We start from the raw sequence: 58,404 nt of genomic DNA on the forward strand, positions 1-58,404 counted from the left end.
GTTGTGAATTGAACTGAAATTCAAGCAGACTGGAAGAGTACACTTTTTTGACAAATCAACAAGAGACCCTTCATAATCTGAAATCTGAAATGCCATCATAATCGTCCTTGTTTCCCCCTTCACCCTAACTGTCTTTATCTTTCCCCCGAAGCTGCTCTGCAACACTTGAGTGCTGTTTGTAGCTGTTGACAAGCTGCATTTCCAGTGAGGAACAGAATCATGCAAATTCATGAACACGACGCAGGCACTGTGGCTTCTGGTAAACAAATGAAGAGTTGGTCATAAAACCTTAAAAGGCAGAATGGAAATATTTGGCCTACCATATACATATATATATATATATATATATATATATATATATATATATATATATATATATATATATATATATATATATATATACTGTATATGAATGACAAAGTGTAAATAGATCAGACAGGGTACAGTATATCACACTATACTACCACTATTATCTTCAATGACACAACTATTAAGGAAAAAACAGTCATAACATACTGAGTGGTTGAAAAGTACATTGGAACAAGTTCTCCATAAAAGGTGAATAACTTCATCATCACTTCTTGAGGTACAATCCTTGTCGTGCTTTAGAGGAATATAACGACACATTTTACTTTCATGTAGGTAAACAACAAATGCTACTTTTTCCACTCTTGAGGTCTGCTAAAACAATGGAAAAATGCATTGTATTTGTTTTATTTTCAACCACAGAATCTATGGAACTCCAGCCATCTTCAATACTCGCTCAATTCAAGGAGCTGAAGCCGATTGCAATTTACGATTGGCGACACACAATCAATTTGGGGTCACTACCTCAGCTAGGATGCACGTCTGGATCATAGGAGGGAGCTGGAGTATCTGTAGGAAACCCATGCATGCACAAGGGGAACATGCAAAGCCTACACAGAAAGGCCCAGAATTTAACCAGAGTGTGCACATTACTACAATACTGTCCGGCTTCCTCCTCAACATATTGTTGGACAGTTTGCTGAGGGTCAGCTGATTTTTACACTTTGAACATTTAAAGTGATACAGTTATAAAACATTTAAAAAAAACAACTAAATAATTTCATTTAAAAATTGTTGAGTGACGTGACACAAACAACAAGTACAACACCATAAGTGATATGTAAATGGGAAAATATTGCTTGCTTAAGCTTTTTAGAATACGTTTTCCCATGCTGTCCAGAAAATGCAGCTTCTTTGCGACTATTACACACCACTCTTCCACCTTTCCCCTCTGTCGGCCTCCTCGGCTCCTTCAGCTCCTCCCGGCATGGGCCTCTTGCGTCTCTTGTTGAGCAGAGGGTTGTTGGAAGTGTCCAGGTCTTTAATTTTCACCTGGTCGTAGTCCACACGCATAGTAGCCAGAGCACTGGTCATTTCCTCCTGCAAAGGAAACAGTGTTGGCGTCCTAAATCTGAACTTTGCTGCCATCTTGTGTCCACACTATGAGAATAAAAAGATTAAAAGAGTGTGTTTTTCTGACACTTGGCTGCATCCTTGGCAGCCTCTGTTGTTTGATGTCATAATGAAATCCAGTTGAGTGTCTGCAATTGTCTCACAGACTCATCCAAGGATGGACTTCACTCTTTCAGATATATTTCTAGCATTTATAAGCTCTATCCTCGAATCCCCCACAATATTATATGCATAGGCAAGGATGCAACTTTTCCATTAGATCCAAAGAGGCTACTTTGATAAAGTCATTTCGTTGAAGATATTAATATAAAGGAAGATCATCAAATACTCAAGCATAAGTTTCGATGTCATTCAATGAAACATCTCTTGATAAAATCAAACTGTAACACAAATGTAATTTGCATCGTAAAACATCCTGTTATTTATTGTGTTATGTAAATTTTCAAATTAACTGTGGAATGATGCTTGATCTTTGAGTATTGAATATTCAACATACAGTAGATGTCATAAGTTTGGTAACTATGATTGTGACACATTTTGTGCAACATTATAATTACATTTGTTTTAGTGAAGAAAGATTCATGCTTTAGGAAGCTTGACTTTCAATAACCCTTCCAAATAAAGACAGAAGGAAAATTTGATGGCTTTACCTTCACATCGTCCCACAGCTCCTTGTCCTCCGTCAAAACACGAGATGTGTGCAGAGGTGTTGAAGGAACCACCATTGACTGCTGTGGTATAAAACCATGAGCATCCGCGATTACACAGCAGACTGACACATACAGCATGTAGACTGCTATAAGGCTTAAGTCGTCAACTTACACTGATCCAAGGATGGTTCATGAACTGTCCGATAGTCATCCGCTCACTGGGGTCTGTCTTCAGTAACTGAATGATGAGCTGTTTGGCTGCAGAGGGATGAAATGACCCACCAAATCTCTCAAAATGGCAAATTTGGACCACAAAATAGAAAAATACACCCCGAAATCTTTTTTTTTTTTTTAGATTTTGAGATTGAATACTAAACACTGAAAATAAAAGTACAATGATGAAATCAGACAAAATATATGTTATATTTGTTTCATTTCTACTAATTAGAATTTTGTCAAATAAGCAGAATATGTCCCTTTTATAAGGTACATATTCAAGTATTCTTGAATATGTCCCTAATAAAAGTTTCATTCTTTATACAACTGTGTTTAAAGGTAATGTGATGCATTTTTTGATAGATTTTAATAATGGTTCCATATTAAATTGATGTTAATGGATCAGTGTGCCAATTTCAGGCGACATCTAGTGGTGGTGTTTCAAATTACAACAAACCCTCATTGTTTCTATACGGTTTCACAGCAATTCACAAATTGTCCACAATTTGTTAACATGCGATCTTTTCCCTTTACTATATACAACTCCAAAGTCTGACCTTCCTCAGAAACATCGGCCCACTCAGGATTGGGAAACTCATATTGGCCCAACCTGATCCTCTGTTTCATCCCGGGAGAGATGGCCTGACCTGTGTTTGAGTAGAAAGGGGGAAACCCACACAGCCTGCAGAGGAGAGGAGAGGAGAGGTTTGATCAAAATACAGCATATCAGTATTTACAATTACTTCATTAAGGCAGAGACGCACATGATACTCACAGAATATACATTATTACTCCCAAAGACCACATATCACATGATTTGTCATATTTCTCGGGACCGAGCACTTCTGGCGCTGAACGGACAAACAGACACAAAGAAAAAACAGACAATAACACGGAGAATGACAAACAAATTGACAAAGCAGCCAGTCAGTTGACAACACTGACAATACACAAGTGAAGGACAGTTCCCACATGCAAGAAACCATGGCTATTATAACATTAGTCTTCTTATTATGCAAATCCTCACCAACATAATATGGGGTGTAACAGGGGGTTTCAAGGCATTTGTGGAGTTTGGTCTCTTTAGCAAAGCCGAAGTCTGTCAGTTTTAGTGTGGCGTTCGTCTCCTTGGTGGTGTACAGCAGGTTTTCTGGCTGGAGTGTGAATCAGAACAAGAAAGGGAACAGGAATTGAGTCATTCTTTGTAGAAGTGACACAGTTAAAAAAAAAGAATCTCCCCGGCATTCTTCCAACATGTAAACTGAAGCAGCCATACCTTTACATCTCTGTGAGCAATGTCCATGCGATGGAGGAAGTCTATGGCTGTGCCAATATCATGCATGATCTCAGACACCTCTGATGGACACACATGACATAGCTGTGTAGGCGCGGCGCGCAGTACAGAATATAACACATTCAAACTCTTGAAGGCGAGACGTCACCCACCTCTCTCTGTGAAGGCCTGATCCCCCCGGGCCTGGATGCGGCGGAAGAGCTCCCCTCCCTCCATGCTGGGACAAGATAAACAAAGAGATAGGGGCAGTATAGACACCTCTGCCAAACATGGCAATCATGGCCCCAAAACAAAGCAAGTCTTTGTGCCTAAGTACTGCTCAGAGTACAGCACAAACCCTATGGGAAATCAATTCACTTGGTTTTGCGCCATTAAAACAAATAGCTTCGGTTGCATCCAGGTTAATGTTGTTTCACTTTATTTTGTTACGTAGTTACAAATAACACAAAACTGAAATACAACAGACGAAATGCATCAATTCAGTTATGAGTCCTCTTCCACCAAATACGACTCAAAGCAACATGTACATCCAACACCTTATATCTTTACGATGGTTCTCCCTTTGTCGCTGAATGAGAACTGATTTGATATTTCTCCACACGTATTCCTGCAGATAACAATGACTTTCATGCATTTATATTATAATCTCCTCTGAGTGTACACTTGTGTACATGTTGCTGTGGATCTTAACAAAAAAATCCCTTACATGGAGTGTTTCTTACCATTCCATTACAATAAGTAGACATTTCTTCCCCTGATGAAGGTTCTCATACAGGCTGAGTATTCGTACGATGTGGGGACCTCCAGACACTCGCCAGTGCAAGTCGACCTCTCGTCTGGCTTTCGGAGTATCACTGAGGATCTGTTATCAAAGCAGTACAAATCTGAAAATTCTTTCAGGCCATTTCTTAATTTGATTATATACCTAGATGTAAACACAATGATGTTTGATCAATGTAACTGATAAGATTTTTTCATTTATTGATTAGAGCAAAGCTTCCAACCTGAGATCCAGGACCTGATTGGTGCCGAACCAGATATCACAATAAGGGCCCTTTTCTGTTTTGAGGTTTTAGAAAATTTGATTTGTACATGTCAAAAACTATAATCGGACATTTTACCTGAGAAATTGCCCAATGCTTATATTTTAGAGGCTCCTGATTTAGTGTGTTGGCAGCAGTGGCTGTGAAACATCAGATGCCAATGGGGGTAAAAAGTCTTCCTCAGAAGCAATATTGGAAACATAACAACTGGACTGATAACATTGCATTACAGAACATAAAACTGTCTGCATTATAGCAGACAGAGGCTGGGGGCATTCTGTCTTTCATGGCGTTTCAATCCTGATTCAAAATAAATTTGTAAAAGCAGCTCAAGGCAGAAGATGGTCCATTCATGATCGTAGACAATAAGTAAACTACCTCCAAAGCCAAATGTGACTTTTCACCCACAGTAAACTGCTCACTGACAGACTTAGCTTTTAACATCTCATTATAACTGCGGATATGGCTTACCTCCAAAGACTTTAAGAAGTAAACATGCTCAGGTGCTCTTTGGACTGCTCGTCCGGTTTGTGAGGCTTTTATTGCAACCCTAAAGCCAGCGGTTTATTTACTCAACACATCTGTCTGTCTCACAAAAAGACATTGTGAGCTGAATGTTGTTGAGTACGAGTGAAAAGACATAGATGTGTTTTTGCTTCGCTGAAATGTCAGAGGCACAGTTGATTATGCAAAGTATAACAGAGCACACCATTGTCCACACAACAATTAGAGAGAGAGAGACAGAGAGAGAGTAAGAGAGAGAGAGAGGAACTGAAAGCTTCCCAGACAGCACATCTACTCTACTGAACTCAGTAAGTGGATTTGCTTTCAAATTACTTCTCCAACCAGCCATTTTTGTTTTTTAGCTGTCTGATATGATCACACAAATCTGTCACGAGTGCTGTACAAGACACCTAAAAATAAATATGAACCCTGCATGAATGGTGATCTGATTTCTGCTTTGCAAAGTAAGACCCCATTGAACAGTGCAAATGAATAATTGATGAACGCTCTCATTAGTTCCAGGTCCCATATATGACCAGGGAGGTAAAGCAGAAGAGAGGCACGCAAAACAAACCTTGAGGGCGCATTTCTCGCCTGTTTTCTTGCAATAACACTCCAGCACTTTGCCATTGATGCCGAGGCCAAGGACCTGCGAGGTTACTTTATAGTCCTCTGTCACTGCGTGCCTCTTGAAGTCCAGTTGAGAGAAGGCAGGTGTCTGGGGGTCTGCGGTCCCCCCCTCACCGTCCAGGCTGCCGCTGCTGCCCGGGCTGTGGGAGTCACTGTGGCGCGCGGTGGACGCGTTCGCCGCCTGCTCCTCCTGGTTATGATGCATTTTCCTCCAAAAAGTGCAGACGAGATGTCTTCAGCTTCTGCCGCAGAAAATATCCAGGCGCATTTCAGCACGCACGTGTATTCTCACAGGACTTTTGCACTTCCCAGTAGAACATGGTGACCCACAGTTCACACTGTAGAGGGAAGGAGAAAAGGGAAAGGAAAAAAAAAAAAAAGAGGAGGGCAACATATATCCCCCCCCACCCCCCCCTCCCCCCGCCTGTTCGGTGCGCAAGAGGAGGGCGGAGGTCTGGAAACGCGCACCCCTCGCATCGGCTGAGGCGGTTAACAGGTTTCAACAGCACACTGCCTGGAGACAAAACACACACATACAACTAAAAATGAATGAAAAAGCGCTAACGTCAAATGCGATCGCCCCCGCCCCCCGTCTGGCGGCTGGAACCCATCCCCGTCATCTGCCTCTTCCTGCGGCGCACATCAGCCTCTCCGGGCCGCTACGTCAGCGCGGAGAGGCTCAAGTTCACCATTCACAGTTTTCTTAAAGGAACAAGATGCAAGCCAAGGAGCCACCAGATGGAAAAAAAAAAAGGACTAGGAACAATGAGGAGGTGTGAAACTCACAAATACATTTCGAATAAAAAGCATAAAATAGTGTAAATTAGATTCAAGGTTAGTTTATTGTATTTTTAATCGTATTTTGTTTCTTTGTTGCTGTTTTTTTCTGTGACAGCTCAGTTTCACTTCTTCGCGGCAATAACTCTCAGAGCAATGAATGGTCATCAATATTTGTTTTTAAATAATAAAAGTGGGGGGGGAAAGTGTGTGTAATAGTGCACTGAGAGGACAGAGGACAGAGCCAGCCTGGGCTTGAAGAACAGTTCTTCAGCTGGGCTGTAATTGGCTCTTAAGAGGGGGTAGTGTCTGTTTATGATCACCTCCTGCTGTAGGTCATTCTTGAGCTCCTCTGAATGACCAGATCACAAACTAATGTTCTACACAACTCTGCACAGACGGCATTTCCCCCTTTATTGAGCACCAAATCTCCACAATGCAGGTTTCCAACTCTCTGGATCGGTATAACTCTTACATGACTTATTGAAATGATGGATTTTCAGCACCCCTGTAAGTTAGACAACAAACCACAAATCATATTTAACTAAAAGTAGCCCAAACATGAGTTTGGTCATATGCAGAGCAAGTTATTGAGTTACTGCTTCAGTCACTTCAACAAGTACCGGAGTTGCTTGTAACTCCTGCATTCACTCTTTAAGTTCAGTTGGAGTTACTTCAGTTGAGAGTGAACTGCTGCTGATGTTGTGCTCCACTGCATTAGCTTACGTGAGTATAGGAATCATTTACCCATGGGAAGCTTGTGATATACAGGTAAGCTCATTTTTAAAGGTACAATGGAGAGGGGGAAAAAAGCTTTGGCTATTACCGAAGATGGCAAAGGGAGCAGGACAGAAAGACAACAGCTACACAGAGATGTTCATGAGCATAAAGAGTTATGAGCCCAGAGAAACTTCAATAACTCTAACTGCATTCTTGCCTTCATATTATTGATCCATTTCTAGAGATCAGAGTTGTCACAATAACCCATTATTTACAAAGTGTACAGCTAAACCCTACACCTTCATCTTCAATTAATTTCCTTTTGATTATTCAGTCATTGACGGCGTGATTGATACATTTTCAAATCAAAATGACACACAAATATAGCCCATCTTGACTTTGTAAAAGTTTGCAGTTAATTTTCAACACAAAACATAGAGAAAACATTCTTGTTGAAAAAGCCAATGCTGTAGTTTACTTTGAATTCTCTGTTTTCCCAGCAGACCCTGATAGTTTTTTTACAGGTAAATTATTATGCAGAAATCCAGCCTGTCATGACGAATGAGTGGGAGCCTTTTAATTATTAGTCATTCCTATTTGTTTCCCGTACATGATTTGAACGGGTGGATAACGTGCTCATAAAGACGGATCAACATGATAAGTGTTACTGGTTTCTTTTGTTATGCAGCTATAAGTAGTTGGTGACTGAGTGTCTGTTAGCCCTGCAGGGCACGGTCCAGCACATGTTCGTCCTGCACAGGAAAAGGCATGGTGACACGCAGCTGCCGGTTCTCCTCCATGGTGTGTTGGATGGTATCATAGGCGTTGCAGTTTCCGGACCAGCAGCGGCGAGCCACCTGTAACACACAGAAACACACAGTATAATACGTTAACTACCATCTGCAATCCAAGCAGGCTTGGACTTTTATTTGAGGTTGTCAAACTGCTCCTGCTGTTGTCCTCTCACCCCATTGGAGACGTCCCAGTTGAGCATCAGACTGGCGCGTTTCGCAGCGTCCTCTGAGCCGTCCAGCATCAGGCCAAAGCCTCCATTCATAACCTCACCCCTGGATTTTAGATGAAGGCATACACATTTACCAAATACTAATACAGGAAGAATATGGCTTTGATGAATATAAATAGTCATTTACGTAGGTTACTATTTATTTTCGATGAGTCAGACCTACCAGCCTACGCCACCACCATTGTGCAATGCGACCCATGTGGCACCTCTGAAAGCATCACCAACAAAGTTCTGCACGGCCATATCTGCAACAAAGAGAGGCCGTGAGCTATAACTCCCTTTATATAACTCCACAGATATAATGTCTTTTCTTCCACGGTGGTGGGAAAAAGGCAGCATGTAACCAACAACGTAAATGTGTGTAAAAGCCTATAAACATAAATCATATCTGTTTGGGTAGAGATTCAGCATAGATCGTATAAGTCAGGCAGTTCATCCATGAGACAGTATCTGCCACATGTTCTCCAGATTTCGTACATTAAAACTCATATTTTACTTCAAGCTTAGCACGAGCTAGATTCATTGTGTATGTCAGGTACCTGCACAGAAGGCCGAACCATCGTACACATTCGAGGTCTCTCTGAAGGGGCTGTCTGTGCCGCTAACATCATGATGGTCTCTGCTAATGACCACCGGTGCCTGTTCAAGAGAAGCAACCAAAGATACCACCGTGACTCTGCTGAAGACCTCCAATCCTGCCCAGATCAGAACATGTCAAATAATCTTGTGTCCCCTTACTGAAACTCTTCCATCAGCAATGGCCTGGTTGATCGCTAATGCAATGCGTACTCGTCCGTTCTGGTCTGAGTACAGGATTCTGGCCTGTGATCCCACAACCTAATTAAAGAAAATGAAGTGGTGAAGATCAGTTTTACCTATGTCTTTTTTGTTGTTGTTTAGTTTTTTTTTTTAAAATCTGAGAGATTATAACCATTTTGTGTTTTCCAGCCTGTCTGATCCAGAGGATGTTATCGTTGTACTGCTGTTTGATGCGATCAGACACAAGGGCACTGATTTCCTCAAGGACGGTGGCAGCGATGTCGTCAGTGACAGCGAGATCTTGGGGGTCACCAGATGTGCACACCCACCGGAATGGCCCAAAACCAAGCGAAAAAATATCTCTGTTAGAGACGAAAATAAGAAAATGAACTGAACAAGCAATAAAAAACTGTAGAGGAACTTTTGTGAGACTTATATTGTCTCTAAATCCAGCTCTTTTGCCTGATCAAAGCTTGGCTGAGAAGAAGTGACTATGTTACCCCATAATGTGTTGGACATAAGAAGGGTAACGGAATTCTGTTGCTCCTCCCCCGGCTTTTTCAACCTCTGCACCTGTACAAAGAAAAACATGTATATTTTCCTTTATGTTGCTCACCAAATAACAACACTGTGTGCGTGTGTGTGTTACTCACCAGCTCTCTTTGCCTCCAAGAGAAAGGCGTTACCATAGTCCCAGAAGAACATGCCCGCGTCAGACAACTTGTTGATGGCCATTACGTGTCTTTTGAGACTGTTAAAGAATACAGAACATGTTATTTTTAGCCTAATAGATGAGTGCATTGCAGATGTACAGATCTTCACTCCGAGATGAATTGAACCTTTGTTGGACAATGGTTTTGAAGCGGTCAGGATCAGTCGTCATGAGCTGGTTGGCCTGGCGGAAGCTGATCTGGACTGGATAGTAGCCTCCATTGTAGGGATTGTGAAGGGAGGTCTGGTCTGATCCCAGATCCACCAGGAGCTCTCCTGTCCTCTCAAACTCTAGCAGGAGCCTCTCCCTTAATGGAGCAGGAGGAAAGTGTGGAAAGATTTTAAAAGGTGATTCATTCACTCGAGCGGCAGACTTGGTTTGCATCAGTGTACCTGCAGGTTTTTACTCACCACAGGTCCACTATGTTGCCATGGTAACCCAGGCTGAGAGGAGTCTTGGAGCGTTTAGCTTCTCTGTAACACACAGAGAGATAATTACAGAATTTCTCAGCAGGCAGGATCTCTATCTGTTCTTTCCTTTGAATTGAATAGAATTCTGCTGGAACTTGAAGACATTCCCTGAAGCTGAATACTGACATGATTCATTGGGGGTCATGGGATTCTGTATTTTAGGGACGAAATGACACAGAGGCAGAAAGATACTTAAAGGACTCGTTTATCGTCCTTTGTATTCTTTGCTCTGTTACCTGATTCGTTTGATGCATTGCTCTATGTTGCTGGTGACCTCCATCAGCCAGCCCTGCTCATGTCTCTTTCTCAGTGGAGCCTTATCCACCTACACACAAATCAAATGCACACGGTCACATGGACATACAGGACTTCCTCAATTTTTGCTCAGTCGGCGGTGAGTGCTGATGGGAAATGACAGGAAATCATCTGACCTCTGCGATCACGCCAATGCAGCCAGCGATGACGGCAGCTTTAGCCTGAGCTCCACTCATGCCTCCGAGGCCAGAGGTCACGAACACACGACCCGACAAGTCGTCAGAGCCCAGATACCTCCGACCAGCATTCAGTACGGTCAGCTACACAGCAAAACAAACATGGATTATAAGACACTGCAGTCTGCAGGTGTGGAAATTCCAAATGAAATTATTATTTTTTGAAAGAAACTTAATTTTTTCTTTGTGCTTTATAAAGTTATGACTTTTTGTAAGGTGTGATACCAAACCAATACTTAACAAATGAAGTCATATCACAGTGCTGGAAATAATCGGTTTTCAAATTGATTTACTTGTTTTTTTACAAACCATAGTGCCATGAACAATCCCTTGAGGCCCAATGTAGCAGTAGCTTCCTGCTGTCATTTGACCGTACCTATAATAAAAAGCACAGATTACACGTCATACCTCACGAACAGAGGGTACATCCGAATGAATACATTTTCCTGTAGCCAAAAAGTATAAGTGAACGACAAGAAGCACCTTGAAAACTTACATGGACACACCAAGAGCGAACATCTTTTCATACTGATCTCTGGAGGAGTAATTTGGAATAACCTGAGCGGAGCAAAGGAGGAAAGCGTGACTATATGCAGGCATCACGTCTCTGAAGCAGACGTGTACATTGATGTTACCATGCCGTTGGTGATGATGGCCCGAGGGGACGAAGGCAGGCTGGGGAACAAGCCCATGGGATGACCACTGTACATGACCAGGGTTTGTTCCTCTGTCATCTCACTCAGGTAATGCATCACCAGGAGGAACTGCGGTCACACGATCACAAGCAAACTCAAATCATTCGCACCAAACCAATCAGGCTCTGCACGGTCCTCATCGTAGAGAGTGTGAGGCTTACCTGAGCCCAGTTGCTGAACACTTGTCCATTCCCCCCATATGTGACAAGCTCTTGGGGAAACTGAGGGATCGAGAAATGTTTTGGAGACGTTAAACAAAAGTGAAAACATGTTCAGTGTTGCCACTTTACAGAAATGCAGGTTGTGTAAACAAATCACCTGAGCGACAACTGGGTCCAAGTTGTTCATGATCATGAGCATCATGGAGGCTGCTTGACGTGTGCGGCACGGGTACTCATTTATTGGGTAAGCTCTGAGGAAGCCAAACCACATCATTGTTGTACAAAAAAAAAAAAAAAACTATATAGAACTACATAAGGAGCTAATGTACTGTAAAGTGTTAAGTGTGTGTTGTACAGCAGTTTGGCTCTAACGAGATGTTAAATGGAGCCTATTCAATTACTTTCTTGCACACTGTCGTTCAAATGGCCACAAAAGTGTAAAACGGAAATTCTGAGCCCAGTTATTAAAGATCTTTTTGGTTATTGAGCCAGGGTTCAATAGGATATCTCCTTCCTTTTCAAGAAGGAAAAATGGGGAAAACAAAGTATACCCTTTATCTAACAAAGAATAGTGAAGTAGGATTTTCTGAAAACTCGACATGGATCTGGCATGAGTAATTTTCAGGTTTTTAAAAAAAAAAACAGGAGCAGTTCAGTGTAGAAACAACAATATATCGTCAATGTGTCTGCTTATACAGATGATGAAAACATAATTAGTCATTCCTGTGAAGGTTTATTTAGGCTGACTTGTTAACGTGTCTGGTTCATATGTGAATGCTCTGTGCATCAGCAGCAACAGGCTGTATTTGACTGAAAAAATGAAAAGTGTTTTGTTGAATGAAACTTGTGATTACACTGTAATTAAAAGAGGTAAAAAAAACAACAAAACAAGGCAGATTTTCCAACCACATCTACAAAAATATTTCACTGACATCTATACAAAGATCCTCACCTCATAAGTAGCACGGGGCGGAAGCGGTACATGTATATGTGCCCATACTGCCGCAGCTCCTGAGCAAATTCAGGAGCAAGCGTTGAATGATGGGAGGGCGGGAAGTAACGCAGAGCATTTCTCAATGCCAGCTGGAGGGAGGAAGCATGGGCAGAGTAGGTCAAAGTGAAGAAATGTTTGAAAGACAGTGGACAGACATGAGTATATGTTTTACTCCTGTTTCATCTTCTTATGTAAACAGAGGAGCTCTCTCTCAATTATTGACCAAAGCCTCGGTTGAAGACCTTTGGAAATAATCAATATTTAGGGTGAAACATGAGCCAACAGCGGTGATACAATCTGACTCAGCACACACGATGGCATAATATCAACTATTATCTCACCTCGAACACATATGAAGTATAACATAGTGGAGGTCTGATTGGTTGGCTGAAGTCACGTTAGACATTGACCCTTTAATAAGTCCCATCGTACTCTTATATTGATGCTTAGTGAAACCAAATCTGGCCTTCATTTATGCAGTCACAACATTTTCTTTTTTCGATCTTCAGAGAGGATTTAAATGAACTACAAGAGTTTTGTAATATTCAGCAACCCTATCAACATACAAGAAAGGGTTGATTATTAGAAAAGATCAAACAAAATGCAGTCCAGCTCAAACAACCCTGCAACCAACAACCTACAAATTTAACATGAAGTTAAATCTCTCAAGTTAAAAAAAAGATATACATTTTTTAAAAGTATTATCCATATAAATCAGTTCGATTCGGCTGAGATAAATAATATCAGATTGTACAGAGGTACAGTAGTGGCTGGTCAGTGTACAGCCGTATTATCGTAAATAATTCAGAAGGATAATAAAAAAGCAACAGTGTGGACTGTTCCGTTTCGATAAAACTAATGTTCACCAGGCAGTAAAATAAAATCTTACTCCCAAAAAAATACACAAAGCAATTTACCTTGACTACTGATTCACAAAGTATTGACAAAGTTGACACACGAAGGGGCAAAAAATATAATTTTTAGTTCTCACCCGCTCCTCTTCTGCAGTCAGGTTGGGGGTCCGAATTGGAGCGTGAGGTACACTGGGATCTCGCCCCCTGTTCGGAGGCAAAGGGTCCAGGGGAAGCCCACTGCATATCTCCTTTAAACTGGACATCCTGATGTCAGACGGTGGAGACCCAGAGACAAAGATCCGACCGGACAGTGAAGAGCTCTGTCCCAGTGGAGAGTGAGACTGTGAACACTGCGGTGGGATCAACCTTCATATGACTTTCTCATTGGCTTTTTGGAACTTTTTGTGTCCCTCTGATTGAACCAATGACACACCAGGAATAGAGAGGGTTGTTTGCTAATTATTGATCGACGGAGTTTACTGTGGCTCATGCTTCAGTGGTCAAACTGTGACACAGACCTCTGACCCCAGACACACAGATATGTAACGCAGTTAAATTAAAAACAAGTCCACAGACTTATGTTGAGTGAATTTTCAAATCTTCAGGCAATTATGTTTTCTTGTATAGAATTTCACTCATCCCTATGCAAAAAATGACATCTTCTAATCTACTTTGCTTCTTTTATAACCACAAGTCGCCTTTTTATTTTCATTTTTTCATGTTTCCACTTTATATACTGAGAATTTAGAGACAATTTCGTATGTGTCGTATTTCAAGTATGATTGAGTCACTTGCTGAATTCAATAAACTTAGTCAGTTGTAGTCAATGACATGGAAGACTCCGACCCCCCCCCCGAAGGCTGAATTACTGGCTTGTTGCAACGCACTTTGACAGGTTTTACTCTTGCCGATACGGAGTACAACACAAAGCCAAAGAAAAACTCCCACATTGGATAACTAATCTCTTAACAGCCCCCCCCCCCCCCCCCAAAAATAAATAAAAGAGAAGAAAGAAACAGTTCAGACACTTCATTTAATTTCACAACATTGACTTGAAGTACTGCGGTGCGGTTGAACTGTGTTCCAGTTCAGTTCAGATGAGGTAAATGTTTTATGTCTGGTTACAAATTATCAAACAAAATGCAGTCCCATGAGACAGAGGGCAACGGTGGGAATGCAGCATGGAAGATCCCACACTAAAAATACCCTGGGAATTCATCAGCTTTATCAAATGCCTCACTACCTAAACGCATTAACTCTGTAATATACAATTACATCAAAACAAAAGATACAATTGAGCAACATAAACAATTAAATAAAGATTGGATGAAGGTATCTTAGTGTAACCTTACAGTCTTTGAACGTCACAAAGAAAATTCCCAGAATTGAGGATCTGAGCAGCTTCTTTTGAATGAGCAGCACGCTGGGGCTAAACAATTTGGATATAATCTTTAACCGTACTTTGATTACAGTTTATCTCTTCCACGAATGGAGGAAGTTTAAACTGGGACGAGCAGCATGCTTTACATACCGAAGAGTAAAGCTCTGCGGTATAAATCACATGACCTTACATCTTCGACCTTCATTCAGAAAATAGAAGTTTAACCGTAGCCACGTCGAGTTAAAAAACACATCTTCCTTTCTGTGGGACTGAAATCACATATTGTCAACACCACTGCTGACACATATATCTGAATGAAAAGTTAAGGTGCCAGTTTGTTTGTTTTTTACTGATCATTCTTTGATTTATTTTTTTGTAACAGTAAAAAAAATTAAATGTGACTGACTGAGTGAGGCCCTGCATTAGCTTTCCACTGAGCTCTCCGTGCTGGCTTGTGTGGTTACAGAGTCTTGCTCAGTTGCAGACGTTGAGTTTACATCCGACTGTTCAGCAGAGTCTTGTGAGGTCTGACTGGGGGATTTTTCATCATCTTGTGGGTAGAGCTCTGGGTAGAGCTGCATACAGCCCTGCATCGCCCTGAACTGCTCGATACAGTCGGATCCCTTCACCTCCTCTTTACTGTAGTGAAAACAGGAGAAGGCGTCCTTAAATTCAGTCCCACAAGGCCCGCTGGCCATGCCGCCGAGGCAGGGGCAGTTCCAGTTGATTTCCCCATTGGGAAGAATTAGACCTACGGGGGTGGGGGGTGAGAGAGAGAGAGAGAGAGAGAGAGAGAGAGAGAGAGAGAGAGAGAGAGAGAGAGAGAGAGAGAGAGCGAGAGCGAGAGAGGGAGGACGTTTAAGCAAGTAGAAAAGAACAGACTCCCAGTGAGCTGCATTTTGACTGACTGGTTTGATGGGTCCTCACCTCGCTCCTCATAAGGGTCGTTGGGGTCTTCCTCCACCAGCTCAGCTTTGCTGGGTGTCGCATGATCATCTTTGGTGACAAAGATGATTGTGTCTTTACCTGTTAAATAAAATCCCCTGCATTATATGATGATTGTATGATTGCTATGTTGTTGTTTCTTTCATATTACTTGTTTATATCTGTACATAGAAGAAAAATTGAAATGGTTTACGCAGGTTTGTGGGTTTGTCAGTTTTGGAATTGGGTGACAGTCGTCGGTTTTTGCAGTCACTAATCTATCCTCCCTGCCGAGTTTCTTAAGTTTGGGCTAAGACCACATTTTGTGTGTAAGTGTGTAAGGCTCGAACTGACAAACCCAAGTCTCAGATTTTGACATTAGTTTGGTCATGAATAATAAATCATCTGTAACAACTTGAAAGCCCACTGAATTGAGTGGAGGTATGTTGATCTGGTAGAGGACATTTTTAGTAGTTTTAGTGGGCAGGCATACAGAGTATATTTACTTAACTCATAGACAACATCACTGTGTAGTTTCAGTTGATTTTGCTCCTTTCAGTGACTCAATACACCATCTTGTGGTGGAAACTGCCTCCTGGCAGAAAGACGTCACCAAATCATCCTTGAGATGACATCAGGACTTTGCCATTTCCTTTTTGTCTCAGTTGGTTTATTCCTTAGGTTACATTTAAATATATGAAATATAGAGAGAGAGCATATTGTATCTTTGTGGATTGCAGCAATAAAAAAACCAACAACTTCTAAACTATGATCTTATGACATTGAACAAGTATGAAGTGAACTGCAAAATCTATAGAAGCAAAGATATCTGTAGAGTCTTCACATAATGACATTTTCAGGTTTTTGATGATGTCTGTTAATGTCTATTTACAATAACTGAGCTGCTGCTGATATCTTGAACAATTGATCTTTGATCTGTAATGGACTTAACTACTTAAACCCTTTTTAATGGGTAAGTGAGCTTGTGAGATATCTTTCAAAATTATTCTCCATTTCTTCCAAACCAACATTTGCATGGTACCTGCAGTCTGAAGATAATTGATTTAATAGCTGAACTAGACAATTAGAAAGAACAAGCTGTGTAGAATTTCTGGAATGCGTTAAAATTATAACAGGATAAAACACTGTTTTTAATAACATGAACAATGTCGTTTGTGACTCTTTCACTTTACTGGAATGAGCAGATTTGGATTTCAACTTGAATCATCACTTGGTTTTAGAAATACGTCCAATTTAGGGATTCTTTAATATTGTAAGTCGGATTTTTGTAAGTTTAATAATTGAAATATATTGTACTTAAAACTAGGTTTAAAAGCTTACAACATAAAAAAAGTCAATAAAATCTTGGAAGATCCCTCAACAATGAACTTGTGTTGCTTTGTTCAAATTCGTAGTTTAAAGTGTTCTACAAAAGGTTACATAGATTTTCTGACAAATCCTGCATTAATGTCTTTGTGTAGTTTAGTCTCTCATTCCTCTATTTCATTCTAGTCTATTCTAAATGGATTATTTATTTACTACTGGTAAAGCCTTAATCAGCCACAATAATAAACATGTCATGATAAAAGCCTGAACACCAGAATGCAGCTTATATCTGCTTGTAAATTACACAAGATGGATGTAAATGTATTTATTAATTTATTTTTTTTACTTAGTCTCGCTCCCCGTGTCTGATCCAATCTTCGAGTAAGAAGCTCGTCAAACACGTATTAACTCCACCCACATTGATTTTCTATTTCAGACTGCAGGAAACTTCATGTTTAGCTTCACACAGAGGTTAGCGCAGGTTAGCATCTTTACCTTCCTGTCTGGCGGAGCTCATGTCTTCATGAAACCTTGAAATCCTCCTCCGGAGTCTCTGCAGGCCACCGAGGACAACAGCTCCCAAAGACACACCGCACAGCGCAGCAGGACGGTGCAGCTTTCACTCCATCTTCGGCAGGATGTTTCACAACTAACCTCCATGTACATGCAGCAAGTCTCCTTCTGCTCTGCTCTGTGCGGCAGTGTTCGGCCGGCTGAGTGGACTGCTGCCCCCTGCCGGCTGGAAGGGTCATCGTCACTTGAAAAATGCAACTCAAACTGGATATCCACGCACATAACTCTACTCTTGCGTACTAAAACGCTTGAAAGTCGAAAATGTATCCCTTTTTTTTTTCCTACCTGAGAATTGGAATGAACACCTGTGTGAAAATGTATTCCTCATTCAATACTGTATTCATCATTCAATACCACTACCCTTTCGATCCAACCATTCATCTTCATGCTGCTCTCGCCCTCTCAATTCACTGAGCTGAGAATAGTGTAGGTGTGAATCTGGAGTAAGATCAGCACTGAAGTTTGACGGTTGCCCCTGTGTGTGTGTGTGTGTGTGGGGGGGGGGTTATTCGTAGATACTCCGGTTCCCTCCTAGACCTTGGGTCTGAATACATGTCAGATTAACTTGGAGAATATGAAACATTCAGACCCGCGAGCTCCTCAGGATGAGGTTTACTAAATGTTCCCAGAGACAGAAGAACAATGTGAAGCTTTAGTTACTACACTCCTTACCTGTGGAACAAACTTCCCGAACACCTGAGGACTGCTGACACACTCACTACTTTGAAATCCAGCCTTAAAACACTATTGAGTGTGACAGACTAGTGACCCGTCCAGGGTGGAGCATCTTTCCCATAAGTTGGCTGCAGTTGACTCCACTGCCCCGTCGCTCGGAACTAGATAAAGTGATACAAAAGATGCTACTGAAAATGGCTCAAATCAGAACACACCATGCAAAACACTCACAGCTACAGGCTATTTAGTCATCAGTTCGTCTTGATTTAGAAGCATCGTTTTCCCAACCCACACACGCAGGGGAGAACATGCAAACGGCTCACAGAAAGGCCAAACACATGACACACTCACTATGAGGCACGACTGCTGCCATTCCGACCACAGTCCAGCCTCCTGTCCAACAATGATTTGGTATCTGCCACAAATGTTGCTAAACATGCTCGTCACTTGTTCTAGATGTACGGAGAATAAATATGGCGTCACAATGTCAATAGACACACCAACCAGGTGACCTGACGCTTTTTAAAGTCCTCTGGACAATTTTTCCGTTTCATGAGACTTTCAAAGTCGAAGACTTATGACTTGTGATTTCTTTTTCATTTGAATGATTCTGCCTGCTCCTTAAACATGCCGGATACTTTTAGATTTTGGTTGATGAAAGGATGGAACGCCTTACTCACCACTCCACTCTCTGGCCATCATCATCCTTTCGTAGACTTTTACATTAATACACTTCAACAAACCTGCTTCCCTCATAGCAATCCTCCAACACATCAAGGAAAACACAAACGTTGAGTCAAAATGTCTTTTTTATATAAGTTTGTTCTGAAATGTATTATTATTTTTTTTTTACATATTCAAAGACGTTATCTTACATTTAAGACAAATTCAAAGTATTCAATACATGGCCTATGTACAGAAAGTCATAATCTGAAAATCGGATTAGTGAAAGTATGCAGAGCAGACATGACAAAACAAAAGGTCTGAAGATAGAGGAAACAAGAGAGAATGTGACATGCAAATTAATACTGCAGCTCCCAAGGAATGCCAAACACCAAAACAACCGATAGTCATTTTTTTTTTCTTTTTTTTTTTTCCTTTAAAATGTTCACCAGATGACTGTTTGCTTTTACTTGGAGCTGGAAACCCAATATGAGCTCCACGCCCTCCTCTTGCAGGACCCTGATCTAAGACAAGCGATAACACAGGAACACGTACAGTACAGGATGCAGCATCTGACAGTTCAGCTTCTGGTCCACACCGTCACCTGATCGGCAGGTCAACATCAACCAAAAAAAAACTGAAATTAAAAGTATAAACCGAGGCAACACTGAGCACACTGCAGGCTGTTGATTTCCATCTGAATAAAGTATGCCTGCATACTGGACTGCTCACTTTGCCGGTCTAAAAACTAAAGAAAAAGACCAAACTCCTGCAGAAAGCCTTTCAGAGGACTCCCAGAGAGCTTTAACCTTTAGCTTGGTTAAAAAAAAAAAAAGTGTGATGCAGTACAGCTCAGATGGAGGTTGTTGTGTCACTTTGGAAGGTGTGTGTGTGTGTGTGTGTGTGTGTGTGTGTGTGTGTGTGTGTGTGTGTGTGTGTGTGTGTGTGTGTGTGTGTGTGTGTGTGTGTGTGTGTGTGTGTGTGGTTAGGCTTGATATGGCTGTCAGCACGTAGTCCCACCGCCTCAGAGCAGCTCATTCCTGAAGGTTCCTCCAACAACCTGAAGTTACAGGGCTGGTGATGCGGAAGGGGGGGGGGGGGGGGGGCGTCACACAGACGTCAAATAAATGAGAGGTTGGTGATACAAATAAAAGTTGGTAAGAGGTGGGGACATTGCGTCTGTCCTAGAAGAGCAGGGCCCCCATGCTGCCCACTTCACTCTGTTCTTTCACAAAGATCTCAAAGTACTGGTAGATGATGGTGACGGCCAGCAGGATACCCGTCCCAGAGCCAATGGCGCCCAGGAAGTCCGCCATCACGGATAAACCGCCGATACACAGTCCACCGAAGGCAGCGGCAGTGGGGATGTACCTGCAAACCAAAACAGTGATTTAGTCGTCGTCCCGAAAACGCGTGTAACAAATACAATTCAAAGGGACAAAATGAGGTTTCAAGTTGAAGGAAAGGATTGTACAGTTTACAAAAAGGTCCAGCTATGTCTAATCCGTCTGTTACGAGTGGTTGTTCTAGTAAGATCAGCAGATAAAACAACACAGGAACCAGAAGTGAGCAGCAGTTGAAATGAAAGCTGCCTTCCTTTGTTACCAAAAGTACATGAGGATCAAATCAATGATACAAAGAATTGCTTTATACGACACGTATACTGACGGCTCCAGACTTTTCAAAATGCGATGCAGATTATGCTCTCTGCGATATTTGTGAAATGCGAGGCCAGCGGCGGGAACACTTCTGATGTGAGGAAGCTCCTGGTTCAGCACTAGATGTTTCTCCAGGATGAAGACATTGCTCATTTGTTTTAAATTTATTTGCCCTCCATGGAGCCTCATCGCACAAAGTTTCCAACTATAACACTGCGCAGTTGTAGTTAAAGGGTTTTTCATGTTGAAGAAATTAGTGACACAAAAGAAAGTTTACATTTCGAGAAATAATAGGTCACACTGAAAAATGTTGAGATTTAATTAATAAAGAGATGAACATTTATTACGACATAAACTTGCAAAAGTACTGAAAATTGGGGCCGTTGAGTAGCGGTATCGATTCCCAGGTGCCGGGTATCGGTCCCATATCGGTCCAAATGTGAAAGGGACCCATCCCTAATGAATACACTTTGATCTTTGCTGATTTCTAAGATGCTGAGCAGCAACGTTTCCGCAAAAAGGACTTTGGAGTTTACCTGTTCAATTCATGGACCATTGAGGTTTCTCTGTGTCCTCTCATCACCATCTGCTGCTCCTTCAGCTGTTTCGCCACCTGAATGACGGTGAAACAAACCGAGTTCAAAAAAAAAGAAGTCCCTTTGATATCAACAAACAGCAACGCCGAGGACGAGGCTCTGCACACTCACGTCTTTCGCTGAGGATCCAGACACTTCGATCCAGGTTTTGGAGAAGAAGGCGCAGGAGCCGAGCATGAAGACGATGTAGATGACGGCGTGGACGGGGTCGTCCAGCACCGAGCCGAACGACTCCGGAGGGGAGAGGTAGTAACAGAGACCAGCGACAGGGTAGGCACGCGCTGGACCGCCAGACGTCGTGTCCTGCAAACAGGAAGAGGGACATCGTTTATGTGAAAATGGAAACTCACTCTGTCACGTGACTGTTTTTGCAATGTTCACACATTTTAATTTGTTGTTGACTGAATTGATGCGACACAAACCATCTGGTGTCTGTGGGCTTCTTGTTCAGTTACTGGTTGATCCAAGTCAACCATCAAAATAATGCTATTCTAATATTTCAAATTCCAGATTCTTTTTCAGATAAATCTGAACAACATTTGAAAATGAGTCCAATTTGACATATATAATAATTGATAAAAGCTAAATGTGAAAACTGTTTTTCTAGATTCTTCTCTGTCTAAACTAGTTACTGCAAAAATAATCGTCACCAAAGTACAATTTTTTTTCAGCTCAAACCTCCTTCCTTTCTTCCCTTTTGAAGAAATGCCAAATGTCTGATATCATAGCTTTAAGAGCGACTACTAATTTTGCATCCAGTAGATTATTTAAGTCCCTTCCCTGCATCTCAGTGAGCTACAGGTTTGCTCAGGTGAGCCTCGAAACCAACTGGAGGAATTTTAAAATGGTGAATTCAAATGCTAATTAAAATGTATTTACATTAAATACATGCTTCCTTCTCATCGTAAAAAAATAGAACACACATTGACATTTAACGGCATGTTTTGACTCAAACATGGTTAAGGAGTGAGAAATGAGATAAATATTCAGTGTAGAGGTGGGACGTGTGTTTACAGTGTCCAGTCATGTTTTTCCTGGACCAACGTCAACACAGTCAAACCTCGGCTTTACGAAAAGTTCACTTGTTAAACAAATCGGTTGCTGTCCTCCAACTCGGTTAGTGAACATTTAACAGGGAAATAGCCGGCAGCAGGTCATTATTATGCACGTCATGTCGGTTGCCGCGGCCCTAAGTTACATAACTTGTCCTTCAGACTGGACTGTGATTTGGTGTTGTTGACTTCCCTTGTGCCATTTTAGTCTTTAGGCCACTCGAAGACCATAAAACATTTTGTGAAATCAAAATGACAAAAAAGAAAATAGTGAGGTCCACCGGAGGTGATAAAACAGGGAATCTGGCTTTTATTCTTTCAAACAATAACTTCCCTTCCACTTCCTTCACATCGACTGTATCGGGAATCCATTCTTTCATTGAGGTTTTGATGCTTTCTTGCATTAAACAAGTGACAAACACTACAAACAGTGAAAGTTTAGATCAAATGTATACTCACAGACCAGGTTCCCAGCAGATTAACCAGGAAGTTGCCACTGAAGCGTGTGGAAAGCATCTGGGAGATGACGTACAAGTTGGAAACTAAGGCAGACTGCAGGATGATGGGGATGTTGGAGGTGTAGAAGAGCTTGATGGGGTAGGTGTTGTACTGGCCACGGTAACGGGCTGACTTAATGGGCAGATCCACCCTGAATCCCTGTGGAAAACAAAAAGAGGTGATATTTAAGATCAATTTGTACCAAACGAAAAAACAACAACCTCCTTGTGTGACTCAGCACAGAACAGCTCACCTGAAAGTATATCACCACCGCAAAGACGAAGACTGTGGCGATGAGGTTCATGAGGTTGGGCAGGTTCTGTCTGTAGAAAGCTTCTCTCAGCGCTCGCACTTTGTCCGTCCTCGTCGCCAGCAGGTGGAACAGAGCGATGATCGCGCCCTCAAACTCGGTGCCTTACACACAAAAAGGAAGCGTGAGCGGGTGGTGCCGAGCACAGCCATGGTGTGAGGTTCATCATCGCCGAGTGGCTCCTCACCTCGTCCGGTGTTCACAGTGGTGGGACTGAAGGCCTTCCAGACGATCGTCTCACAGATGTTGGTAGCAATGAAGAGGGAGATCCCCGAACCCAGACCATAGCCTTTTTGAAGCAGCTCATCCAGCAGGAGCACAATCAGTCCGGCTACAAAGAGCTACACAACAACACCAACCGACTGTGAGCGGGAGAAGGTCTGAAAAGGTTTCTCTTGACTGTGAAGTCACATTTCTCTGGCTGAACCTCGCTCATAAAGCCGACAACACTTTAGACTTTTTATTATCACAACGTAACTTAAAGTAGAGGGGGCCGTCAGCGCTTCTTTGTCCTTTGGAAAAATGTGTATTCTTAACAAATCGGTCTGTCCTGAAGCGCTGACTTATCCTAACCATTTCAATGTTTCTACGACCTAAATATCTTCACAACACCACTGTCGATTACATGCTAGAAATGATCAACTACAACTGGGCAGCGATTGTAAAGGAAGCATGGAATCTTATAAGTGACTTATTGTAGCACTATCGCACAGAAAACCACTTGACACTTCACATCTGTTCTCTTGTGAGCATTTTAATCTGAATATCCTTAAGTTCATAATCAGTTGTGACGCGGACGAAGACAATCTTGTCCTCACCTGAATGATGATCAGCAGACAGATTCCAGCGCCCATCTCCGAAGGATCTCCGTACATGCCGGTCATCACATACACAATAGCCTGGCCGATGGTGATGATCATCCCAAACACTGAAAACAATATACAGATTTAAGAGTTTTTAAATCTTAAAATCTAACCACCTCGAATCATGTCCTGCTGAGAGGTTACTTACATTTCTGAGCTCCATTGAAGAGAGCTCTGTCCTTTGGAGTGTCTCCAACTTCAATGATCTTGGCTCCAGCCAGCAGCTGCATTATCAGGCCTGAGGTGACGATTGGCGAGATACCCAGCTCCATGAGAGTACCTGGAGGGAGGCGTCTGAGTTAGGATAAACTGGTGGGACAGCACTCACTTATTTTACTGCTCAACACTTGGATCAGTACCTCTGTTCGAGGCCAGAATGACTCTCATCCAGTAGAAAGGGTCTGCAGAGTCGGAGGACATGATGCCAAAGAGAGGAATCTGAGGGAGCAGAGTGTGAGGAAGACACATTTACTCACGTTAGTCTCAATCTCATCAATGAGCTAACTGAGAAAATTTGTTTGACTGAAGACGCTTTAACTTATTGGTTTGATGACATTTTAATGTACGAGACGAATTCTCCGTGAAACAACAAGCATATTTTCACTGCGGTAAATCATCCAAACAATGAACTTTTGTTCAATTGGCACCAAGATTTTGACTTGTGACTATTTCCTATTGGATTAGTAACTCAAATTGATAACTCAAAATAAACTAGGACAATAATGGTTGCAGTTCTGAGAATACAGGTTTTAGATTTATCAATACCAAGAATAGATGCCGAGTTAAAAGCCATGAACTCTGTCCAAGAGCAGCTTTTAAAATTGAAACACTTGATTCTTTTTCTACTTGACAATGTATCTCGAGTTTCATCATGTTTTCTAACAGATAGATCAAGTCAAATAATAAAAGATAAAATCCATCTTGATCACACAGGTTGCAGATCCCCCACTCGGGCTCACGGTGACAGCCTAACAGAATCTGACATGCGTATTTCTCATAACAATAATTCACAGACTGTTTATATCTAGAAAATGCCACAAAGCATAACAGTAAGGCCATACTAGTCATTGGAAAGCCACGCAGGTCTTCCGCAGTGCAGCCGTTCAACCACAGACTAGATTAAACACATAATCAACATAAATACAAGCGGCCTCTTTATATCTTCGTTCCAAAAAAAAAAAAAAAAAAAAAAGCATAAATGTGGAAGTCAATTTCATTGTCAACGGACCAATGACTTTTCTCATAAAAAAAAACTACTGTAGGAGAGCTGCATGCAGACACAGACGTATTCTGGATTAAAATACAGTTACACTTTGTTTATTTTTATCCATTTGTCTTCCAAAAGATCTCTAATTCAGTTTTATCAAACTCAATTAAAAACAAATTGGAAAAAAAAAATCTTAGATCAGGTTCTTTTCCTTCAAAACCAGTTTACAAATTAAGAACAATAACGGGACTTTTCAGATATCAGATATTCCTGCAAGCAACAGTACCGGTGTTGTGAACAGGCCATAATAGGATTGTGAAAGCTTATTGAGGATATCCATATTAAACATTATGATTGTACATTTATAATAATTGTATTAAATGTGAATGGAAATGATTGATTTTTATTTAAGAAGGACACAATGTTGAAGAAATGTAAAGATATTACAACGGGCTCTGAACAAAGTGTCAGTGATCCTGTCATTACTCTGTTAAGCACCTTGAATTGAATTAACCTGGATTGGATGTAAACCTCTGACTGCGGACAACACAGAGTAGTAAAAGGGGAACTGACCTGGCAGCACACCAGGAAGATGAAGAGAGTGATGGCCGTCCATAGCACCTTTTCTCTGAACTGAATCTGTTAATGAGAGCACATCACAGGGGAGATTCACACCAAGCAAAGGCCTCAAACAGCCTGAAAAAAATATAAATAAAACGGCTGCAAGTGAGAATACACACCTTTCTCTCTGGTTTCTGGATCTCTGGCAGCACGGCACAGAAAGGCTTGATCACCTCCAGGAATTTGACTGGAAACAAGCAGAAGAGAGTTGGAGTGAGGCGGACGGAGCTGCTGTTCAATGGGACGTGGCAGTGAATGGGAAAGGGGGGGGGGGGGGGGGGGGGGTCAAGGGGAGATTTAAATTTACAGTAATCAACAAAGTGAGAGTCAAACAAAACAAATACTACCATGAGTACTGGTGTAGTATTTGCTTTATTTGATTAAAGAGCGTGTTGTGTTGAGGACAGTATGAGCGGAGGCTTCCACACAGAGCAGCCGGCGCTCTAATGCGTCGTCATCATTCAGACAGCCACTGTCTTTGAATGAGTGGCTAACGAGTTAGCTCGCAGCAGCTCCACAGCTCACTTCAACCACCGTGGTGTTCATAAAAGCTCAATTACAGACGGGAATTTTTTAGTCCTAACGCGTGTTTTGTGGTTATTTTATTCTACAAGCTGTTCCCAACCTGAAAACGCAGTACAACACAAATCCAGTAGTCGCGACAGCGTCAGCTAGCCGTCCGCTACCAATGGCTGACACGGTGAAACTAAGTTACCGCTCCTGATAGGACACGCGCTAAAGCTCACACGGCACACAACAGGTAACACAACGATACTCACTGCCCATGGTGACCCCGAGTGTCCACTTAAAGGCTTCTTTGCTGTGTAAATCGGAGAAGACTGAATGTGACTGAGCGTCTGGGAGGAGGAGGAGGAGGAGGAGGACGATGAAGAGTAGGAGGAGAAACTTTACAGACACGTCACCACTAGAGACACGATACACAAAGATTTAAAGGGGCCGCGCACATTTATCCACTTCTCAAGCGGTGAAGGAGGAGACTTTTAAAGTTACACGGTTATTCTTTCGTTTTATGTAAGGTGAAAGGAAATGGGGCATTGTTGTGGGCTCCGCCTCATTCTACCAGAAGATCTACATAATCTCTTTAGGTCATAGACTATATGTATTATTATTATTATTATTATTATTATTATTATTATTATTATTATTATTATTATTATTATGCAGTTTTTTTCTGTTAGTAACTAGTAAATGGATTTCACTCATATAGTGCATTTCCACCGCTTAAGCAGTCCCCAAAGCACTTTGCACTGTTATTCACGTTCACCCATTCACATACCAATGGAGGCGGCTACTATCCAAGGCACTCTGTCCATCCACTGGAAGCATTTTGGGGTTCATGGACACTTCAGCATGTGGGCAGGCATAGGTGGGAATTGACCTGGCAACCTTCCGATTGGGAGACGACGGCTATCACAACTAAGCCACAGTTTTAAAACAGTTTTCTAAAGAGGTGCAAACACAACCCGACACAGAGACTCAAGCTGAAATATCCATGATACTGCTATGAAAGGTTGGCCACCTCATTTCTATCAGACGAGCCTCAAAGCCACGCTGTCAGGGTGACTTTGTAAAAACATGCATGCAAAACACTGCAAAATGCAACAGTTCCTATAGAGTTCACTTGCACCACAGTAACTGGCTTTATTTTGAGATAGGATTGTTGTAAATTTCAGTAGTACTTGTGAAACGTTTTGCAAAAACCTTTCAAAACCTATACTCGATGCCACAGCAAAAAGAAACTTTTAAAGTTTAAATTCTGAGGTTATTTTGCAACTATTTTAGCAGTTCTGCCCACTGAAGATGAACTTGGGCTGCGTGTCAGCCCTACACTAAAATGTGTTTGATACCCCTGGATGAGATGCTTGACTGAACTGGCAGGAGATCACTGGCTGTAAGCTCAGAGCTGCCAACTCTGACTTCAGTGGGACAAAAAAAGCAATAATTACAGACTGGGATTTAAATGAGTGGATAGGCAGGGCAGCCATAAGCAATAAATCCAAGGTGACTGTCACCTTCAACTCCAAAACCCCCTATTGGTGCATGTTTAAGGTGGATATGTACTCCTCGCGAATAATTGTTCAATTTCTCCAGCTGGCAAGGCAGAGAACACAATTTGTTCTGTCGGGACATTTCGTGTATACACACATTTCGTATACACAGCTCCTTAAAGAGAAAGAAAAAAAACGAATGTTTACATGTTCCACATAATCCACACCATCAGCTGGAGAACACCATGTGAAAAAAAACAACAACCCAGAGCTTCCAAACCATGATTATAGGAAAAAAATGAATTTTTTTCTTGCAGCCTTGGGAGAGAGAAAGCACAATACACTGCACACTAAACTAATCATAATTTCACCTACAAAGGTCAATAAGGGCACTATAACAACAGAAATAATGTTTAATGAACAGAGGAAACCAAAGTAGCTCTTTGAGGAAAGCAGTGCATGCCTGTAAAGAAAAGTACAGCCTACTGTAAAACATGGTGGAGGAACTACTTTAGAAATAAATGTATCAACAAGAAATAACACAACTTGAAGAAGTCATTTCATATAAAACATGATTCCAAGTGTGAGAAAACAAACTAATCAAGTGCAATAATCAGCTATATCCAAATTCTCCCACTCTGCTAAGTCTTCGAAGCTCTCGTATTTTATTTGAATTGCATATGTATCAATCTGTTGTCTTCCTCTCACAGTTTAAGCAGTGGGGTTGTGCTGGTAGATGACATTGGCCTCTGGATGGGAAGATGTTGGAATACTTGGACACAATCTGACCGAAGGAAAGCTTCAAAACACCGATAATTAATTTTCTTCTCTCAATGTCTTGTGTCTATTTTCTTGGGTCCTGTTTTAATCTGTATTTTTTTTTTTTACCTGATTAGACGTGATGTTGGACAAAGCACTTAAACACAAACAGATCAATGGTTTTAATGTGGTTTTTCAGGTAAGATTTTCTGGTTTCTGAAATTTTTTTTTTAGATTATATAAAGAAGGTCAGAATCTCCTATTAAGAGAATTAAAAAAAAAACTTAAATTAACTTATTTCAGATTGACAAAATAACTTCAAACCAGCTATTCTTTGTACTTTTCTTGACCATGTCCGTCACAATGCACTGTTCCGCTTTCCCTCGTTGCAGAGATCTCTGCATGTCTCCACCAGAGAGCAGCAGTGGATGAGAAATGATGAGTCTGGGACGAGCCAGGAAGAGAAAAACCAGTTTACTGTAAACAACAGTAAACAATAGACCTCAAAGGGTTTGAGAAATGACTGAAAAGACAAAAAACAGCTTTAATTTACTGTAAACGCTAAACATTGGCTTTGTAATACCAATAATCTACTCGTCTAAAAAAAAAAAAAAAAAAAAAAAAAAAAAATTACATCCAATCATTTGTGCTGCGGCGCACAAATGATGTGACAAAACATGCACTAGTAATCTAAGAAGCAAAACAAACATAGTATTTGTGGTTCGCAAAAATTTAAAATGACTGAGAGGAACGTCAATGATAATCTTTTGGGCTTTCTAAGAAAATGTCATAAACGTCAGTCAACAGGATGTCGTAAAAGGCTGCACATGAATTTCTCACATATTTGAGAAAAGGATTGGAGCCAGCGTTACAGAGAAATTCCTCAGGACCTCTGAGAACTCAGTTACAATTGTGTTCATAGTGAAGGGGCACCAGGAGGCCACTTCTCCGGAATGTCTTGGTTTTAGTTGGTTAACAGTATAGATCTGCCTTTTACCGATGTGTTTATAAGTAATGTGGCATGATTTTGAATGTTAAGGCAGTTTCCCATATCTTATCAGCTCAAGATAATGTGTAGAAACAGTATTTGACTCTGGAGCAGCTGTGGTTCAGTTGATTGAGTGAGTCGATTTCCTATCCCAACATTAGTGGTTTGATTTCCATCTCTATCGTGTTGAGTTGTTCCCTTGACATTGAACCCTACGTTTTGCTCAATAGCAATTACAGTTTGAATGTATTTACATGAGCTGAAAAAGGATGTTGATATAGCATAAAGCTGCTGCTGTTGGCCCACATGAAATATTGACACTCTTGACATTTTTTTTTTCTTGTTTGTCATCCTTTCAAATAATGACATGAAATTCCTCCCCATGTTTGTTTGAATGACTGAATGTGACTGTCATAGGACTGTGCCAGGTAGAAAACAAATAACGGTAAACACGCAAAGTGTAAATGAATTTGTTTTCGTTCTGAAGGCAAGGTCAAACGGTTGTGTTGTTCATAGATTGTAAATATTTTTTTCTCATCAAACATTTTCCTTCATTAAGTTTGAGTCTGATTATTGCCACTTGTATGTGCGCAAATACATTTTAAAAGCAGTCACTCGTTTTGCTTGTGTGAATTCCGATGTTAAAGAAAGCCTTAACAAATGCCTCGGGAGACATTACATAAGAGTGTGTGTCGCTCATAGAGGAACGTAGAATTCTTTGGACTGAGGGTTTTTTGTCCTGCTGCCCTTTTCTTTTTTTTTCTCTCACATTCATCTCATTCCATGTTTTCTTCTGGCAGTTCACCCTCCATCCACTATCATGCGAGATACACGTTTCACTCACTTGTCCATGAGGCCTGTTAACTCACCTGCCATGGTTTGTGAAGCAGATCAACACACTGGGAAATCATAGAGACTAGATCTTGGAGCGGCAAGGTAAAATTACATGTCAAGGGGCTTTTGAAAAAGCCACAATTGAAATTGACAAGATAATACAGTGTTTTCTGTAGTGCCCTAAGCCCCCTGTGTTATTTTTTTCTTGGAATGGCTTCATGCAGATGTACAACAAACTGAGCGGGAGTAAAGAATCACAAGATCACCATGAGACCGAGCAGAATAAATTGCTCTCTACTCAGTTGTCTTAGCACGCTTCTTGTGTTTTCCGTCAATGGCCTGGTATGACCATATATCCCATTCAAGAGAATCATGTTCTTCTCTGGTCTTTAGTCATTATACACATTGTGTTTGTCTTTTAATCTTTTACTCTGAGGTCTGCTGAATCTTTACTGCTCTGAATCAGCAGGTGCCCAGATAGCAAAAAGCCATTTCAACCAAATGTGGTGAATGTGAGTTCACTGTATTCGGATTTCTTCTTGACCTACAAAGCACTGACATACGGTATTTTACACTGCAGAAATCTAGGTTGGAGGTCGATGTCAGAGGATCTTTAGTGGCGGGTTTAATTGCTCTTGTAATCCACGGCAGTGATCCAGTGGGTGGAAGAACATTGTGTCCTCGAACTCAGGACTCAGGTTATATAAACATCTACAGATCAAAGAGCTCCCTGCAGGCTTTTTCTCACACAGCACTGGAGGGTTAATGAAGGAATAAGTATTCTGGTCAAACAACCATGAAATGTAGCAGCAGCATCAAATGGGCTCAGTGAAGAGTTGATGTGATTTGATTTACATCATGAAGTTATCAGAAAGCAACAAGTAGGACAAATGTGGAAGTCAAGGGTGGTTGCCTTTTCACAACATCTTTCTTCATGATTTTTGAAACATATCTTTATCAAAAAAAACAAATATATGTAATGTGGTCGAATAAAATCATCAATTACCTCATTGAACACGTTTTTTTAGAAAATAACGCACTGTAAGTACAATGGAGACTAAATACAATCATATAATAATCTTTGGTTTAAAGCTAAAAGTGGAATAGTTCTTTACATAGACTTTTATTCAAAATGTTTGCGCAGCCTCTGACTGGTATGAGACCATCTGTGCATCTCAACAGCTGTGAACAATAAAAACATTTAATGCTGAACACATTAAGGAGTGTAACATTTAATGAAAGAGTAACTAGTCAGCATGAGACAAATCAAGCTGGTGATGGCATTTGCCAGGCTTAATATTGTTCAATGATGGGGGCTCATATGCCCACAGGTCTGACATAATGTTTATGATTTCAGCAGAACACATTCAAACTCATTCAACACAATCATATATATTTAGGGTTTTCAGAAGGAAGCAGCAATGTGATTGACAGAAGCCATAAGTGATGGCAGTAAATATCGCAGAAATGTTGGAGTTTGGCGCTACACTGCTAACAAAGCTATGACAAGAGTCAGTGTCCATATAACTGTCACTGTTGTTTTATTGTGAACGTAAAAGTAGTCTTTAGGATCGATAAAAAATCGTGACATTTTAAGACCAAGATAGTCCCAAAGCTTTGCACTTAATAACACCTTTTATATCCTGGGACAGCGGCACAAAGGAGGGGTTTGTTGTTTCTGCTTCTGTCCTGCTGCTAATCTCAGGCTAACAGCTGTGCACAGTCCACTCGCAGTACAATTTACGTAACCTGTTTGAAGGTTCCAGGACATTTTTGCCCCCTAAAACAACAAAAACACAGACATGACAGCCAAGTTCACCCGGCAGAGACGTGGCCTCTCTTGTGTAAACAAAACTTACTTAACAGATGATAACAAAAAATGTTACATGATAAAACAAACAAAATATTGTGGCTTTCAGAACGAACCTTCCTCATGACATAAAACCATTCCTCATGTTCACTTCAATAATCTTTTTTTTTTCAGTAATGAAATGGTGCATAGTGCTGCAAATGAAGTGTGTTTCACAGGGAGTGGGGCTTTTTCATTTGAACACCCTTAATCCACCACTGGCATGTAGAAAATCATTTATTTTCTGTGGGCAGTGCAATTATTATTTCATGGAAAGACTACGCTGTCACATGTATGAAGTGGATCATGTATTTGAAGGAGATTGGTGTAAGCATATGTTTTACAAGCAACCCGACCAACCAGAGAATGTATTGGAGTGAGAAACCACAACGCAAACCCACCCACATTAAAAAGTGGTCATCATCTGATTTAATCCAGATTATCCCAAACCGCAAACTCACTGCTTTCTGCGCCTGTCTTGTCTTGTGCAGGCTATTTTAAGCTCATATAAACTTCAGTGTATTGCTACAGGGAAGACGAGAAAGCCTGTGCTGCAATGTGACAGTGCTGCCGTCCCTAAGTGAAGTTGCTTCTTTGTTTGTTGCACGCACGCACGCACGCACGCACGCACGCACGCACGCACGCACGCACGCACACGCACACACGCACACACACACACACACACACACGCACACGCACACACACACACACACACACACACACGAGGGGCTAAACTTGGGCAACACACACACGTGTGACATCCGCCTGAAGATCTCACGTGGAGGAGATGATGGGTTGGAGTTGGAGTAAAAAAATTCTGTCCAGAGCTCATACAGGCACAGCAGCCTTTGACATGTGTATTCACACATGTGGAACAAATCAGGCTTCTGCATCAGATCTAGTAGTGACATGGTCCTCGTCTGCAGGACCTCCTATGGTGCACTGGCATGTTTTTACTACATTTTACACATTCAAATCCCACTCAGGACGGCGGTCGCTGCGACCTATGCTTGGGGTTGGAGTTTGGCGGCGAGCACCTGGTCACCTCCATAACCCATGTACCCTGTGGAAAGATTACATGGGTCTACCACCTGCGACGTCTAACATGGGGGAGCTGTGCATTGCTCAGTGTGAGATCGCAAAGCCGTGCGGCAATGTGGACCCCTGCAGCAGAAAGAGGATTTTGGGACATGGATCGTTATTTCACTGGGGAAAAGCTGGTGCGGGAGGTTGAGTGGTACCGAATAGATATAGTTGGGCTCACCTCCACACACAACACTGGCTCTGGAACCATACACTTTGATATGAGATGGTCTCTTTCCTTGTCAAGTTGCCCAGGGTAAGGCTCAAGGTCGCGGGGAGGAAAACCCTCACTGTTGTTTGTGCTTATGCACAAAACAGCAGCTCAGTTTTCGGCCTTCTCGGAGCGAGTAGCGAAGGTCCTTGAAAGGGCACCACTAACAATATCAGCCCTGCTTTTGGCTGTTCAAATGAAAGCCAGGTACTGCTGTATGGTTTTGTGTCAGAATACCAAAGCATACCTATAAAAACGCTGACCCTTGGCCATAACTGACATAGAGATCACTTTCACAAAATAATACATCTGTCCCTATGCTCTGCTGCTCAGGAACAAAGGTTGAAGATGTGATAAGACCTCATATTAAGGCTGTGCCATCAGGGTTACCAGCGTTTACAGTGTGATACAGCGGTCCTGATATGAAAATGGGCCAACAACAGTCAGAAAAGTGAACAGCGTATTCAGGTTTATTGTCTTATGAATGACCAATCAGCCACAGATGGTTTCTCTCCGTGGCCATGTGTTACCTCATCAGTCAGTTGAACATGGTTCAAGGAGGGTTATATAACAGGCTGGGACACTTTACTCTTTGACCATATGATATGCTGTGTGGGCAACTGTAACATTTTCACTACCAGTAGGGAAAGACAGCATTTTTTTTTTTTTAGAGTGAGCCTCCATACATTGAACATAATCTATTCATCCATTATGTTTTTGAAAGTGAATTGACTTTTTTATTTTTTATTTACATCATTTTACTATTTTGTATCACTTTGTAGACTTCATAAGTTTCAGAATTTCAGGTCTGGAAAAGCAATCGGTATCATAATACAGACTGACTTGTCATCATGTTCATACCATGATCTATATTTTTTGGGCAAAAATGTTTTTGGCACTCAGGGCAGATACATACATGAATCAATAACAAATCATTTCTCTTACCTTAAAGGACTTATACACCCTATATAGTACTCTTTCATTCATGGTATCTTCACTGATTTCCAGATATATCACAGCACAGCTGTTTGCAACAATAAACTCCACAATATCTGTTCAGAGATGTTTCCTGAAATGCTCAGTAATTGTGAATATGCTATTCCACTGGGTTACTACAGGTCCTGCAATATGCTGTGTGGCACGTCTGCTTAAAATCTGAGCTATTATATATAATCAGAATATTTTCATTTTGGAGTCGCTAAAATAACTTTTTATGAATGGAATTCTTCAAGTTTAATGTTAAGGATTTCTTTTAGAGACCGACACATCATTGACCCAACATGGGGAAGTTTATTTCACAGTAAAATATCGAATATATCTTGACTTTCTCGGCTATATTCACATCTAATTTCTTCATAAGTTTCCCCCACTTTGAGCAGGATGCCAGCCAGAATTCCAGTCCATTATTTGAACATTTGGATATTTGTCTCTGGTCAAGCTTCCTTTTTTTGGACGCCATTATTTCCCCATGCTTCTCTGCTATTTTAAGACTGCACTCAATTATCTGATGTAGCCCCAGGAAGAGAAAGTGAAGGCACGTAGTGTACCATAGGATCCACATCCCTTTTCAGGAAATGTCACAAACAGAAAACTAAAAAAACAACCCTTTTTCTTTAAATTTACAAAGCATGAGCCTTGCAAAGCCCCTGTGTCGGTGAGATTCCAAGTTATCAGGTGAGCGCATTCATAACCCTTGAACTGTGGGTCTATAGTGCCACTGTAATCACCTCAGACACCTGTACATACACTAAACGCCACCATGCAGCAAACACAAAAACCTGTTATCTTGACTTCCACATATGCAAAAAAAAAAACAGCCGCATTCATGCATTTAAAAAGAAAAAAATAACGAGTTGATACTCACACAACTTCTCACATTGTACCTGCCAATTTAGGCAGGTACAAGTTATGAGCAGCGCCATCCCTGTATTTAGGGGTCAAAACACAGAAAATACAGGGGCTGTTTCCAAATTAATGGGTCAAGGAAATGTGGTCTACAAGCCAACTGCCAAAGACCTGTACTGGCACTCCCACGTTCTGTACATGCAACACAACTTAACAAATCCATCAATCAAAAACTGAAAACAAAAAAAAACTTAGCAAATGAAACAGGCTATGGGAGTTTTTCTACTAAATGTAATATATTGTTTAACTTCATCAAAATCACATCAATAAGTCTATTTCACGCTGGAGCTAAACACATTCATTAAAATGTTGTCTTTCTGGCAGCAGATGAGCACAGCATGTGCAGCTATTTTTAGATCTGAAAAGTGGAAATCATAATCCCCCTCATCTCATGCCCCATGGTGTTACCTCGGCTAAACTGTCCGTCTCGCCTGTCCCCTCCGTCTGGTGACGTTCACTGATGAAACCCCCTAACGTGCTGCACGGGACAACTGATGTGATGTCAGTTCACATGATGTTTAATGTTGTGTTGCTAGAAAACTAACCAATTACTTAAATAATTCGAACAGCTAAATACAAAAAAAGCCCCAGGCAAATTTCAATTACCACACACGCACACACACACCCACACACAAACTCACAAAACCTGTTAACCACCTCTTTCACAGAAGAAAAGCAAATAAAAGTTGGCCGTCGTGTAAACAACCGCTATGAGATTTTTTTTTTTTTTGTTTTATTTGCCTCACTCCACCCATTGCACGGCATGCAGTTCTCCAAGGTTAAAGACAGACATCCGCAACTGGATCTTCCACTCCACAGAGCCAGAGCCATAATAAGTTTATTCTTCGGTCACAAATCACTCCACGCTGCGTGTTTAGTAGGTGTGCCAAGTTGCTGAAGAGTGACGCAGGATTGTAGGCATACCTTCCACACAGCTAGAGTTTCAGAGGACTTACCCCCTTAAGCCCAGTGTTTTCCTATGCCGGAAAGCTGATTAGGCTGACAACAAAGCTGCCGATTTTTGATAGGCAACAACTTTCAATGTGGAGTTCAAAGTGCACGCAGTAGCTTGCGCTGAGTAAATGCTGGTCATCTAAGGCGATGCCGCCTAACACCTTGTAATTCTTCCTGCTTGTGAAGGTCTTTGACGCTTGAATCTCTGTGGCAACCGAATACAGAGCGGTCGCCGATGTCACCAGTTGGATGGCAACCAGGCCAAAAACCTCAACTAAACTGCTTAATAGTGACCCCTGTGACTGCTCTGACGCAGGCAAAAGGAAGTGTGCAATCTTTGTGTTCAAGCACACTTGTGAAACCAAAGTAAAAACTGCAATGCCTGGTCTCTTGCCACTTTCCTGTGGAATAATTTAGCCTCAACTGTCAGAAACAATACAGATCCGGGGGGGGGGGGGGTTGACTTATAGCTGCATATCTGTATGATCCATTTGCAACAAGCAAAATGCAAAGAATAGAGGTTTTATTTTCAGACTTATACAGTAAACTCTAAAGTAAAAACTAGTGGCGAGACCAATAATAGGGAAAGTGTGTAGTGTGAGCACCAGTGTGGACGTTACATATCATGTCCCTCTTTGGCCATTAAACTTCATGGAGATGTTTTCCTGCAACAGCTATGCCATCAGAGCTGATCTTTACTTCAGATTAGCATTTGATGCGAGCTGTACTAACTTGCAATGAAATTGGCTTTTACTTCTTTAACTGAGGCGTCACTGCAGCCTCTCAACATTCAAACATGACAGACGTATCAGTGCAAGGTAATAGTTGGCAGGTGTTTAAGTGTGTATAATGTGTAGCGTCCAAATGTGAAAGTGTCAGTGATTAAAGCATTCGGTCAGTCAACAGTGACCTCGTCATCCAGTCATGATGCGATACTTAACTGATCAATGCTATAACCTTGATCACTCAAAGATAATCACAAATGAAGATATTGACAGATATTGCATGTGTATATATATATTTTTCACCACAGCCATTACCTGGGAACCAATTAATTAACAATTCATCAGTCTCACCGGTGATCTGATCACAAAGCTTAAATAAGTCCACAATGGGGATTTGTTTTTCCTTTTAATTTCTGGTCACTCGAGGGTTTACCTATTTGTGAAGCTCAAATGTTATTGTATTTAATAGTTGCGTACAATTACTACTCTACACTTCTTTTCTCTATCTATAATACTACATGGACTTACTTAAAGAGATACCCCGGTTCTTTAAAATGTTCTGTCTTGTGTTGCTCGCTTCACTGCCTCTCAGCTGTAATATACAAAATAAGGAAGCGAGTCTCACATCAGCAGCTGGAAGTATTTTTCCTAATCAAATTGCATAACAAAGAATGACCCGTAAAATACGTTCTTAGCGTTCAGTGCTATATGATTCATGCTTTTCATCACACTGCTTCCTTTTTTTTTTTTTTTTGTACAGCTTTCAGTAAAATGCATATTACACTTCCTTTTCCGCACGTGAGTACATTCTCTCCAGTAAATTCAGGTTTTCACGTGCCTCTTGCTTGGACCTTCACTGGCATAATAAGGCAATACCTTGGACCTTGGTCCAATGTAAGCCCTTAAACCATTAACTCAATAGAGAAATACACTAAATGAACACAACACAAGATTTTACCACAATGAATGCCTTTATTGTCCAAGACAGTTAACACACAGGTATACAAGAGAGCTTTTGCAATAACAAAATAAGTCTGCATCAAGAGGACAAAACATTTAAAGTGGTAACATGGAATGTACTTGCTTCCATTTTTAAACAGTCTTTTTAAAATAAATAGTCTTTATAGTCTTTGTAGCTAGTGTTCAAATCAAGATATTCTCTCGGTTGAGTCAATTTTCAGGAATGAAAAGGAAAAGACATTCAATGGAAACAAAACCAGTGACAAAGAAATCATCTTCTCAACTTTGCAAAAGTCTTCTGTTTATAGGCAAAAAGTACAAGGTAGAACAACTGTTGAAAAAAAAAAGGCAAATCCCTTCTTCTAGAGCAAAATCAGCATCCACCAAAAGGTATAAATCCAAGTGCCTGGTGGACACAATCCGTATTTGTTACCAGGGTCTTAAGTGATACCAATATAAACAAATAAATGTCCTTGTCAGATGCTTTTACGTTGTCAATTGCTACAAGGCTGCTGACCCAGCCAGCAAAGGTCAGCTTCCCCACTAATTGTGCTGTGCTTTTGGGGAATGGCAGTCCAAACGAGACCCAAAAACAAAACAAAACAAAAAAATTGTATCACAGGTAAAGCACCACAACAGGGTCCTAGCTAACTACAACAGCTTCACTTTTCTCTGCCTCGCTCTTTCTCTCTCAGAGAGAACTTAATAAAGAAACTTTTCTGTACCAGAGGAGGAGAGGGGAAGGAAAATCCTGGGACGCTACAGGAGTTCCTGTGTTTGTCGAGAGACATTTCTCCTACCATGTACAACAAAGAAAAGGAGGAGTCTCAGAAAAGTGCTCGGAAGGGCCCCGGCAGCCCCATCCTCTGGCAGGTATGCGAGAGAGCAGGAACGGACACGCAGACTCTCCTCTGACTCAGAGGCGCCGGAGGTTTCCACCAAGCAGACCCCTTACTAGGCACAACGATAATGCACCTTGGGGCAGCAGGGTTTCAAGCTCAATGAGCTTTTTTCCATGCTGGAGATTCAGAACATACGGCTCCGGTGAGACCTCAATCAGTACTATGGTCCTCCAGCTGGGAGATGATCGTGATCAGGTTCTGGAGTCCAAAGATGAATCCACTGTCCTGGCCTTCGTGCACCACACTGTCCTCTCCATAGTGTCGACAGGTGGTGTGAGCAAAGTCAATCATGCGCACATCCACCGCAGGGCTGCTGGCTTCCCCTGTGCCGTGGCCTGAACGACTGCTGCTCCCTCCAGCCCCACCGGCACCGCCACCAGCTGAGGAAGACCGGGGGAAACCGAAAGCCCCTCCCTCCGCCTCTTCCTCCTCGTCCTCATCGTCGTCAGATGGCTCATCCTCATCACCTTCTTCCCCACCTCGATGCCTCGGCCGGGTCGGAGTCCTGGGAGGGTCTCCATCATAGATAATGAGCAGGGAGCTGGAGTAGAAGCGGTAGGACTCGCAGGCTTCGAGGCCCGCTTGCATTTCGCGGAGCCTGCGCAGCACTGGGGACAGGAGCTCGTGACGCAGGCGACAGCCATCATGGAAAAACTGGTAGAGAGCCTCCTTGAAGCCTACAAGGGTCAGCTTACGCCCATGGTACTTATTCATGAACATCAACTGGCCTGAGTCGGGCTGGTACACCTGCAGAGATTAAAGAGCATCATGAGAACAGCAGCTCAACTTGTACAGCAAACAACAAAATGACCTCAATGGTAAGAATATAGTTCCACATCTATATTTACCTGCATGCCACAAAGTCGCACCCCGATAGATGCAGAGGTGCTCTGCTGACACTTGCGGATCTGATTAGCTTTCTTCTCTTCTGATGCATCGTCGCCATGTTGGCGAGTTCCCATCTTCAAGTCTAAGACGCACGGCACTTTGTAAAGCCATGTCAGGTTTTCCAAAAGGATGAATTCTGTGAAAGTCGGTCAAGGATCACACAGCAACACAAGAGATATTCTATACATGCTCAAATTGAGGACTAACACACCAACTTTGTTGTGTCCTGAAGAATAAAGTACTTTGAGAAAGGATACTGTATTGGTTACGGTGCTTTGCATTCTCTTTCATCCTTTGTAGATGCTGCTGGTGACATTTCAGACTCCATGGGTTGTGTTTGATCTGTGGAACCACGTTGCCTTTCTCCAGGCTGAAGTACAAAACCTCTGCCTGCTGCTGCTGTACCTCGTCGCGGTTATAGCTATTAAAGGCAAAAGACAGAACAACGTCACCTTGCATACTGGGAACACACGATAACAGCAGCAATAAAGATAATATCAAATTACGCGTGGGTGTCTTCCTGTCATTAAGTTGCATCCTCACCTCATGATCTTGTCTTCCTTTCGGCTGTGTCGAGTTCTGTCTTTGCTGTAGTTGTCGTTCTCCAGAAGCAGGGGAGACTGCTTCTTGTTGCTCCACTTCAGAATCTTGCTCTTGGGCTCGCAGTCTGTTGAGGGGTCTTTGTTTTCCAGGTCCCCTGATTCGCTGTGAAGCGGGTAGGCAATGAGACACAGGTTGCCTTCCCCATCCTCTTCAAAACTGACAGACACCACACCTGAGGGAGAATGAGAAAGACAGCATGATTATTGACACTTGAGAAATGCTTTCAATTAAATCTATTTAAATAACTTCAAAACATTTATGAAAACATCCACGCAAGTTTATGAGACATTAAAAAGAAATTACATATCTAAAATGAATGATTGCATGTGCAAAATGCATTCATTCAATAAAGCAATTAATAGAGATCTGAATGCAGATTTAAATACAAAAATAAAAGTAAATAATTGTAATTTACTTAAAAACATGTTATGTACCAATTAGAATTGAGGAGTGTGAGCAGTAATTGATTATTCAATTTCAAAGTTGTGAGAATACAATCAAGAATAATGGATGTTCTCTCTCAATAATAAAAGAAACCAGGTGTACCTTGACACCAATAGTAATCTGCATTGGGACCTGAAGGTACACACCCCCTCATCTCCCAATAAAACTGCTTTCAACGACTTGATACGGAGTGGGGGAGGTGTTGCACTGAGAATAAACATTACAGCTGCACCGGCTGATACAGATCAACCCCAGGAAGGAAGGACGTGGTTGAAAGCATACAAGGAGAGAAAGTGTCTCAGATTAAAAGCACCCAAGATAAAGAAATAGATTCCAAGTACGAGTAGCCATCCATTTATTGACCAAACAACCTTTTTGTTTTTGAACAGGAGCGGCACACACACTATGGTGTGGTGTTACCGAGTGTTAAACGAAGGGCATGAGGACACTGCATGTAATCATTTTTCTACAGCCAACACGTGATGCCTTGTCCATTGACATCATCATCATCACACAAGAAGCCCCGCCTCTGAAAATTGCACTGATGTTCTCTGCAGAGTCATCACACTACAGCGGTGTCTGTGTGGGAAATTATGAGTCACTTTGACTAAATGCGATGGACGAGCTTATAAATCAGGGACAAAGGCTTAACAGTCGGTTTTTTTGTTTGTTTTTTTACAACCTGATAGAACAAACTGAATCAAATCCATCAGCAGGAGTTTGACTGCACTATAGATCTGTATCAATTGCCTTCATTTTATCTGAATCAAAACTTTAAAGTGTCCCATTCTACTCTCTGGTGAGTGCTTTAGGATGTGGCCAATGTGTAACAGTATGTTCTGTGATTTTATGCCAAAGGCCATACTGTTCTGAGTGTTTCATGGATTCAGAAGGAGCAGGCGGCTCAAATAAAGACATTGTTGAACACTGTGTCCTTTGAAAATGAAGGCTTCGAGACTCGTGCTATTCTGTGAAATTAGAGATATGTCTGTGGTGTGAAGCACTCGAAGGCCCCAGAAGTCTGTGGTCTGCTGTCCAAATCTCACTCCATCTATTCAGGCTCTTTTTATAGTTCCATGCTGCATTACTGAGGAGTCAGATAGCACACATGTGTCTGCCTCCGTCAGAGGACTGCCTCAATATGTCTCTATTGGTGTATATATACAGACACCATTGTCTATGGGTGAAACTGTAAGCAGACTGTGGACCTGCTCACAATCAGGGAACATTATATAGCCATTCGAAGTGGGTGTGTGCAGGTGAAAATGTGTGTGATTTGTTTTCTGAAACCAGATCTGATAGAGCTCATCAAATGTTGAATTAGTCCCCAGGTGATGTGTCCCAGTTATTTTAGACCGTCGTGTGCTCAATTTCATGCTGAAACTGTAGAAGCCTTCAAAGCCAGACAGATAAGAGACCTCTGGCTAGTGGTCAGTTCTTCAGACTGGACGCTAGTTGAAACACACTCTTTTACGTCATGATCATAACCAGAAAACACGCAAGCATGTCTGTCAACTGCTGCAACATGACCGACAACGGGCATGGCGTCTTTTGCAGATACCATCTGCATGCAAAACTTGCTAGTAAAGGATTGCACAAACGTGAATACAACCACATTCCTGTCTCGTGCATGCTTGGCATTCTTACCTTTATACTGGGGGGTGAACTTCCTCATCTCCGGAGGAAGGCTCTTGTAGAACTGATGCTCTCGTGGAATGAGGGGCTTGCAGATGGTCTGCTCCCCAAATCGCAGCACGCAGGAGTGGCCTCCCACCTGGTGCACGAAGGGTTCAAGCATCACCCCTTTTGCGGGATAAGGAGTTCCGTCCGCCTGCATGAGGGCTTCCAAAGCGGGACTCATCCTCACTCCGCATCGGACAGCTGACCTGGGCAGACCCACGTCGCACGGGAGGCAAGAGGCACGGCCGCTCGTTTGGCTCCCTATCCTCGGACTGTTCCCGGATGTGTCGCAGGGGGCGCTGCTGCACACCTGCTCAGACCGAGGGCTGGAAAAACAAAAGGCTGAACAGGAAGGGGTCGAGGCAGCGACGAAATCCCTTATTCCGTCCGCTTTCCCGGCTAGAGGTCAAATAAGAACACTCCCTCGGTGTGTGGTATACGCTCCGTGTTTGTATATTCAATAAAGGGCCACTTTCGCAGCCCTTCGAGCTGCTCTTTTTTGTACAGCAGCGTTACGTCAGTCCTCCCCGAGATGTGGCTGTTACCGAAACTGACGAGAAGCAGTGAGCCAACCGAGAAAAACAGCCGAGCAACGAGGCTGTCCCGCCCCTCCACTGAGCCAGCCAATCAGAGCGCCGCAGCTGTCGCTGGGAGGAGTCAGCGCTCCGAGAAGAGGATCAAGCAGATTAAGCAAACAAAGAGGAAGAGGAGAAAACAAGGGGGAGGGGAGAGCAGAAGAAACACGTTACACACAAAAAAAACAACATTCAAGTCTTTATTTTACTTATTTACCATGTAAACTTGCGTTCATTAAACGAAATGCTGATGTTTTCACTAGAGGTAATTTTGTTTTTATTGTCTTGACGTGCAATCAATGTTTTGGGAGCACGTCAACGGAGTAAAACGAAAGCAAGCAGGGAATTCAGTGTTTTTCATGAATGCATTAGAGGATAATGGAAATATATGTGTTGCACTTAATATCAAATCCAGTCTTCAATGAACTCATAGGGTTTAAATGTTTAATATTTTTTTAAAGACAACATTTCACTCACATTGCTCAACAAAAGTAGGGCTGAGTTCTAAGAAAAGCTGCAATGAATCATGGGAGTGCGAGACTCCCATGTTTACAATTTAAGCGCATAAATGTCATCAGATAACAAAGAGTTGGTCGCGTGAGAGTTGAAGATGCATCGCCAAAACAATGCTATCTGTTTAGTGTATTGAACCATGTTTCTTCTAGAGAGTCCACCTTGATATTGACATGAACTCTAATGATAAGGTGTCATCCAGAGGCCAAGGTCAGAACTAACTATATGTATTGGAGTGGACATGTTTTGACAGGTCATATACCATTAAGAATAATAGCAATTTCAATGCAGTTATCACACCACCATCTGTAAAAGCATATACTTTATCTATGACACTGCGAAACTATCATAAATTCTGTGAAATGGTGAAAACCCCACTTGGTGCACTTACATGTTTTCTGCCTGGCGCTATCCGTAGACATCGAGAGAACACTTGCAAACTTGAAAACTAACTTTTACTTGCTGTTGGAAAGTTTTCAAAATGTTAAATTTGTATTTCAACATGCAGAAATATTCACAGTTGTGTTTAACTGTGGCCATTTTGACAAATCTTTGTTTCAGTCTCTTGGAACAAATGTGTTTTGGGTTCAGGAGGTGTGGGGATGGGTTAAAATATTACCTTGGATGCAAAATATTGACAGTAGGAAATTTACAGAATAATATTAGATGTCAGAAGGTTACTTGGAGTGTGCAAAGCAGGTAAATGTTCACATAAAAGTTTAAGGGCTGGGCTTCACTGTAGTAACCTCAGGGAAATCATTTTTGATATAATATTTGCACTTGTTAGATTACACTGATGGTCAAAACATAATTTTTGACTTGATTGAAATCTATTAACTGGAATATGATTCTTTGTTTTCTGTGGGTTATTTAAATCATAATGTTTTTTTTACAGTATGTTGAGTGAAGTAGGATATAATTGAATACTTGTTGACTATCAACACATTCTTGATAGCATTTTCTTTACTTATCCCCATAAAAAAAACTTTGAACAGAAAGAAAATTGAAGTCTAACAAAAAAGATATTGGAATTCTTGGTTATGTAAACTCTTTCAAATATGTTTACTTTTTCATTAATACTTTTCAGTCATACTATTTAGTGTCAATAGATCAGCCTTCAATGAAAGACTTCTGTTGTATTTGCGGGTTTGAATTACAAACAGGAAAGACCAAAATGGCCACTGAAGAATAAAGGTTAGTGGGCAAGAATTTGCCACACATTAGGCTGCCAGATCTCACCCAGCTTAATGCAGTTTTGTGTGAAGAGTCATTCATTGCTCACTCATGCTTCAGGTGCACCTGACCAAAATGGAAATGTCTTTGTGGGTTTCACTCAACCCAATGAGTCAGACTGGTGCACCAGGCCACACCATGCTGAGGCTCTCAAGCTCAGGTCACTGGATGGTTGCAGACTAATCACGCACTAATCTCTGATGTTCCAGTTCAGCACTGGGATTACTCAGGGAGAGAAAAAATATCCCAGACCCAGCCAGAGAAGGGATTAAATGATCAGTACTTCAAGTGGGCTCCCCACTGTTTTACCATGTTCTGACAGGTGGACCTGGTGGTCTAGGTCTATAATGTAATGTGGATAAGAAGAGTGCACAGTGGTGTGTGTGTGTGTGTTCATACACTTTTAGCCTCCCATACATAACTTTTCATCTCAGCTTTAGAAGAAGAATACAGTCCTTATTAACCCCATGTGTTTTTGTAGAAGATGTTGATTCTGTGTGTTTGAATGCTTTTCCTGTTGGCTTTTCCCTGGTTTCCTCCCAAAATCACAAGACATGCTTGTCAGTTGGTGTCTACACTTGAATGTGGGTGTGAGTGATTATCTGTTTCTCAGTGTTAGCGCTGGGATGGACTGATGAGCGGTTCAAAATGCACAATATTTAATGGACTACATGAGAACAACATGAGAAAACCACGTGAGAAAAGCAGGCGCACAAAGTTGAATGGTCTCAAGTAGAATTTTCTTGTAAAAACCTCAGGGAGGCAGAATACACAGGAATCAGACTAGTGATTGAAAAAGCTCAAGACAATTTAGTTACATCATTCTTGCAAGAAGAGACAACGTCACAGTACGACCTTTGCTCGATTGTCCAGGAGTTTGTCTAACTATGAAGATAGACAGCGCCTTCTTAAAGGCTGAATTGTTTAGAGAAAGAGCCACGTGCTTCCTGCACTAGACTCTCAAGGTTACAGAAAGTTGCACAGAAGTTCCAAAAGTGCTGATACAGGTCATCCTTGGAACTCAAACTGTGAACTCACTCATCCTTCTTTATGAGATAATAACAAGATTTTCCTAACAGATGGAATGATGTATAATGTATGCTTGGCATAAGGTCGGTATTCAGCAAGGAAACAGAAGCCGCATATTATTGTGGTCGCTATTTAACTATACATCCGAAAGAAAATATAAATATTTTTCACATTATTATCTAAAAGACAGAATATCTTAGTAAAATTTATGGTGTTGTCTATATTCTGGTAAATGGGATGAAGTGCAGTCATGATGTACATACGTAAATTGTCAGTTTTATAGCTTAGTCACCCTGCCCTCGCTGGTCATTAGTGTTATGTCAACTTGACACAGCTTCCCCTCTCTTGTCATGGGTCTGTGCCTGAGGACAATAGGTCCCGGCCGTGCCTTCACAGGACCCACAATCCAGCTCAGCAGTGAGGCAATCTCCCAAAGGGCCCTCTACAAACACAGCAATCGCTGCAAACTTCATGCATCACAGGTTCAGAAGGAATTTCTATAAACCTACTCTTTGACAAATACACCAGGAGTTTGAGAAATGAAACAGTGAAATGCAGTAAATGTGTTGAAAGCTTTGGGGAGATCACCTCCTGCTCCTTTGTTGAGCTTAGCTTGTGTCACATAATCAAACCTGTTTTTTCTTAATTTTTAAATTATTACAGATCCAGCTGCATTTCATTGTTTAGTATGAATCCAGCTACAACCGTTACTGTGCAATGGCCTGTTTTGTAGTTTGACCAAGAGAGTATCAATCATGTAGCTTGACTCTGAGTTCAATTATCTGTTTAGGCTCTCCTGTAGTTTTTGTACTGTTCAATACTCAATAGCAAGTACTTTTACTTAAAAATATTACATTAGCTATTTTACACATTTTTGTGAATGTCAGGTCACTAGAGAGTTCTTGCTCAATCATGTCTTTAAACTTTAAGTAAAAAAATAGAAGAAAGCTAAAAGTTTGAAATCTGAAACCTGACAGTCCAGTTCCAGTCCAGCCTGAACGATGGGAGTAAAACGTGCTCTGTGAGGCACATAGTGCCTCCAGACTTTTGGAGAAATCAAAACAGTTTTACTCTGACAATTTGACAAGCGATTTTCCAGAGGGACTCTGAGCCCTCCCCCTCATTCCCAGACACGTGAGGAAAAAAAACAGGGGTGAGTGTGAGACGGAGCTTCTCGCTGCTTCGTTTAAGTTTCTGCCTGCTCTTGTAAATACAAATGTGTTGATAGTGATGAGTGCTGCTGGCACACTGACACCCAATGCCAAGTCAAGGACAATATTGTGTACTCCAGCATTAACCACCACCCACTCTCCTTATCTAATTCCCTCTGGCTTTCCCTTTGTCTACAACAGAGAATAACTCATTTGATCTCTGCTTGATGATGAAAATGCCATTTGTCACCCTGTCTTGTGTCTGAATTATATCTGCCTACATCATTAAGTATAGAAATTATACCGTAAACTACACATGTCTTGACCAATTGGAGGCCTTTTGATCCTCATGGCTTACAAAATAAATTCAAATAATACACTTTTGTAATGTATATACTTTTCTTTTGTTTGATTTTAGAACTGTGGATGGCTAAACTATGTACAGATTTTTGGAAATCATTAATAAATCAACACACATGAAAGACTGGATACTGAGGACATTTGGTTGTACTGTAAGTACAAGTCAAACACGTGAGTAAAGGTAATATACAGTAAGTAAATGATCAATTTTAGTGATAACACTTCTGTTGATGCTCGGCAATTCCATGTGTACACTGAACCATGAAGTATGGCATAAACCCTGTCAAAACTAACATTGAAGTTAAAAATAAAACAAGCTGGTTGTGTGGACTTTACACAAGGAGGGACCAACAAACAAAGGAAAGAAAGTAAAAATATATAGCCTTTCTCTTGACAAACTGTTCATGTATCAGTCGTGTAAACAGCTTATCGCAACGGTTTTCAGAGATAAATCCATTTCAGCCCTCAGATAAACGTTAAACAAGCAAAAGTTAAAGAGTACGCGTTGAAGCATGGCATCAATACATCTAATCACTGTATAGTCTCTCAGATGACAGCTATAAGAAAAATCTTTAATAAACATTTCAATCAACAGATTTGACTGAGATTCTGACTGTACACCAACACATTACTGCATACGGTCTTTTATAGTCCGGTACAAAATAAGGCGACTCGAGAAGAGAAGTTTTGTTTTCGATGACCATGGCAACTTCCCCCAAATTGCAGGCTAAAGGAGAACTGGAACTGCTTTTACGTAATATAGGCTCGCTTGTGACCTTTACTCCAAATAAAACCAAACCTGTGTTCACTCATGGACTGGAAAAAGAAGTTGTAGAATCCACTGAATGTCATGAATATTGGCTTGAAAGTTGAGATCCCTGTGGGAAGGTGCAGGACTTTTGAACGGCAGCAGGAAAGCCCCTTACCATTGGGGGCGATATGTACATGCAGTCACCAGATGCCTTGGCACTGATTGCAATGTTTAAAGCCTAGTTTGGCCTGTGCTGGAGATAATGTCACACTATCAAGCAGACACTTTGAGCCTGTCAGTGAACAAACAGCTCGATCCTGACACACTTCGAAGGAGGCACTTGACCACCGCTCTCGACACTGCAGAAGGGTTGGTTTGATTGAAGATGGGCCTACGCCTGGTATCTTCCAAATGCACATGTTTAACGTGACGTTCAGGAAGGAATGATTGAGGGCATTTTGGCAAGCAAATCGTTGGGCTGGTCACTGTTTATGTTTATGTGCATCATGTGGATCATAACTACTAGGTATGTTTTGGATGAAAATGACGAGACATGTTAAGCTGCCTCAGTGTTAGGACTTAGTTTCTACATGATCCACATCAATACTCGGCCTGCATGAGCAGATCACCATGGGAACGGTTTTGAGATGGCGGTGTACACCTGAGCAGAAAATATGTTCAAGGTTTTATAACATTTTCTGGAAACATGTACAAAGCAGTTGGCTAAAGTATAATTTACCTAGAAAATGGTGTATACAGTAGATGTATCTGTGAGCAGCATGTTATTTTTCTTTATTCTGTATTTATTTTTTCTGTAAGCAGGTGAGGATGATGATTAGGTATCTGCCAGTGGCCGTAGTGCCTGTGGCTTCAGTCCAATAATCTATTTTAACTTTGCTGGCTCATCTATAAACACCTCCAATTTGCTAAACATTGACACACACACACACACACACACACACACACACACACACACACACACACACACACACACACACACACACACACACACACACACACACACACACACACACACACACAACTTCACCTTTGACACCTAGTAAATAAAACTAAACTGGAATGCAGTGCATTGATACCGGCTTCTCAAGGTTTGATTTGCTGCAGGCCTGGAGGTGAAATTAGGTCAGACACGGTGTCCCTTGCCCTGGATTTGGGTGGCCAGGTTGCCTGGGTACAGTCCAAGCAGCCACAACAAGTCCGTTTCACGTGTCCTGTTGCGTCTGTCTGGCTTGTTCTTGCCCATTACACCCTGTACATTATCACATATGCATCCTAATGTCAAATGATGTTCTGCACCGCTATTAAACAAGTGGACAAGATTTAATTGATACTAGCAGAACATCAACAAGCATCTCTGGCTTGTAAAATCTTTGACACGCTTCCTATAGCTTATCTCATTCTGTATAAATGCTTAAACCATGTAAATCTGATTTGGAGCTAATTGACAACCCTGTCCAGCTTACTGAGCAGCTTTATAATCTTACATACATCTCTTATATTATTATTTTATATAATATAAGCTTGGTACAAGAATATAATGATCTACTATCAAAAGAAAAGAATGAAGGGGGTTAAATGCACCAATGTATATTCAAACACTCAATACAAGCAACACTGAAAGGCTATTTCTGATGTCAAGCTGAGTCTAACAAAATCTCCCTGGTTAAACCCGGTTCTTTAACTTCTCATTGTATCTACAGTCCAAATAACTGTCAACACCTCCACTATTTAGGAGCATGCTTCAGGATTCATATGGTTTCCCGAGAGCAATGGAGCCACATGGACACACATTCATAAATAAATCAACACAAAACAAGATGTAAAAGTCTATTTTTCATCACTTGTAAATGTGGATGTGTTATTACAAGCCTACATGTAAACATGATGGGTATTAAGTGGACAGCCGTTAAAAAAAAAAAAAATAGAACAAATAACAGACCCACTTTCACCCTTATTGATATTCTGATCAACTACATGAAGAAGGACACACTGCCAGTGCTGTGGTCACAAGTTTAAAGCCAAGTACTCACTATTCTTCTCAGACTATTCAGCAGGATTAATACAAAACAAACAAACAGAAAAACAAAACACAGCATGGATTCCACTGAATTTACTTTTGGTGAATTAACCAGCCATTCAGCCTATTAACAAAATTGTGAGTATGTCTTTGTTTGTATGATGATAGACCCAGGACTGCCTTCTGAACAGTATGTTTGAGTCACATGCCTGAAAAGCATGGTGGGAGGGGACTGAGAGAGAAAAACAAAACAAACTTTCTAACCTCATGGCCTACATCAGTTCCTTTTCCTTCAGAGAGAAACACGAGCAGCTTTATCTGTGGTATGTAGCCTACCCTGGGGCTTTTTCGAAACCCCCAGTTAATAGGGAGCAGAAGAGAGTCATATATATCTGTCATTGGCTTTGAACAAAAGCTCACAAATCTGCTCTCTTAAATGTAGTTTGAGAGGTTCACTGTGGAACTGAGAGGGGTTTGCAACAGAGGGAATCATCACTCCTTGTAGTCTTGCAGCTCTGTCTTTCTCCATCCTGCTTCACTGTACATTAACAGGTTCCATATGACACAAATATGCTGAGAGTGAGCAAAGAAGTTACTTATATAAACAAACCCCCTCCCTCTGCTTCTCACGTGTTACACAGGATGTCACGTGGCATCAGCACTGCCAAAATGTTAAACCATAATATTTTGGTTTTCATGTGCACATGCACGCCCCACAGAAAATGTAAATTCTGTCTGAGCAGTGGACTTGAGCATGATAGAGAATCATCCGAAAACAAACAATGGCTGGGACATCCACCATTCAAGGACCTCCATGAAACCGAAGTTCATTGGGTTAGTTTGAAGTTTTCCTGGTTAACGTTTTTAAGTTTTTGCACTTCTAAAAACAAGGTGGGGAAATAGAGTGTGAAGTCCACGGATACTTAAAAGTTTCGTCACATGTCTGGAACAAAATGTCCATCTGTTTGTTCCTGCAGTGACAAAACACTGACCTAAGTTCCTCTTGGTGGTGAGAAAAAGTAATATTTTGATTATTTTTACAAGTTGGAAACATGACTCCTCACGCATGTGTGCCATGCTTGCCCCACTGCTGTGTACACTTTGGTGTACTATAGCAGTTTTCCTTTTCTAGGAAAAAAAGGGGTAAACATCATCTGTTGCAAGTCAGAATCAAGACTCCGCCCAGCTTTGGCTGGACACAGAGCATGTTTTTGTTCCCAGTCTGCAGATGTAAGAGGTTTTTTGGAGTTCCCTTGGTAGTGTTTCAGGATGAACGTGTTTGTGGCCGGGGGGTATGTGCTTATGCCTGCCAGTGCGTGTGTATATGTGTGTGTGTGGGTGTGTGTGTGTGTGTGTGTGTCCGTGAACAGTATGTCAGAAGACGAAATGAATATAGGTTCTGTGTTCTTCCCGTGGTATTATATAACAGGCAAGCGAATCCAACCGGACTCCATCTAAACCACATGACGTTTATAGTCACACTGGACGTATAGTACAGACTGTTCGGAGGTAGTGTCCACCACAAATCCAGACACAGAGCTACGCTTTCACAACCAGTTCCCCACTAACCTTTTAAGTGAGCTGTGCATTCACATGGTCACGTGTATTTTGAAGATGGCTGATTTCTCGGTGAATAAATTAGATTCTCAAATGACAGAGAAAAACAGAACAACCATTTCCAAGTGTTGAGAAAATGTGACTACCACGATGGGTGTTGAGAGAAGTTTCCATTGCATAAATACAACATAAGCAATATTTTAAACTGCAGGCTGCAATGTATCAGTTGTGAGCACTATTTTATTTGACCAGGCAAAACACATGCAAATTGAAAGCACAATTTATTTGCATTGTCATGCAATTTTTAAAGGATCTCATTAAATCAGCGCCAGAAGGTCTGTTTCAAGCTGATTTGTGAATGGCACAAGTACAATTCAAAAACGTGCACCAACAAGTACTGGGCAACATGTGACGCAATTTGCATGAATCGCAGGATGAAATAGCAGCGCAGGGAAACAACAGTTACCTCTGTGATAATGCTCCTGGTTTGAGCCTGCTGGCCAGTGGGATCATTCTTTACCAGGTTTGCATGTTCACCATGTATGTGTGTTACATCCACAACAAACCCAAATGTTTCATAACCATGCTCTGCAGGCAGGCATTATTAAGTTAATGCAGGAAACCCTGTAAAACATGCAGAATAGCAGCTTTATGCCCACAAAAGCATCTGTTGATAATTCCAAATGTAACAAGTCATTGACTGGATAGACACAGCATCGATTTGTGAAGACACACAAGATCGACGGTATTAAAGTTCTCAGTTGAACGTAACCATCTCTGCCTGGTACCACCACAAGTAAGACCATGTTGATGGCCTCACTATTTGTTTTTCATTAGTGTCCTAGACAATTAGTACTTCAATACTGCTGATCTGTCCTGTCGCTGTGTGATACCGTCAATATCTTTCAGGGTCAGAAGCGCATTTAGACTAGCCAGCAATTGACTGAACAGTTGTGTTCACTTTCCAGTCTGGAAAAACAAATGTAGAAACAAAACAAAAATCTAACAAAAACAAATAACTATAGAGCACATAGACGTCACACAACTCAAGGAAGTGAATTCTTTATCGCGTGTTTTTTGTGTGGCTCGCTGCAAACATTATTAATATCAGTGACTGTTTCAAAATACCACCTGTTCTTCTTGCCCCTGGTGTGTGAGAGAGAATCGTGTACAGAGTGTAAATGTTCCCAGCGTTGTTGATAAGAAAGAGTTGCATTTAGATGTGTTGAAATCAGACTTTTCCTTTACTTTAATGAAAGTTCAGTAGAGTTCTCTGCATCACATCGATTCCATATCAAGGATTGGAATATATGTTGATTATTTTCACACTTCCCTCACTTCGCAGAGATAGTTCAACATTTATAGTGTGAAAGAATGGAATTGGCTCAAATTGTTGTCCTGTGTGGAACCCTTTGAAAGTTTTAAGTTTTGATGCTGATGAATTTTAGTGTGTTAGTTCTAGTTCTCAAATAAAATGAGTGATTCATTGTACACAAAGTATCAACAGAAAGCGCTCAAAGAGAATGCAAATATCCTGCTTGCAAAGCGCTATCGACAGTCGATTCGGCTGCCGCACCACAAAAAGGTTGGTTAATCTCTGAACAAACCCAAAAGTGCTGACTCAGAAAGCAGATCTCGACTTTCCTGAAGCGTGAGTCACTTCTTGCAAATTAGATTAATCCAAAAACAGATAAAGTGGAATGGGTGGCACCAAGGGCCACATTCTCATTATGCATAGAATTGTCCTAAAATGTGGACTGAATATAATGAACTACATCACGCGTGCTCGCATCACATGTGTCACTCATTCATGTTTCAGTCTTCCCTTATTTTCCAGCCACTCATTCATCCATCTGCAAATTGGACGTGGTCGATCAATAGCACATTAAGCTGGATTGGTGTGAATCGATGTGTATGGAACACATTCCTATAGTGGGGGGGATTGATCTGGGACTTTGTGACGTTCGTTATCTGGAACAAAGAGTGTTTCAAAGTGACAGTGGTCACTATTCAAATTGAAATATGGAAATCCTCATTATGTAAAAGTTCACTTTTAAAATTTTGTAACGTCGGCATATGACAGCATGGAAATGAAGATTATGCCCTGATATCTGCAGCTCCAATCAGTTTTAGGCAACTTCATAAACAGTTTCAGGAGGTTCACTGTTGATTCAGGGGCAATAAATGTTCTGAAATTCACATTAACGTCACAGAATAGGACACCGGACTCAAATTGAATGTTAACACTCCGGCACTACATGGGTAACTGATTGCAAACAAATTGCTGAAAGGTGATAAATCAACATCTGGTTTGGAGTAGATGGAATCATAAATTGTCAATATAAGATTAAAAAAAACTGTTGAAATGTGATTCATACCTTTTATGTAGGCTGGATATACATACATGGGAGAAGTCACACCGTAGTGTTCACACGAGTGTGCGGATTAAAACCGCAGTTTTCTGAGTTAAGTGTTTGTGGGTACTCGCTCTCAGCAGTGTGTCGGGGTACTGCAGTGCTGCTCTGCTAAATCTCTGGGCACGTGATGATGAATGCACGTTTCTGCAGAGGTTACTATACAGCCAACAGAGCTGCACTTGTCAATCCCTCCATTTCCCCACCCCTTCAGAGTTCTCCTCCACTCTCAGCTCTCCACCTGCAAAATGATCACTGCTCACCACGGCTGTCGAAACATTTGGAAATTCGTGAACTAACATCTCAGTGTTTTGTCTAATCTTGTGTGTGTGACTCATAGGTTTTCCTCAACTGTGGATTAAACCCCCATCATCCCCTTATTTGATTCGGCATTGTTCACGGCCATTCATGCAGTTTCAGGAACGCCCATGATTTCCTGCTATTTCATGTCTCACTTACAGGATCTACATCATTGAAAGTGCCAACGTTTTCCTCCCACGATACACTGAAACCTCATTGCATTGATTCCTTCACACAAGCGTACTCTCATCCTTCCCCTCACTATCCCACCTGCCTCTCCCTCTTCACCACCACCCCTCTCTCTGCTGCAGTGTGGAATTTTCCAAGCACAGCAAGTGCTGCAGTGCTCGGGCTCAGAGTGATGGCGTGGAGGAAGATGAAAAGAAAGGAGGCAGGGCAATTTGAACACATTTTATAAATATACAGTATATATATAAAAAACCAACCCTGAACAATTGTGGGGAAGGACCAATTATCTCATCTCTTTCTGTGAATTCAGTGGAAAAATACCAAGTAATCAAACCTGCATAGAGGCAGAACAGGTGGAGAACTGAGTGATATGCACATGGTGTTTTGAAGTGAACCTATAGTGATAAATTTAATTTAAATGTAAATTTAAAAAAAAAAATCCTTTATTGCAGTTCTGTAGCACAGACACATTAGGATGTATGTAGGAAGCATTGAGATAGCATTTATTGCAAATAAATCAGACACAGGTTGTACAAGCTTCACAAATCCATAATCATATGCTCTCCGTCATGTAATAGAACTATATAGCAATAGAATGAATAATAAAACAAAAAAAGGTTGCAGTAAATTTATAGAACATAATAAATAAATGAATAGTCAACATACCACATCAAATCAAATGCCTCATTAAAATATTGTGGATAGTAACTTTAAACACCACCTCAGACAGGCAGATGATAGTTTAGCAGACACCTTGCATACACTGCACCCGGAATTTATTCTACTTAACTCAGGAAGAAGGTACCGGGTTCCACTATGTGAACACAACAGATACAAGCACTCATTCATCCCTTTGTCAGTGAAGCTCATTAGTGAGCAGATTACCAGGAACAAACAAAAAGACAGGAAGCTAGTAAGGTCATCCAGATAACAATGTGCGGAACAGTGTTAGGAGCGTATTCTCTTCTGTATTATTCATATACATAATGCTGAGCCTGCGCATTGCACTTTAGTTTTCAACCAATGTGAAGATTCTTTGCACTTTTATTTCACTTATACATTGTTCATTGTGGATGTTTTTATTGGTGAATGAGTGATATGTGTTGTCGGTGCAGCAGACCCCTCTGTCCAAGATAAAGACACATTGACCTTCAGAAACATGCAACAATTTCACTTTCTTTCACATTGATGAATTACCAAGACTCTGGGCCAGCATTTTATACAAATATGATACAAAGATAACAGTGCGTCTTCTCTCTTTTGCAAAATAGTCTGAAGGCTGGTATAAAATAAAATAAAAAAGAAGCTTTGTAGACACAGTAAGGCACAGTAAGGACATAACTTATAACGCCATATTTCATGTAACTGGAAGATTTGCTTAAATTCTTGATTAATTACCACCATAATCTGTCAAAATGCTTCCCAGGAAAGCAGTCGTGTCGCAGTCAGACAGGCAACATCTTCAGCGTGATAGTGGAGGAGGTGATGGAAAATGTGTTAATGACATTCTGTGTGCTGTGACGACCACGCATCAGTGGGTTTTCTGTAGAAACGTAGTAATGGTTCAAATTTGTTGGGTGAACGACCAGGGCAGGTTGTTTTTTTTTTGTTTTTGTGCAGCAGTCATCTCTATGTCATCTTGAGAGCAATGACGTTATCAATGATAGTGAGTGTGGGTAAGCGAAGGGATGTGTTGTTTTTGTGGGAAAATGTCCTGCGTCACCGGTGACGTGTGAAGCATGACATCATTTACGCTGCTAGGAGGAGATAACCTGGGGGGGGGGGGGCACTATATGTATACATGTATACACTTGAGCATGTGGTAGACACACCCACAAAACATAATATGCTGAACATTGGACATATCACTCTGGGATGACAAAATATCACACCAGCAATATTACATGATGCATCTTCATGGAAAACATATAGAAGAGTCTAGTCTGCAATCCGACGTACTGAAGGCACTTGCAAATGAGCCAAAACATTGGCAAACAAGGAAATCCTGGGGGGAGACAGAGCAAATAACCACAAATGACATCATTTTGACAAAACTTCTGGTTGAAAAACGTGAATTATATGATCTCCAACAAGGGAAGATAAACAAACCTCACCAACAGTGAGTGAATGAGAGAAACCTCACTCTCCTCTCCTTCTTGATCATGCTATCATTTGCAGCTTTTTGTGTCACTTTGTGATGCCAAAATGAAATGAGATCCAGTGAGTGCTGGTGACAGGAGGGGTTTTATGGGAATCCTGAGGGGGCTGGGAACTGGGCCAGAGTAGGGTCACTGCCACAGCTGCCAGTCATCTGTCCTTGTATGCACAAACCCTGGGACACTGTCAAAGCAAAAGCCAAATGAGCAGTGGGGAAAAAGTCTGCAGAGGTCATAGCTGCATCACCTGTTACAGAGCTAAATGGTGAATAAACTCCTAACAAAGAGAAAATATAGCACCCTCAGACACAAATATAGATTCTAAACTTTGCGCAGAAATGCTTCCATATTTCTAAGCAGCTCCATAGGAATGTGACCAAACCTCTGGCCTATGCACTGAAGTTTCAGGTTGTCTGACTCAATTTGTCCCATAGAATAATCCCTGGGTTGCATAACACTGACCCCTAAGCCCACCATCACGGCTACTGGCGGCAAATCCTGCAGATCAAGAAAGGGATCAGACAAAAGCAGGACAGAAAGAGACAATGACGAGACAGGGTGAAAAAAGAAGACACAGTGGCTGTGAAGCCGTGGACCTGGCAGTCAGAACAGGGCGTCTGGCCCTCTCCTCTGAGAGCTCAGACTGGGTGAGAGCAGCATTTCAGTAGAGGGAGCACACAGTGGAAAACAAATGTCAATACAAACACCATGCCGTGTGCTATCAAGAACATGTCGCATACAGCATGAGCACACAAATCAGGTAAACAGTTAATTATGCAAAGGGGACGTGCACTGCTATGACAAAACGAGACGAGTCAGAGGAAGACTCAGGTGGTCTGATAACCTAATCGGTATTTCCCACCTTTTCTACATGCTGGAGCGATCAGTGCTCAAGCGGAAACTCTGCCAAAGAAAAGAGCTGAGAACTGGGACAGGCTTCAGCAGGCATAAGGGGAAGTATGAGGGAAAAAGTTTGAAATGAAAAGAAGAGAGAAAGAAATTTTCGTAGGGCTTCCAGTATGTAGAGGAGAGAGAGCGGAAGCTGAAACTGCTAAAAACAGCCCAGCAATTTAGTGGGACAGAACGACAGGTAAATTAGAGCCTGCGCCAACGGACGTTTTCTGTTAATGAGAACAGCTTAAATATAGCCAAAGAGGAAGGGGGAGTTGACACTGCACACTAAGGAGTTTGCCTTCACTTTCTCCGTCAGTCTCATGGAACATTTTTACAGCCAAGCCCCAAAGTATCCTGTGTCAGTGAACTTTACAAATCCATCTTTAGTATTCCCTGATGGAGCCACATTGAGATCAAGCACTGACCCACACTGCAAATGTAAGAATGGACCCATGTGGAATATTACATAATGTTCAAAAGGAACATTAGACTTCCCAGTTAAAGAAATTATTTAAAGATGGTAATTATGTGTGTGACACAAACCCTGTCAATAACCAACTTAGGCCCCGTTTACACGACAACGAATACGAGTGTATCCGCAAACCTTTCTTCACTTTTGGGGGGTCCGTTTACACGGCACCAGTGTGCGAATGCACTGTATCCGTGAAG

At 41.5% G+C, this 58,404-nt stretch overlaps 5 protein-coding genes across 6 annotated transcripts; all 5 read right to left on the reverse strand.

Moving 5' to 3' along the window:
- Window positions 1–514: 514 nt before the first annotated feature.
- LOC308108524 (MAP kinase-activated protein kinase 2-like) lies at window positions 515–6,146 on the reverse strand. The gene is made up of 10 exons (XM_080461549.1): window positions 5,722–6,146; window positions 4,323–4,462; window positions 3,753–3,817; window positions 3,583–3,662; window positions 3,334–3,460; window positions 3,082–3,157; window positions 2,864–2,988; window positions 2,263–2,348; window positions 2,091–2,171; window positions 515–1,407 (listed from the first exon to the last, which is right to left on the reverse strand). The coding sequence occupies exons 1-10, from the start codon at window positions 5,980–5,982 to the stop codon at window positions 1,231–1,233; spliced, it is 1,218 nt and encodes a 405-aa protein (XP_080317675.1). The 5' UTR covers window positions 5,983–6,146; the 3' UTR covers window positions 515–1,230.
- Window positions 6,147–6,602: 456 nt separating this feature from the next.
- Window positions 6,603–13,802, reverse strand: uroc1 (urocanate hydratase 1). Its single transcript, XM_080461541.1, has 19 exons — window positions 13,572–13,802; window positions 12,539–12,669; window positions 11,744–11,837; window positions 11,587–11,646; window positions 11,366–11,494; window positions 11,227–11,288; window positions 11,040–11,106; window positions 10,671–10,814; window positions 10,476–10,564; window positions 10,180–10,242; window positions 9,897–10,076; window positions 9,711–9,808; window positions 9,558–9,630; window positions 9,230–9,419; window positions 9,037–9,135; window positions 8,838–8,937; window positions 8,462–8,543; window positions 8,242–8,341; window positions 6,603–8,131 (listed from the first exon to the last, which is right to left on the reverse strand). The coding sequence occupies exons 1-19, from the start codon at window positions 13,695–13,697 to the stop codon at window positions 7,991–7,993; spliced, it is 2,028 nt and encodes a 675-aa protein (XP_080317667.1). The 5' UTR covers window positions 13,698–13,802; the 3' UTR covers window positions 6,603–7,990.
- A 646-nt stretch (window positions 13,803–14,448) lies between these two features.
- Window positions 14,449–17,760, reverse strand: LOC308108525 (mitochondrial intermembrane space import and assembly protein 40-B-like). Of its 2 annotated transcripts, none has more exons than XM_080461550.1 (3): window positions 17,561–17,760; window positions 15,743–15,841; window positions 14,449–15,566 (listed from the first exon to the last, which is right to left on the reverse strand). In XM_080461550.1, the coding sequence occupies exons 1-3, from the start codon at window positions 17,580–17,582 to the stop codon at window positions 15,238–15,240; spliced, it is 450 nt and encodes a 149-aa protein (XP_080317676.1). In that variant the 5' UTR covers window positions 17,583–17,760; the 3' UTR covers window positions 14,449–15,237. The 2 variants fall into 2 exon arrangements, with proteins under 2 accessions (XP_080317676.1, XP_080317677.1); XM_080461551.1 differs by having other exon boundaries at window positions 15,743–15,811; window positions 17,561–17,754.
- Window positions 17,761–19,334: 1,574 nt separating this feature from the next.
- Window positions 19,335–26,678, reverse strand: LOC308108523 (protein transport protein Sec61 subunit alpha-like 1). Its single transcript, XM_080461548.1, has 12 exons — window positions 26,561–26,678; window positions 25,901–25,968; window positions 25,734–25,799; window positions 24,313–24,391; window positions 24,102–24,233; window positions 23,909–24,018; window positions 23,278–23,431; window positions 23,034–23,194; window positions 22,742–22,939; window positions 21,342–21,533; window positions 21,171–21,247; window positions 19,335–20,347 (listed from the first exon to the last, which is right to left on the reverse strand). The coding sequence occupies exons 1-12, from the start codon at window positions 26,565–26,567 to the stop codon at window positions 20,161–20,163; spliced, it is 1,431 nt and encodes a 476-aa protein (XP_080317674.1). The 5' UTR covers window positions 26,568–26,678; the 3' UTR covers window positions 19,335–20,160.
- Window positions 26,679–37,852: 11,174 nt separating this feature from the next.
- LOC308108605 (inositol hexakisphosphate kinase 2-like) lies at window positions 37,853–43,191 on the reverse strand. The gene is made up of 5 exons (XM_080461694.1): window positions 42,543–43,191; window positions 40,392–40,623; window positions 40,106–40,269; window positions 39,809–39,984; window positions 37,853–39,707 (listed from the first exon to the last, which is right to left on the reverse strand). The coding sequence occupies exons 1-5, from the start codon at window positions 42,754–42,756 to the stop codon at window positions 39,111–39,113; spliced, it is 1,383 nt and encodes a 460-aa protein (XP_080317820.1). The 5' UTR covers window positions 42,757–43,191; the 3' UTR covers window positions 37,853–39,110.
- Between the last annotated feature and the right edge of the window lie 15,213 nt (window positions 43,192–58,404).

The sequence above is a fragment of the Lipophrys pholis genome (assembly GCF_963383615.2).
Source record: "Lipophrys pholis genome assembly, chromosome: 4".
Lineage (NCBI taxonomy): Eukaryota > Metazoa > Chordata > Actinopteri > Blenniiformes > Blenniidae > Lipophrys > Lipophrys pholis.

Coding starts and splice junctions, on each gene's coding strand:
- LOC308108524 (XM_080461549.1), bottom strand. CDS start 5,982: ATGCATCATAACCAGGAGGAGCAGGCGGCGAACGCGTCCACCGCGCGC. Junction 2,349..2,863: donor GGCCGATGTTTCTGAGGAAG/GTCAGACTTTGG, acceptor ATCCCTCTGCAG/CCAAACAGCTCATCATTCAG. Junction 2,172..2,262: donor TGAACCATCCTTGGATCAGT/GTAAGTTGACGA, acceptor TTTATACCACAG/CAGTCAATGGTGGTTCCTTC.
- uroc1 (XM_080461541.1), bottom strand. CDS start 13,697: ATGTCCAGTTTAAAGGAGATATGCAGTGGGCTTCCCCTGGACCCTTTG. Junction 10,077..10,179: donor GGCAACATAGTGGACCTGTG/GTGAGTAAAAAC, acceptor TGCTCCATTAAG/GGAGAGGCTCCTGCTAGAGT. Junction 9,420..9,557: donor TATGTCCAACACATTATGGG/GTAACATAGTCA, acceptor CGTCTCTAACAG/AGATATTTTTTCGCTTGGTT.
- LOC308108525 (XM_080461550.1), bottom strand. CDS start 17,582: ATGAGCTCCGCCAGACAGGAAG. Junction 15,842..17,560: donor GAGCTCCGCCAGACAGGAAG/GTAAAGATGCTA, acceptor TTTATTTAACAG/GTAAAGACACAATCATCTTT. Junction 15,567..15,742: donor CGACCCTTATGAGGAGCGAG/GTGAGGACCCAT, acceptor CCACCCCCGTAG/GTCTAATTCTTCCCAATGGG.
- LOC308108523 (XM_080461548.1), bottom strand. Junction 24,234..24,312: donor CATTCTGGCCTCGAACAGAG/GTACTGATCCAA, acceptor GCCTCCCTCCAG/GTACTCTCATGGAGCTGGGT. Junction 23,432..23,908: donor GTCTGCTGATCATCATTCAG/GTGAGGACAAGA, acceptor GTTGTTGTGTAG/CTCTTTGTAGCCGGACTGAT.
- LOC308108605 (XM_080461694.1), bottom strand. CDS start 42,756: ATGAGTCCCGCTTTGGAAGCCCTCATGCAGGCGGACGGAACTCCTTAT. Junction 40,624..42,542: donor GTTCACCCCCCAGTATAAAG/GTAAGAATGCCA, acceptor ATTCTCCCTCAG/GTGTGGTGTCTGTCAGTTTT. Junction 40,270..40,391: donor AAGGAAGACAAGATCATGAG/GTGAGGATGCAA, acceptor TGCCTTTAATAG/CTATAACCGCGACGAGGTAC.